The 66,916-nt window shown below is 64.4% G+C and overlaps 2 protein-coding genes across 2 annotated transcripts in view; both read left to right on the plus strand.

Moving 5' to 3' along the window:
• Positions 1-958: 958 nt before the first annotated feature.
• On the plus strand, positions 959-50,439 carry TDRD9 (tudor domain containing 9; the record flags this gene model as incomplete). Its single annotated transcript, XM_084240342.1, has 36 exons — positions 959-1,155; positions 1,792-1,883; positions 7,387-7,484; positions 8,505-8,726; positions 9,496-9,618; positions 11,922-12,002; positions 13,813-13,977; positions 16,773-16,876; positions 19,414-19,478; positions 21,379-21,433; positions 21,539-21,623; positions 22,659-22,716; positions 25,227-25,331; positions 27,021-27,118; positions 27,411-27,542; positions 28,475-28,640; positions 28,727-28,790; positions 28,858-28,921; positions 29,110-29,154; positions 29,688-29,741; positions 31,374-31,490; positions 32,143-32,250; positions 32,627-32,727; positions 35,536-35,709; positions 36,888-36,999; positions 38,109-38,321; positions 38,546-38,635; positions 39,121-39,381; positions 39,907-40,062; positions 40,577-40,647; positions 41,521-41,630; positions 41,939-42,035; positions 45,671-45,809; positions 47,708-47,826; positions 50,197-50,269; positions 50,338-50,439. 36 exons carry the CDS (start codon positions 959-961, stop codon positions 50,437-50,439), a joined length of 4,116 nt encoding a protein of 1,371 aa, XP_084096468.1.
• A 6,693-nt stretch (positions 50,440-57,132) lies between these two features.
• Positions 57,133-66,916, plus strand: part of ASPG (asparaginase) — a gene marked incomplete at both ends in the record, with an annotated part of 14,965 nt that continues 5,181 nt past the window's right edge. The window contains 8 exons of the mRNA XM_084240343.1: positions 57,133-57,214; positions 59,574-59,682; positions 60,356-60,467; positions 62,168-62,293; positions 62,866-62,949; positions 63,388-63,514; positions 64,920-65,032; positions 66,710-66,892. Of these exons, the coding sequence (XP_084096469.1) occupies positions 57,133-57,214; positions 59,574-59,682; positions 60,356-60,467; positions 62,168-62,293; positions 62,866-62,949; positions 63,388-63,514; positions 64,920-65,032; positions 66,710-66,892 (936 nt within the window). The remainder of the gene's footprint in view (positions 57,215-59,573; positions 59,683-60,355; positions 60,468-62,167; positions 62,294-62,865; positions 62,950-63,387; positions 63,515-64,919; positions 65,033-66,709; positions 66,893-66,916) is intronic.

A 66,916-nucleotide genomic window follows, 5' to 3' on the forward strand; every position in this document is an offset into this window, starting at 1 on the left:
CAGGGCGGGGCGCCCTGCGGGAAGGCGCCCGCAGCACGGGGTCACTGAGATCCCCAGACGATGCGATGCTCGGACCGCGACCGACCCCGCCAGGCCGAGGCGCGGGATCCCCACGGCCTGGGGGGCGGGGCGGGGCGTGAGGTGGGCAGGCGCCCTGGACGGTCCGGCCGGCGTCACGGGTCCACGCCGGCTCCCCCAGACAGCAGCCCAGGCGCTGCCGCCGCGCCGCACCCCGGCCCCGCAGGCTGCCCGGGCCTCCGCGCGGAGAGGCGGGCTGGGGGGGCGACGACTCAGTCCCGCCCGAGACCTTCCTCCCGCCTTCCCCCCGCCGGCGCGCCCCGCGGCCTCTCCCAGCTCGGCCAGCGCCTGGGCAGTGGCGGGCGCTGACCCCCGGCTCCTCCCTCCCGCAGCGCCCCGCCCAGCACCCGCGCCCTCCGGGTTGGTCTCCCTCCCCCCACCCCCAGCAGCGACCCCCCCTCCCCCCACGAGGCCGCTCCCCAGGGGTGGGCACGAGCCCCGGGGGTGTGCGCCGGCCCAAGGCTGGTGGGCGGGGCCGGCGGGGGGGGGGCGCGGCTCCCTGACACAGGCACCTTCTGATTGGAGGAGCTGGAGTGGGGCGGGGCTAGCGGCTGTCTCTCGAGACAGACACCTCCCGATTGGAGGAGATGGAGTGGGGCGGGGCTCATGGCACGTGGAGCCCGCTGTCCCTGGACACAGGCGCCTTCTGATTGGAGGAGATGGAGCGGGGCGGGGCTAGCGGCACGTGGAGCCCGCAGTCCCTGGAGACAGGCGCCTTCTGATTGGAGGGCGGGGCGGGCGGGGCCGGCGGGGCGAGGCCAGGCCCGGGGTGCGTGGCGGGCTCTGATTGGAGGGCGGGGCGGGCGGGGCCGCGCCGGCGCAGTCTGGCGCCGTGGCGTCGTCCGTTCCCGCGCTCTGGGCCGGGCGGTTGGGCGCCGGCATGTTGCGCAAACTCACCGTGGACCAGATCAACGACTGGTTCACGCTCGGCAAGGCCGTGGCCGACGTGGAGCTGCTGGGCTCGCCGCCCGCCTTCCCGGCCGAGGCGGCCCGGCAGGAGGCCCAGCGCCGGGACGCCCCGGCCCCCGAGCCCGCCGCCCAGGCCCCGGCCCCGCCCCCGCCGGCCGCGGACTGCAGGTCGCGGGCGAGGGCCCGGCGGGACGTGGGGGGGGCGGGTGGGGGGGGCCGGGCGGGGGGGGGGGTTGGGGGCAGGCGGTGTGGGGGGCCCGGCGGGACGTGGGGGGGGCGGGTGTGGGGGGGCCGGGCGGGGAGGGGTTGGGGGCAGGCGGTGTGGGGGGCCCGGCGGGACGTGGGGGGGGGCGGGTGTGGGGGGGCCGGGCGGGGCCGGGGGCTGGGGGGCCGTCCGGGGCCCCGCCGAGAGCAGCCCCGGGCGGGGGCGGGGCGGGGGGGGGGTTGCGGGGCCGCCGGGCCGTCCCCTGCTGGCCTCGGCCCCCGCCCCCGCCCCCGCGCCGGTGCCCGCGTCCGGGCGAGCCGTGCGGCCTGGCGGGCGGCCCCTTCCTGCGGCCCGGGAGGGTCTTCGGCCGCAAACGTGCCTGACCGGGCCCCGCCCGGCGCCTCCCGAGGCCCCGCGCCCTCCCTCGGGCCCCCGCCCTCGGGGCCGGCGTTGGGGTGCTGCGCCCGGCGGGCGGTGGAGGCCGGGCCTGCGCCCCAGGCCCGCGGGCTGCGTCGGCGGCCGGCCGGGCCGCGTGCTGCGCTTCCGCCCGTTTGCGCTGGAAGCAGCGCAGGCCGGTCCCAGCTCCCTGTTCCCCGCAGGCCGCTCAGCCCCCGGCGCCCGGAGGGGGGCCCCGCGGACCCGCTGCGGCCCCAGGCCTCGGCTCCGCCCGACCCCGCTGCCTGCCCACCAGGTGAGTCCCGCTGCACGGCCGCCCCGCGGGGCAGGCGGGGCTGTCTGCTCCAACCGCGTGCCCGGCCTTGGTGAGCAAACCCTACTCCACGGGAGGGACGCTCGGGAGTCCCCCTCGACCCTGGGCGGGCGGTGTCCACGCGGGCCGCCCCTCCTGCGTGCGAGCCCGAGCCGCGCCTGTGCGGCTCCCGAGGGCGCCGCCCGGCCCCCGGCCTGTCGCGGCACCCCCCGGCCGGCCTGGGGGCTGTGGGGCGTCTCGCCCAGCCGGTACCTGCCCCCTGTCCCTCGGGAGCTGGGTCTTCTCCCCTGGCCTGCCGGTCCCGCGCTCCGGGCGGCTCGCTGCTCCCTGTGGTCCACCTCGGCCTCGGGCAGAGGCCGCCTTGCGGACGCGCTTTGCCCTTTTGTCCTTTCTGCCGGAGGCCGCGGCGCAGCGCCCCTTCCTCAGCCGGGGATGCCGTGCGCGGGCGCCCTCCTGGCGCTTCGGGGGCTCGTCTTCAGGCCTTGTGGCAGGAGTCACCCGAGTGCCGCCCTCTGTGCGCCTTGGCCTGTTTTGGCTCCTGCCCGGCTGTCGGGTGGAGACACTCTGGAGTCTGCGGCGTGGGCGGGCCCGTGGCATCTTGTTGCAGCATCCAGAGGAAACGGTCGGCTGGCGTCCGTCCTGCTAGTCTGCGCCGCCCTGTCCAGAGGGGTCCTCGCCTCGACCTGAGCGGCAGGGGCGGTGCCGGCCACCCAGACCCTGACCTGGGGTAGCCTGCGGAGGAGGACTCATCGGGCACGGACGGTGGAGGCGGCACAGGTGTTAGGGCCGTGCGTGCCAGTTTGCCTCTGGCGTTGTGGCGTCGCGGTGGGGGCTTAGCCCTGTTTGCACCTGGCAGCCTTGCGCGCGCTGGCTCAGAGGCCTTTGGCTTCAGGCTGCAGTTCCCGGATGCAGCCTGGGTGGAGGCGTGAGGGGGGTATGGGTGCCGGGGAGGCATGCCCAGAGCCCGTGGAGAGCGGCTTGCGGCTCCCCAACAGCTCTCCTGTGCCCTTTCTCCCTCATTACCCCATGCATACACGCAGGTCTCCAGCCTGGGCATGGACGCTGGGCTTCTGGGACATAGGCCGGGGGCGGTGCCTGCCTTTCAGGGCATCCGCTCTCCTTGCTCTTGACCTGGGCTCGTGTTTGAAGCTGCTGCTGCTGAATGCAGGACGGTGGAGTCACCGGCGGCTTGTCACCAGGTGGCCCCCAAAATGACTGCTTTGGCCGCGCTCAGAGCAATCGGCCAGTGATCAGCCAGTGACCGGCCCCCACCAGGTTGTGCCAGAGGCCGTGTGGCTTGTAGCGGAGGCAGCCCACCTCTCTCGCAGTGATGGCTTCGGCACTGCCCGTCCAGGTCGAGGTTTCTGCAGAGAACTGCCCCAGAAAGAGCGCTCTGGGGACCTTAGATTGGGGCCACTGAGCGGAGCTGGGAGTGAGCAGGAGTCCCCAGGCAGAGCGGGTGTCGGTGTACACAGTGCCGAGAGGAGTGGCCGGGGCTGGGCAGGCCTGCGCAGCTGGTCCCCTGAACCCGGGACTGTATTTCTGCCGGTGGCAAAGGGGCTTTGTGGCTGTGACCATGAGAAGGTCTCGCGGGGTGAGGCTCTCCAGGTGGGCAGGTGAAGCGAGGAGGGGGCGCCTCAGGAGCAGGAGCTGTGATGACGGAAGCCAAGGTGGGGGTGAGGTAAGAAGGGCACCACATGCGCGGGAGGCTCTTCACCGCTGGGCCGGCAGGAGACGACCCTTCCATGGCCAGAAGGAGCCGGCGGCCACGCGACCCCGGGCGGGGGTCAGTGGCCGGTCAGGACTTGGCGTCCCGACGGTGCGCATTGGCCTGTGGGGCCCCCAGCTCCCGGCACCAAGCCCGTGCTGCCCGGTCACAGCGGCCTCAGGGAGCCCCGGTGTTGCCGGCCACTCACCCTGGGAAGCCGGTGGGGGTTTGAGCCCCGGGTGCTTGTGCGGGGAGAGGGTGCTGCCTTGCGATCAGATTTGGTCCTGGGGAGACGGCTTTGGGGGGGCGTGGGGGATGGTGGTGGCGCCGCAGCAGCCCTGGGGAGAAGCCAGGAGGATCGCCCAGTGCAGGCCAGGCTCGCGGGGATGACAGGGTGACCCAGTGGGTGGAACTGGTCAGGGCCAGCGGAAAGGGCGTGTGACTTGTCGGACGTGGGGAGGTTTGGGCCGGGCGGCGGGTGCGTGTGCGTGGTCGCGCCCTCTGCGCCTGTGTTCAGGCCGTGGCTCGCGCCGGCCCCTGGCTCCTGCAGCAGCGCGGGCGTCCCCAGACGCGCCCTCTTCTCTGGGTTATGGGGTCTTTGGCCTCGGGTGGGCGCGGCGGCGTGTCGTCACCTGTGGACGTGTCAGTACGCGCCCACCACCCTGTAGCTTGCCCAGCCTGGCTCTGCGCGGCCGCGCTCGGCCGAGCCTAGGTCGTTTTGAGACCTCGAGCCCTCGCCGCGCGCCTGGCGCAGACCCGGGCGCTCGCTGAGGTGGAGGGCTGGAGGGCTGTTGCCTCCCAGCTGGTATTTTTAAGCGACTCCTGCCGCTTCCAGCTTTTCTTCTGGCGGGAAGAGGACGGCCTGCGTGGGGCAGAGACGCCGGAGGGGGGCTCGCGCGTTCCGCTCGGTTCCGCGTCAGGATGCTTTCCGGCCTTGGAGCGCGAGCTGCGCAGTTATTTTGAAGGCTTAATTTCATGGTTAAATCGGTAACGTGGTAATTAAACTTATTTTTGACAACAAGCAGCGTCTACATCTGCAATAGGAGGCGCCGTTACGTTCTGCGGCTCACAGCCATCACGGCTGCGGGGCTTGGGGTACAGTCCACATTCGGCGGGTGACAGAGCGGGGCGGGTTGCTGAGGGGAAACCAGCGATTTTAATGGTTTCCTTTTTTTTGCTCTTCGTGGAAGCATTTTAACGTTGACGTCTGAGGATAAATAGGTACGCTCTAGGTAACTGGCAAAAATAGCGAATTTTGAGCTTGAGACCTTTTTTGCTGCTTTGGATGACAGCTTGCCTCATGTCACTTGTCGATTTGCCTTAAAATTACCCATAGTCTTTTCTCCCCCCTGGTTCCTTTTCTCCGTGTGTGCGAGACTGCAGCTGCACAAGACGGAGGGGCTGCGGCCACGAGCACCTCCGTTCTCCAGGCGCCCTGTGGTGGCGGCGTGGACACAGGCCCTGCTTCATGCCGGGCCTGCTGCAGCCAGTGGCCTGGACGGCCGGTCTGTGTGTGTGTGATGTGGAGGCAGGGCAGTGAGCTTGGGCAGTGCCCTGAGGACGTCTGGCATTGTCCTCTGTGAGCACTCCCTGGGCGCGGCCTTGCCTGTCTCATCGCGGCGAAATGTAAGGGACCCAGGAGCGGGGTCATCGGGCTGCTCTGCCAGCTGGAGTGCAAGTCCAGCAGAAAGCACTGCTGCCACCTCCCTGCCTTCCTGCAGGCCTGTCCCCTTTGCCCCTCTCGGACAAGCTCGTCCCTGAAAGCGCCCCCACCGTCCCAACTGCTAGTGGGTCTGCGGTTCCACCGCAGCCGCCGCCCCCCCCCCCCCCCCTCATGCCCTGCTTCTCGGCAAGGCGAATCCCGGTGTTCCTTCGGTTAGCTGCCGGAAGTTCGGGGGACGGGCCCTCCCCTGAGGGAGCCATCCCGTGCCCACCTCTGGCCGGCTGCTCGGCCATGAGCACACCGGTTGCTTGGTCAGAATAGCCCGTTGTGGTTGGTGTTTTGGTGCTCGGCATGCTCAGTCCCCAGAGCTTGTTGTCATCTCCCTGTCACCTTGACCATGGACATCTTGGCCCACTGGGCTTGGTTACTTTTCGATGGTGTCAGTGCCCGGCTCTCCTTGGGCGTCATTGGGGCAGGAACTGTTCAAAGCGAGAGTTCTGGTCTAAGGACAGCAGACCGTGGGTCTCAGGCGCCCCTGTAGCCCATGCTGGGTGCCCCCCCGCCCCCGCCGCCCTATCAGCTCATTGTTTTTCAAAGGCCTGTTGTTGACAGACACCCCCCCACCCCCCAGCATCCAGAATGGTAAGCCGAGTGCCGCTTCCTCTTTATCTGCTGTCTCAGCCCTTCCCTGTGGGCTGCCCTCGGTAGCCATCTTCCATTAAAAGCTCAAATAATTTCATGAAATGTTGGCGCCATTTGTAAGTTAGAACCCATTCACACGTTGAATTGTGCTCCGTGCTCGGTGGTGCAGAGGCAGCACAGTCAAGCCTAAGGACTGAGGGGAACGTGCCTGTGGAGGGTGAGAAGGCTGCACAGAGCAGCTGGGAGGGAGGGTCTCGGCCCTGCTGTTCCAGGCTGTTGGGGGGGCAGAGAGCAAGCTGCAAAATGGGAGGAAAGCCCTGTTTGGGGGCCCCTAAGGCCCTGGGAGTAACTTTGCCTCAACAGAGAAGCTGCTTTTGCTTGGCGCGATGAGCACCCCTCTGGCTCCTGGGTTTTTTTGTGATTTTTTAAAAGATTTATTTATTTATTTATTTATTTATATATGCACTGGGTACAGAAGCGCGGGGAGTGAGAGAATTCTCCAGAGCCAGAGCGGGGAGCAGAACAGGCAGACTGACGAAATACACTGCTGAGGGGAGCAGTGGGCGGCAGGAGAGGTCTGTGCACCATGTGGGACCCTCGCCGGTGGCCGGGGAACAAACGGGTACTGCAGAGGCTGTGGGCAGCTTCGCAGCCCAGAGCTCAACCACTGCGCCGCTGGGGAGGCCCTGGCTCCTGGTTTTAACATTCAGAGCAGGTGCCCTGTCGTTCCCTGACGCAGGCAGCAGGCAGCAGCATCCCAGCAGCAGCATCAGACAGCGGTGTCCCTGAGTAGTGCATGGAAGAGATGCGTAAGGCCCGAGGGATGCCAGACTGGTGCTGGGGGGCGCTGAGCATAAAGGGCTGGGGGTGGGAACATCGTGTTAAATCAGGGGAGATGGAAGGGCTCCCCATACAAGTTGTGTCCCATGCACTTTGCGGCCTGTCCGTCTGCCGAGGATGGCGAGGGGCCAGGATCGGCTGCCCAGCCGGGCGACCCGCGTTTGTCAGGCTGGTGCACAGGCGCAAGAAGTCTCAGCCCTGTGCTCGGCACCCAGTGTGCTGTCCACGCCGCCCCCAGGCCCGGGCCTGCTGGTCACCACTGCTGGCCTGCCCTGGCGGCAAGGAATGAACGTGTACGCTGGCGCGCTCTGCTGACGTTGAGCCATCTCTGCGCTGCGTCGGGGTGACAAGGGCTGTGCAGGTCTTTGCCCAGCACGCTGGTAGGGGGTGCTCACAGCTTGCATGGGGGGGGGGGCTGGCAGGACGTGCATGTTCTGGGCTGCCTGTGTCAGTGGTTAAGAGTGGGCTTTTGGGGGCACCTCACAGTCCTGCTCGCGTGCCGGGCTGTGGGCATGTGTCTTTGTGTGGGTGTGAGCGTGTGCTGCAGGTACAGATCAGATCAACCCTGGCGTTTGCCTTGGTCTTATTCCAGACGCAAGGTGGCATCACGCGTTTCTCTTGTCTGAATCCAGGTCCACAGCCGCCTTCGGTTAAATTAAGCAACGTGACATGCATCCCAGAGACAGCTCACAAGTACCCCGACTTGCCCATAAACCGGTGTAAGGATGAGGTAAGGGTTTGGCGTAGTGGAATTTCGCTCTCTGCGTCAGTGCCCGGGGCCGCCTGCTTGGCCCACGGGGTGAAGCGACCGGGTGCCAAGTGAGCGCACCGGGCTGTCCAGGGGGCCCGTGCTTGTCCTCTCCAAGGTCCTGGTCCCGGTTGGCTCAGCCTTCCCCCAAGCCGCTCCCCTGCCCTTCCGTGCCACCCAGGCTTCTCCTGGAGGGCCCTTCCCTGGAGCATCTTGCTGGAGGACCCTCCCGCAGTGTCGCGGGCTCGGCTCGGTCGCCACAGCCCTTGCTGGTGTTGCCTGCTCGGCCGGTGTCTGCCGCGGCCTGGTCTGCTTCATCAGTGACACGTCGTTTCCTGGACAGCACCAGGCCAGATGCACTTTGGGTTTGGACTAAGTTTTTAGTAGGTATATGTTACTAGACATGCCGGGAACTAAAGACCCCAACGGAAGAAGCAGTTACAGATGAAGCTGGAAGGTTCCGGATATAACTTCCACGCTGCTTTAGATTGACACGTGGAACTTGTGTGGGTTATATACACCGCATTAAGCTTTAGAGACCAGCGTTCAAGGCCAGGTGTATTCCTTCACTCTACAAAGCATTGCGGGGGGTGGGGGCGCTTAATTCAGCGAGGAGGCAGAGGGCGGGGTCGCTGCTTCATAAATGCCCGCTGCGCCGCAGTGAAAGCTGTGGAGAACCGCGGCTGGAACCCCTGCCCTGGGAGGCCGCGCGGCGCTGGTGCTTCTCGGGAGCTGGGAACTGTGAAACTTCAGGTGACAGAGATGAAGACTTGGCAGGCGTAGCATGCAAGCTTGGCGTCTCCATTTTTATGTGTGAAGAACAGAGCTGGGGCTGGCCCGGCCTGGCTCCCGACCACCGTCCTCGGGTGACTGTCGGGTGGTTGGGCGGTCGTTTCCCTGGTAAAGGGGAGTCTTCCCCAGATAAGTCTTCTGGCTCTTAGGTAACGTTTTACATTCTTACTAACTCTGTGGCCATTTTGAAAGAATTTTTCTCAACCCTAGGTGATGTCCTTGATAGAGAGCAATTCTGTGGTCATTATCCACGGCGCCACAGGCAGCGGGAAGAGCACGCAGCTCCCACAGTACGTCCTGGACCACCACCTCCAGCGCGCCGCCTACTGCAACATCGTGGTCACGCAGCCACGCAAGATCGGGGCCAGCAGCATTGCCCGCTGGATCAGCCGTGAGCGCGCCTGGACGCTGGGCGGCCTGGTGGGCTACCAGGTGGGCCCTGTGGGGCGCCCGCGTGGGTTGTGCTGGGGTGCTTGTGTGCTCCGGGAGTGGGCGCCCTGGCCGAGGCCCATGGCGTAGAACCACGGCCCGGTTTAAAGAACAGTGAGACTCGGAATTTTTTTAAAACAACTAATTTTTTTCCCATTTGAACAGAGAAAAAAACATGAGAATTCTCAGACTCCTTTTGAGTTTATTCTTTTTTTTTTTTTAAACATTTATTTATTTATACAAGCAGTGGGTACAGTCAGAAGCACGGGAGGGTGAGAGGATTCACCAGAGCCAGAGCGGGGAGCAGAGCAGGCAGAAGGACCAAAGTACACTGCTGAGGGGAGCAGCAGGCGGCAGGAGAGGTCTGCGCGCCATGTGGGACCCTCCTCTGGTGGCCGGGGAGCAGCCAGGGATCGAACCGGCATTGCAGAGGCTGCAGGCAGCTTCGCAACCCAGCGCTCAACCGCTGCGCCACCGGGGAGGCCCTATGAGTTTATTCTTTTAATCACTTCTCTGTGCGTAGACGTCTCTCTACGTAAGAGGGACACAGACGGCGTGAGCGCATCAGCCAGGCCCCAGCCCCTCAGGAAAAAAGGGAACAACAAATCAGCTTTCGAGCCCCATTTTTAATTTAGACTCCGTGGTTTTGTCGTTTGTAGTCATGTCTTTATTACCTTTCTTATTTCCATTTTAAGATGATGTAGCCTGTTCGCTAGTTAAACATGAACCGCTCACACCTAAAAATGTTCTCGCTTTTCCTGCCCCAATTGAGGTGGGACTCGAGAAGGTGGCGACGGAGGACACCAGGCTGACCTATGTGACCACCGGGGTGCTGCTGCAGAAGGTGGTGGGTGCCAAGAGCCTGACGGAGTTCACGCACGTCTTCATCGACGAGGTAGGGCTGTGCCCCAACTTTGTGCTTGGTTCCAAGGCCCGGGGGGGGGCGGGGTGAGAGGTGTTTGAGGGCTAAGAGGGACCCTGTGTTTACAATGGGGTCAGCAGGCATGACCCCTGTTTTGTTGTGGAAGTCCACTGCACGCAGACACGCTTGCTTGTTTCTGGCCATTGCTGCCGCCCCGCAGGCGACATGCTTGAGCTAAAGGCCGGAGCCTGCAGTGGAGGGGTTGACATGCGCCCCGGCTTCAGCTCTGTCAGGGGGAGTTTGGCCAGGCCCGGAGAGAGCTGTGATGGTCGGGGCAGCAGAGCGCCTCGTGGATGTCGTGGGTGTCGCATATGCAAGCAGGCCCAGATGGCCTTAGACGTCACAGACGCAGCATTGATTGCTCACTGCTCTGGAAAAACCTCTCATCAGGGATTGTGAATCTGGTCTTCGCTCTCTGGAGTTTTCTCCGTAAGGGTGGAATGTTTACTGGATTTAGTTTATATTCAGACAAGGGTTTTCTAAGGTGTAGGGCGTTTTCAAAAAACTGTCTGAGGCGTCTTGGGAACTTTTTCACCTCAGCCCCGGTCTTGGAGATCATTCCTTGGGCAGCTCTGTTGGCTTCTCGGGGGAATAGAAACATAAGCAAACAAATAGAGTGGGGGCTCCATGAGGGGGCTGCAGTACCTGGTGGGGACTGAGAAGGCCCTGAGGGCTGTCGGGGCTCTCAGCACCTGGCTTGTGGCTGCGATGATGCTCGAACTCCAAGGGTGTGGCGGGCGCCTAGGTCTCACCTTCCTTCCCCTGGGAGGGGGGCGCAGGGAAGTGACCTGCTGTGGTGGGCGGTGGGTTGCAGAGGCCTGTGTCTTTGCGGCAGCAGGCGGTCTCATGTTTGGTGGCCACAGCGGGGGCGGCATCAAGAGGGCCAGGCGGTTTGCACCTGCTGAGCCTTCCAGCTGGGCTCCCATGGAAGTGGGGCTGCGGGCTTCCCCGGGGGTCCGCTCCAGAACTGCACTGTTGTCACCCTCGTTTGTCTTCTGCGCACCCTGCCTCCTGCGGCCTGGGGGGCTTGTGCGCGCACTGGGGCGCCTTGTGCTCGGCACTCTTTCCTCAAGCTGTGCCAAGTGCTGGCCTGGGTTGCGGCCCGGCTGCCCAGGGCCTGGGAGCGGCGCAGTGGCTGGGGGAATGGGGGCCAGATATACCTGAGGGTCAGGCAAGGTGATTAGAACTGTGAGTGTGGGGTGATTAGAACTTCCGAAGACTCGCAAGGGGCTGGAGGTGGAGGTGGTTGAACGTGGGACGGTGGCTTTTCTGCTTTCGAGAAAGAATGAACCCGCCCCTGGGGAAGCCTCCACCTGCGAGCGCCCAGGCCTGCCTTCTGGCTGCCTGCTGGGGCTGCGGGACCAGGCAGGCGGGGAGCTGTCTGCAGCAGCCTCTCGGGGTCTGCGTTCTCATGCTGTGGAGACAGGAGGCCGGGTTGGGGCTGGGTTGGGGGCGGCAGGGACGCTGCACTGGGGGTGACTGCTGGCACGTCGGGCTCCCTGGGCTCTCGATGCTGAGGGCTTCACCGGCGCTTCATTTCCTTTGCCTCCCCCATGTCCGAGAGGAAGGGTCGCGGCATTCGCAGGGAACTGTGAGGGATTAGTGGGCAGCGGGGTATCGTGTAGACTCCCAGCGTGGGGGGAGGCAGGTGGGGCCTGGCCTGGGGCTGGTGGTGGGGTGAGTGGTGGGCCCTGCACAGTGAGGAGATGGTGCTCCCTCCTCAGGGCTCGCGCGCAGAGAACCTGGCCGCTCCTTGCGTAGAGGGCCCGGCTGGGCGAGCAAGTAACCGGGTTCCTATGGAGTGAGTGATGCGCCTCGGCGGGTCCTAGTGAGGCAGGGTGGGGTCTGGGACCACCGTGGGGCCTGGGGCAGCTCCGGCAGCCTCCATCCCGGCGCCTGCACTTACCCTAGGGCTGAGGGTGCTGACGGGCTTCAGGTTTACCTGTTTGTGCTGGACCCAGCTTTTCCAGGCCAGTGTTCTGCCCTTGCCTTGGGTCCCATCGATGGACACCCTGCCCTGGCCTCTCGCCCCTGCCATCTGGCCGCAGGATCAGTCACTCAGTGTGGAGCTGAGGCGGGCAGGTTGGGGCCTGTGGCTGTCTGGGGCACTACGGACACTGAGTGGGCAGGGCCCAGGGTGAACCCTGACTGCCTAGAGGCCAGCGGGGGCCCTAGAGACCCTCCTCTGCTTGGCCCATGGGCCCTGAGCCAGGAGAAGTGGCTCCCGAGCTGCCCGCCCCACCTCCTGGGCCTGACGCGACCCGCTTCTGTCCTAGGTGCACGAGCGGACGGAGGAGATGGACTTCCTGCTGCTGGTCGTCCGCAAGCTGCTGAGGACAAACTCGCGCTTTGTGAAGGTAAGACAGGTTTTGTCGGGACAGCGCTCTCTGGGGCTAAGATCTGGTCTCAGTCGAGTTCTCTGTGTTTCAGCACCGACATCCTGACACCTGCTCGGGGCCGGCTGAGGGCAGCCTTTCAGGGCCAGGGCGCGGGTCCTGTCGGGCTGTGTGTTGTTGAAAGCTCTCCCCGGGGCAGGGGTGGAGGGGTGGGGAGGAAGCGTGCTGCTCTCAGTTGAGCAGGTTTCATGCTCGGAGGGGGCGAGTGTACCTGCAGACCTTACTTTAACAATAGTGCTGGAGCGCCGTGTCCCAGACTGTCCAGTCCCCCTGCCTCTGGGTTTCATGACGCGCGGCCGAAGGCCTGGCGCGGTCACTTTGTTCTCACAGCGCAGGAGCCAAAGCCGAGAGGCGCGAGCTTGGGCCAGAGAGAAGCGCGGTCTCTCCTGCGATGTCGCGCGGGCCAGCCCCCTGTGCCTTCAGCGGGTCTCAGCGGTGTGCACGCAGCCGTGGTGGGTGTTGGGCCACCTCCTGAGGGCCGGCCCAAGGGCCAACACGTGTCTGGAAGAAGCTTCCCATCCCTTGGGCATCGCCGGCCCCAGACTGAGCACCTTCTCCTGGGGCGGTGGGGGGGGGGTGCGGGTGTCAGCCTCGCTGCTGAGATGACCGCACCAGGAATTCCTCTGCTGCACCCTGGTTCCACAGTCCCGGGTCTGTCTGGATTGTCGTGTTGAGACTTTTCTGTCTTACTCGAGGGTAATGACTTGCTTACGTGCCTTTTTCTAGTTTTCAGTAGTAAAGAGAGTTCAGGAGTGTTTGTGGGCTGAAAACACTCACCCCGCCACTGAGCGCAGGGCCGAGGGCTGTGACGCCCCTCCGGTGAGCAGTGGGGAGTGTTCCCGTGACGCTGCGAAGGACGCGGGTGGGACCCTCGCTAGAGACGCACCGTGTGTGCTGGCTGGGACACACGTGAGGCCTCGGGGGTTCTGGGATAGGGCCTCGAAACTCAGGTCCTGTGCTGCTTTTGGAAGAGATGCCGTCACCCCCGGACAGGTGGCCTTCGAGGTCTCCATGGCCCCCCCGCCCCACCTTTTGTGGTCCCTGGCTCCTCGCCGGTGGTGGTCCCTGCTGGCTGGCCGACCAGTCTGGGCCCAGCACCTAGTTTAGAGATCAGCCCCCGCCTGGGATGGGCCCCTCTAACACCTCGAATGACTTCTCGGGCCTTCCTTGCAGCCTCAGGCCGCTCGTGGAAAAGCGAGTCTGGCACGTGAGTCTCACCGTCTGTCTCTGACGTCAAAGGGGAGAGTGGAGATGCTGGCTCGGGGGCCTCTGCCAGGCCTCGCCCACAGAGCCCCCGCTACCCTGTGTTCCCCAGCAGGGCCAGAGCAGAGCCGCCTTCCCGCCATGTTTCTGGAAGGTCTCATCCCATGGTTTTCTTTTGGCAAAACAAACCTGCGGGCAGGTCCCGAGTCCTGTGGCCCCTGGGCCACCTGCTCTCTGCCTGCCTAGCTGTCCGCCCGTGGCCGCGATAGGGTCTTGACTCCAAGCCGACGGTTCTGGACCCTGTCTTCCTTTCTGCTGGGTCACGCCCTCATTTTTCCTGGGACGTGTGACGTGACTTAACTCTTCTCAGTTGTCTGACGCAGCTTCCTTGAAATCAGTGACTGCGACTTAGTTTTATCAACCAGATGTCGTGTTTCACTGGTGGATACACCTGAAGAAGCTGCGGAAGGTGGGGTGTCCTCAGCCGCGGCAGCTGTCTCCCGCGGAGGCAGGGCCACTCGCTGCAGTCACTGTGGTGATGCTGCGGCGTCGGCCCTCTGACCCCCAGGTGATCCTGATGTCGGCCACCATCAACTGCAGGGAGTTCGCCGACTACTTCGCCGTCCCCGTCCAGAACAGGCTGAGCCCTGCCTATGTCTTTGAGGTGGAAGGGACGCCCCACGCCATCACCGAGCATTACCTGGACGACCTGGGGCACATCCACCACAGCCGGGTAGGTGGGGAGCAGGCGCTGACGGGGGCGGGAGGGCCCTCCTGGCTTGGGCATCAGCCGAGACGGTGACAGACGCTCTTCCCAGCGTCTAAGGCAGCACTTTGAAAGAGCCTTGCAGTGGGTACCACCTGTCATCACCCGGCTCCCCCGTGAGCGTCTCCTGTGGGGCACTGAGCGCAGCCGTGTTCGTGGTGAGGAGGGCACCGGGAACCATCAGTAATTCTGCATTTTCTGAACCGTTTTTGAATGTGAGAAATGACAATTGGTCTCTGCACTTGGCCAAGGGGACTGACTCCGGTGGAGGTTGATTGGCGTCGTGGGGGCAGAGCCACGCACCTTTACGTGGCTCCCCACGCACAAGCCAAGCACGGTGGGCCTGGTGCCCTCTGAGCCCCTGCGGTGGGCTCTGTCCAGCAGGCGGGCAGCTCCGGTGTCGGCATCACCTGGCCGCAGCCCGTCTTTGTCCCTGCCAGCTGCCCAGAAGGTGTCCTGAGAGCAGGAGCTTGGCTTGTCCCGTGTGTCAGCGTCGGCCTCGCGGCGCCCGTGTCTTCACCCGCCTCTGCGCGGTCTGGAGTCAGAGGACTGTTGTCACGACTGTGGTTTACATGCCAGCTGTGGCATGCCCCAGCGCACCGTCTCGCGTGACAGAATGCAACCTTCCTCCCTGCGCCGCCGCCCTCCCTGTCCAGGCCCCTTTTCTGACGTTTGCCCAAAACACCCCAGGCCTTTGGAAAAGCACATAACTCTAGCTCTGGCTGTCAGCGAGATGGCGAGGGCCTGCCCGTGACCGGCATGCGATGCCTGGCGCCCCACCCGGCGCCCTACCCTGCACAGTGGGCTGCGGCCCTGATTCCACCAGAAGGGACTCTGGAGGTGGGTGGGAGGGAGGTTGAGTGCTCCTGTCCCCATGCGGTTGCCCTGTTTGCTGCCTGCAGCCTGGGTCCTGCACGGCGCCCCGCTGTGGTAGCTGCCTCCCTGGGCGGGCATGCTGGCGGCTGCAGGACGGAGCCCACGCACTCCTGGCTGCGCTGGCCGTCATCCCAGGGCCTGTGCGCCCCCCTTGTCACCTGCTCCCAGCGGTGGAGATAGTGGGCTCCTTGGGAGCCTCGTGAGCGTTGTGCTGGAAAGGAGTTTTCTGGACTTGGATTCTAGAGCGAATGGAATTGTTCCAGGGCCGGGAGAGGGGCACCGCAGACCCCCAAACCTGCCTCTTCTCAGTAGGTCCTGCCAGCCGCCGCGTCGAGAGGACACACACTCCAGCGCGTTAGGAATTTTAATGGAAAAGAATTTTCATACAGCTTGTGTGTGATACAGCAGAGGGGAAGGACAGAGTTTCTCCGAATCAGGCACCTAAAGTCCCCACTCTCTTGTGGGTAAATGTCCAGCTCGACAGGGTGACCCATCGCAGGCCCCCGAGGCCCCAAAGCTGTCACATCTAAGGCGCCTTCCGGCAGGGACCCATGGAAGGGGTCAGAAACAGCCAGATCAGTCTGGGAGGAAAAGAGCGGAATCAAAGCTGCCGTCGCTCCCCTCCCCGCAGGGCTCCCCCATGTCCCTTCCGACCCACCCGGGACCACGAAGCCAGCGTGGCTTCTCGTGTCTCTGCTCCCCGCGCGGCCTCCCGCCCTCTTCCTCTCCCGCCAGCCTCCTCCCAGCTTCGCCTCCTGCTCAGCTTCGCCCTCCCTTGGGTGGGGGAGGGAACCTGGAACCGCCCCTTTTCTTGACCCCCCCCACTGTTACAGCATCACCTGAGAGTGGAGACAGGTCTTTCTGCGCGTGCTGGAGGAGAGCGACGCCGCGCGGGGTTGGAGGCGGCTGGGAGCTCCGGAGAATAAGCCTGTTTTCTCTCTCGTTTTTGTAGGGTTGCGTTAGGCGAATGACGGTGGCGGTTTGGGTAAGAGAGAGCATCCCGTCAGGGGAAGGCTGGCCGTCAGGCGGGGTTGTGAGGGTCCCTCCTCCAGGCGGGGGGCACGTCGTTTGTCTTCATTCTGTCTGCGGGCGGCGGTGATGGTGAGACGTGGGCCGGCTCATGCTAGCCGATTTCTCCTCAGTGAGAACTGGAAAGATTATTGCTGCTTATTGTCCGAAGGCTTTTTCTGATGCGTCCCTTGCCGGGCGAAGAGCAGGGCCTGACGGCGCGTTCTTGACAGAGAGCTGTAAGTGGTGACGCAAGCGCAGCCGGCTTCCTTTTGGCGGGGAAGGTCCAGTCAGGACGCAGAATAGACTCTGCGGGAATCACGACGTGCTGTTGTGCTGACCATTCAGTGACCCCTGGCGGTCCCCGGGAAGCTGTCAGCTCAGACTAGGGGTTCTCATGGGTGGGGTTTGCTGCTCTGGTGAGCCCCAGTGCCCTGCGGTGGCAGCTGAGGGCAGTTTTAAATCCCAGGGAATCAAGTTTGGCTTCATTTTAATCACAACTGGGAGAGGTGCCATGTGCCCGGGCCTGGTGGGCACAGCGCGCGGCCCAGCTGCCACTGGGGGTTGGCAGAGACGGAAGGCGCTTGTGAATTCTGGGGCCGCTCCTACCTGGGTGATGCTGCATCCCAGGGCTCTCGGGGTGAAGGCTTGGCGGGGACCAGAGCGCCCCCCCTCCCCCGCTTCCTTGACTTCTCACACAAAGTAGAGCCCCTCCGGCACAGCCTGCGGCGGCGGGCCCCGCCCTTGCCCTTTGGTGGTGGCTATCTGGGGGTGCTTCCCGCGGTGAGCCGCAGGAGAGGGCCGCCCCTGCGGCCGCCCCCTGAGTTCGCTTGGTAACTCTTTTTTGGTGTTCCGACCTGTCTCCTGCCCGTTTCCAGTTCTCCCCTCACCTCCTGGAGCAGCCGGTGATAACTCAGGACGCGTATGAAGTCGCTGCCGCCCTGATCAGGATGTTTGACGACCTGGATCTGCAGGAGAGTGGGTGAGCGCTGGCGGCCACTTGCCTGCGAGGCCGCGTTGCTTTGTTTCTGGAGGGGCTCAGGGCCCCTGTAGATACTTCTCTGTCGTGACTGGGGGGTTTAAAAAATGAAGTTAGAATGTTGTGGATTTTTTTTCCTGAGATTTTTTTATTTATACAAGAGCTGGGGTATGGGCCAGAGATAGAGGTGGTGAGAGGATCCACCAGAGCCAGAGTGGGGAGCAGAACAGGCAGAAGGACCGAAGTACACTGCTGAGGGGAGCAGCAGGGAGTCAGGAGAGGCCTGCCGCGCCATGTGGGTGGCTCCCCTGCCGGCTGAGGAGCAAACCTGCGCTGCAGAGGCAGCTTCACAGCGCTGCGCTCAACCCGCTGTGCCACCGGGAGGCCCCATTGCAGAATTTTTACTGGAAATTTCCACTCTAAAGTAGTCACAGCCACGGTGACTATAATTTTAGGGCTGATGGTTTTAAGAGCTAGAAGCTACAGCTTGAAGGTAGCTTGTGCAGCGGCGGCCGTGGAGTGAACACCATGCGTCAGTCCTGGCGCTGCGTCCGGAGGGCTGCGGTGTCCTCCCCAGGCCCCAGCCCGCCCGTGGCGACCAAAGCCCATTTCACTGGGCCGTCCTCCAGCTCTTGGGAGCCTGCTGCTGCTTCCTGTAGAGCTGCGTCCGGGGCCGTGCGCTGGGAGTGGGCTGCATCTGGCTGCTTGCATTCTTGCCAGCGGTGCGGGGTCGGTTGCACCCGCCCCCTGCGTGTGCCAGGGCACACACAGGCTCCCCGTTTTTGCTGCCCATGCACCTGAGGCTGCATCGTGCCATGGTTTCCATCTGCGTCTCCTTGTGGAGCGATGCTGCTTCTCTAGGTGCTCACTGGCCGGTCGTTGGTCTCCAGAGACCCGAGCGACTTGGACCACGTTAGCTGGGCTGCCTGTCCCTTCGCATGGAGCGGCGAGCATTGTCATGCGAGTACCTCCACCCAGTGGGCTGCTCTTGAGGTGTCCTGAGGAACCCCCCATGTTCAGCGTAGATGAGGCCCAGTTTGTCGGTTTCGCCTCTGTGGCCCGCGCCCTTGTGTCCCAACTGAGGCGCCTCTCCAGGCTTGGGCCGCAAAGGCCCGTGTGTTTCCTCCCAAGAGCTTTACATGCCTGGCCTCTCTGTGTCGCCTGGGCCTGGTCTCTGAGGCGGGTACCCTGCGGCGGGCGGGGCTGGCTGGCCTGGGAAGCTGTGTGGGGGATCAGTTGGCTGAGGACCTGTGGGCTGATTTCTGGGCTCCTGGCTCCACCCCCCCCCCAACTGCGTGTGTCTCCTGTGGCCAGCCCTGCACCCCCTGGATTATCTTTGCTCTGAGGTTATTTAGAGATTAAAAGTCTGAGTCCCCCTCACTTTATTCTTTGTGGGGATTACTTCCGCTATTTTGTGTTCCTTACAATTTTGTGTGAATTTTAGAATGAGTTTGTCAGTTTCTGCAGAGAGGGCAGCTCTGATTCTGAAAGGCACCTGGGGCTGGGATGCAGCTTGGGGAGCGTCGCCACGCCGCGCTGCTCGTCTCCGGGATGGGGGGCTCTTCTGCTCGGTGACTGTTTATTTCAACAGCACTTGGTAGTTGCCAGAGTGTTAAGTTTCTTGCTTATCTTGAAAGTTCATCCCTGTATTTTATTCTTACTGGTGCTCCTGTGAGTGGAACCGCCTCCTTAATTCCGTTTCTAGCTTGTTCCTCAGAAGCACTCAGAGCAACTGGCCTGCGGCCTGTTGAGCTCACTGGTCACGCTCATGGCTTCTTTGGGGCCATCCCCGCACGAGCCCATGCGTCTGGCTTCCTTCCTTCCTTCCCAGGCTGAAGGCCTCATTGTCCTGCCTGGAACCTCCAGGCCACGCAGGGTGGTGCGTAGCCTGGTCCTGGTGGCTGGCACAGTGCCTGGTGCCGTCCCACAGGGCCAGCGGTGGGGTTTCCACAGAGCCTTTGGACTGGGAGTTCACATTTTGCTTGTTGTTATGTTAAATGTGGGCTATTTTCAGGCCTGGGATGACGGTATTTAGATTTGTAATAGTTCTTTGTTTGTTTGTTTTAAAGATTTATTTATTTGTTTATACAAGCACTGGGCACAGTCAGAAGCACAGGAGGGTGAGAGAATTCACCAGAGCCAGAGCGGGGAGCAGAGCAGGCAGAAGGACTGAAGTACACTGCTGAGGGGAGCAGCGGGCATGGCAGGAGAGGTCTGCGCGCCATGTGGGACCCTCGCCGGTGGCCGGGGATTGAACCGGCGCTGCAGAGGCTGCGGGCAGCTTTGTAGCCCAGCGCTCAACCTCTGCGTCAGCAGGGGAGGCCCTGCAATAGTTTTTATGGAAGAAAATAACGGAAGGCTTGGGACTCCCCCTTGGGGCCATGGGCAGCTGCATGTCCTGGGTCAGCTCTGGTTTTTAGGTGAAGAACGAACATACCAGATGGGCAGCCAGAGTCCTCTGGGCTGGGAGGCTGGGGGTTTCTGGAGGGGCAGTGGCTCTTCCAGCCTCCGGTGACCGATGCACCTTCTGTTTCCCACAGGAACAAGACCTGGGCGGGGGCCGAGTTCATGTCGGAGCGCAGCAGCGTGCTGGTGTTCTTGCCAGGTGAGTGCGGCGGGTGGCACCTGCCAGGATGGCGTCCTGTGAGTTTGCTCATTAATCCTTGAGAAGGTGAACAGTGTGATTTTTGGCTTGGCTTCTCTTTATATTTTTAAAGATTTTCTTTATTCTCGAGTAGACGAACTGGGGTGCAGGATAGAGGTCTGGGGGTGAGAGGACCCACCAGAGACAGAGTGGGGAGCAGAACTGGTGGATCCATTGAAACCCACTGCTGAGGGGAGCGGCGGGGAGACAGGAGAGGTCTGCCTTGTGAGTCAGCTCCCTGGCTGGGGATCGAACCCAGGCCATTGCGGTGACAGCCTGAGACTGACCCCTGGGTCACTGGAGAGGCCCTGGGCTTGGCTTCTTTTTGTAGCTTTCAGCGCCGGCAGGAGCCTGACACCTTTGCTGGTGCAGCCCGTGGGGCGATGTCCAGCCACGTAGCAGGGTGACTCGGCGACTGTCGTGCGATTTGCAAAAGGGTTGCTCGGGCCGGCTCACGCTGTCACCACGTGCAAGAAGTTCTTTCTGGCAATGAGAATGTCAAAGGAACGTCCAGTGCCCGGTGCTATGGCATCCACTTGGCCCATGTCCAGGTTTTCAGTTAACTCTTTGGCTTTGTTATGTCGTGCTCGTGTGCCTGTGCTATGCCTGTGCGGTTGCTGCCCGAATCCAGCCGCGGGCTCGTCAGCCCCGTGGGAGGAGGCTCTCTGCACATGCCTGAGGGTTAACGTTTGCCAAGTTGTGCTTTCAGAGTGGTATTTTTGGTGGCTTAGTGAGGGGGCGCGGCTCGATGGGGCATTGCACAACCAGGCAGGTATTTTTGTTACTGGGAGGTGGTCAGTGGCGCGGCGGGCGCAGGCGAGTGGGCGCTGACAGGAGACCGCAGAGCGGCTGTCTGGGTGATCTGAGCATTGCGGAAGCCTGGCTCGTTGGGCCGCACCTCTCACATGTGGGTGTGTTCAGGGTCAGCTGGTGCCGCCTGGGCCGGGCCTGGAAGGAGGGGCTCTCCCGAGCGCTGCCCGGAGAGGTGTTGGGGCCGGTGCCTGTGCCAGGGCCCTTCTTGGTGCCTGTGCTCATGGTCGGCTGCTGTGAGTGGGTTTGGGGTGTGCTGGCCGCTGCTGCGTGGGCTGCGCTCCAGGAGATGCGTCGCTGAGGGACCCTTCTTGCTAGTGCTGGAGGCAGCAGGTCCGAGTCACGGGACCACCCGGGCCTTGTGCCCTCCAAGGTGCTGTGTGGTGTCCGTGTGCACCCCTTGGTTCTGGTCTTGGCTGGCTGTCTTGGTCCTTGGCTGGGGGCTGCCTTGCTGCAGCGCTGCCTCCATGGACACGCGGCCTGCGTGTGTCTGAGAGAGTGTGTGTGTCTCTGTGTGAGTGTATCCCCTTGTCCGTGAGAGGAAGGCTGCTCTGCTGTGGGGACACTGCTCCTGACCGTCACATCCTGAGGCTCCCAGCCCGGGACTTTGCCGTCCCTGGGAGACAGACACGTTTAACTCACTGGTGGCTCAGATACTCGTGATTCAGACAAAAAGTTAAGCACGTTTTCTATGTCGACGCTTTCTAAACCTAACAAGTGTTGCACATTCACTGTCGGGGCTACCTAGGTGCTGTTAAGGTCGTGAAAGCGTTGCTGCTCGCTTGGGATGGGGACTTTGGGGCATCAGCGGGGAAAGTGTGAAATCACACACGTAGCCCTTGTGGGAGGAAACCAAGGGAGGAGTGTTTTCCCATATTCTGAGCTACCGGCCGCCGCCCCGTTCGCGTTCACCTGCGGTTCTGACGTGCCGGGGGAGGAGATGAGAAACCCCAGCTGAGGCGGGTCGGTGGGGCCTTTTGTGAGAAAGAAGTTCCTCTGCAGCCCGGCCCTTGGCAGTGAACGCAGGGCTCTCCGCGTGCCTCTCTTCCAGGTCTGGGCGAGATCAACTACATGCATGAGCTCCTCGTCAGCATGACCCACAGAAGGTGCGTCTCCGCGGCCGGTGCACCTGCCCGAGTGGCTGCTGGACCCCAGTGGGCGTCTGGCGCGCATGCCCTGGCGGCCACCTCACCTCCTTCTCCGCCGCGCAGGCTGCAGGTGTACCCCCTCCACTCCAGCGTGACTCTGGAGGAGCAGAACAACGTGTTCCTGAGCCCTGTGCCTGGCTACAGAAAGGTGGGCCTGGCCCCAGGTCTGTGGCTGCTCTGTGCTCCGCGGCCTTGCTGGTCTCCCGGACAGACATGCGCTGGGCCTGAGCCTCGCCCGCTCTGCGTGCTGGGCCCGAGGAGCCAGGCTGCCCCACCCTGACTCTGGTGTTTCCCGGACTGTGGCTCCTTGTGTCCCTGAGAAGACGCTTTGCCCCTGGCTCTTGTTCCAGTCCCGACGCAGGAGGTTTCCCCCCGGGTCCGGGGGATCATGGGCTTGTCCTTCCACGGCCTGTCCTGAGCTGCTTGAGGGCCTCAGGAGCCTGTGGAGGCTCTGGGTCTGCGGTTACGGCTCCTTCCTCTCAGAGTCTTGTCCTGGGGCGCCTTTTGCCCCCGGGTGGTCTTGGGACCCACAGAAGCGACGCTGTTGGCCGGCAGGTGCTGCCGTCTGGCCACAGCTCAGGGCTGCTGTGCCGTGATCCTGAGGTCGGGGTCCCTGCGGCCCGGGCTCCACCCCTGGAGAGGACGGCACCCCAGAGTGGCCTGCACTGGCAGGGCGCGCGCGTGTTGGGTGGGCGGGAGCCACATGGTTGTGTGGCTTTGAGCTGCTCTCTCCTCCGAGACGTCCCTGGCCGCTGCTGCGTGGAGGTGTGAAGGAGATGCATCATCACCACGTGTACCCATTTCCGTGGCCCGCGGCCGAGCCACACAGCCCGGGGGTCTGTGTGGGGCCCCGTGCGGTGCCTGTTGTCTGCAGTCGGGCCAGGTGCTGAGCCCTGGCGGGGTCCTCAGAGCAGCCTCATCGCACCTGCGGCGGCTGTTATCCTGCCACTGACAGGAGAGCAATGAGGTGCTGGGGGTGTGGAGCCAGCTGGCCCTGAGCCCACAGTCTGACCCCTGCGGCCCCAGTGGGGGTGACTTGTGTGAGATGGGGAGAGGCTGACTGCAGAGTCAGCGGCGGGAGCTCGCAGGAGGCCCCAAGTGGCGTGGAGCGTGAGCTGCCCATGCCTGCTGCAGGCCCAGGGTCAGTGAGGGTGGACATTGGCTCTTCCTCCCCGCGCGCTAGGTTATCCTGTCCACGAACATCGCAGAGAGCTCGGTCACGGTCCCCGACGTCAAGTACGGTAAGCGACGCCTGCCACCTTGCCACGCGGGCTGCCCGTCGGCTGGCCTGTTGGTCCTGAGGAGAGGCTCCCCGACTCACCCTGGCTGGGGAGAGGAATTTCCACTAGCAGGTCCCTGTGCCCCTGTGGCGCCCGCCTTTCTCACGGTGGCCTGTGGGGCTGGGCTGCTGTGGGGTGTCGGGGGGCAGGAGATTCTCTGGGAAGCCCCAGGTGGAGCCCTGGGCCTGGGGCCTGTGGGTGTTGGGGTGCAGGGGCGGGGCGGGTGTGTCTGTTACTGGAGGCAGGTGGAGGGAGCTGGGTCCACTCCCTGCAAAGCCATCACTGACCTTGCCTCTGGATCTCTCCTGAGTGCTGCTCAGGGTGCTCTCATTCCTGTCGGGGGCCCTGACTTGTGCGAGGACCGGGGTGAGTGAGACCAGGCCCTGTCCTCACGGCAGCAGTGTTCTGGTGGGAGGCTGACACGCGTTAGCTCAGAGAGTTAAACGTCACGTAGCGGGCGAGAGGACTAGAAAGCAGACTTTTGGGTAGGGTGAGGGGGCAGCACCTCTTTGAGGAAGCACAATTTGAGCGGGACTTGAGGAGGAGCAGGCGGTGCAGGGACGCAGCTCCAAGGGGACGTGACCGGAGGAAGTGAGAAGGCCGTTGTGGCTGGATGGGGCAGGGTCTGGGCTCGGGGCCAGGTGGGGACAGAAGGCCGGGGCACACGCAGGGCGGGTGTGTGACGGGTGAGCAGGTGCTGACGTGCAGTGGGCTGAGTGGAGGTATGTGCGGGGGACAGCAGGGGCACCGGGCGGGGAGCGCCGGGGAAGGTGGCGTCTTGTCCCTGCATGGGCAGTAACGGGGAGGAAGAGAGTGGGCTGGACCCCCTAGAGCGGGGGTGTGGTGCAGCGGGGTGGCTGGGGAGGAGAGGTACCAGCCGGCCCCATGGGGCTTCTAGGGCTTCTGGCTGCCTCCAAGGGAGACTGAGGAGCATTGGCGGGGCTTGAGGCCAGGAACAGCTGGACGAGGGGCAGTCCACAGACTCCCAGCGGCCTGAATGGAGGCGTTGGGGCCGAGAGCCGAGTCCACGGGGTCTGCTTGTCTGGGTCAGAGCCAGTGGTGCTTTAGGATGGGGGGGATGAGAAGTGGGCAGTTCTGGGTGGACTGCAGGCAGCCTAGGCTCTGCCACAGGATGTGCCAGGCGGCCCCAGGACGGGGCAGAAACCTCCGGGTGGCCGGGGGTGGGAGTGGTGAGGAGCTGCATTGGGTCACGGTATCTTTGACACCCGCGGGGTGTCCGGGTGGAGTGTGGGGAACCAGGTGTGTGAGCCTGGAGGCCAGGTGGAGAAGCCGACGGGATCGGTGGGTGATGGCCCAGCGAGGGCCGGCCCCGTCAGAGAGGAGGTGCGGCAGGCCACAGGAGTCAGGGAGCGCCCGCTTGGGACCGCCTCGGAGCCACCGCAGAGCATGAAGGAGCACGTCTGGTGTGGCAGGTCGAGTTTGTGCAGGATGGAAATCTCCTCTGGGGATTAGCAGCATGGACACATCCGTGCCCTGGACGAGCAGGGTCTGTGACAGGAAGTCAGAGGACGCCCCCAAGGTGTTCCTGTTCTGGGGAGCAGGGACTTGGGGCCAAGAGAAGCTGCTGCCCAGAGGACAGGAGGAGTGGACAAAGTGTTTGAGGGCTAAGGTGACATGAAGTGGGGCTCATAGTGAGCAGGGGGGGACCCCCCTGCATGTTGGGGCCACTGAGACCAGTGGCCGGGAGTTTCAAGGGGCAGACGGCTAGCAGCCTGTCTTGTCTCGTTTCCCTCTGCAGCCACTGGAGCTGGAGGTGGCGGGGTGTGCTTGAGTCAGAGGACTAGTGCAGAAGCCAGGCCTTCAAGGTCATGCGTAAGCAGGCCTGGGAAGTGAGGGGGCGAGGTGGCAGGTGAGGGGCTGCTAGCAGGTGGCAGGGCCCCCAGCCTGGGCTTACGAGGGCTCACTGTGCTTGGCAGGTGGTTCTGGTTCTGGAGGTCTGCTGGAAACCGGGTTGGGGGGGGTCGCTGCCTTTGGTGCTGACCGAGTCTTCCAGGGAAGCAGCTGTGAAGTGGGTGGAGAGGGGGTCGCTGGGAGAGGAGTTCCTGGCTCCGGGGGTGGCTCCTGCAGATTTGCGGGGGCGTCCTGTTACCTGGGAAGCCAGGAGGGGAGGGTGTGCACAGTGAAGCAGCAGGGGAGTTCAGGAGGGAAGTCGCAGGGAGGGTTGGTGGGTTACCCTTTGGGGAGCTGGACTGTCCAGGTGCCAGCCCAGGCTGAGGCGCTTCTCTGGCCACCCCGCTACGCCCCCAGGCTCCCGGGCAAACACAGGCGCTCTGGATGCAGCGCAGACATGGGGCGTGCGCCGAGCCCCTCTAAGCAGCGTGTACTGCGCCCCGTCCTGGGTGATGGGCGGGCACCCTCCTGGACTGCTCCTCGTGCGCTTGTCTTGCTGTGACTGTTGCTCATGCTTTTCTTGTTAGCCTGGCGCTTACATTCCTTTTTTTAAATGACAGTTATAGATTTTTGTTTGACTAGAACTCTGGTTTGCGATGAGGACACGAATTATCAGAGTCTGCGGCTGAGCTGGGCCTCGAAGACCAGCTGCGAGCAGAGGAAAGGTAAGTGGCTGGTAGGCCTCCGCCCGCCACGCCCCACTGCCCAGGCCCCGAACGGGCCCATCGTCTTGCACGTAATGGCGCTTGTAGCCGTCGTCGTCATGGCAACTTTAAACATTTTGGAGAACAGTCATGGGAGCCAAGTGGCCGCGTGTGACGTTGGTCCTCCTCGTGCTGATTTCCCCCCGAGAGCTGCTCCTTCTTGGTGGCTGGTCCTGGGCTGGACAAGCTGGTAGAGGCTGGGATTTGCTGGGCAGCGCCAGGCTGGGGGAGGTTGCCCAGGCGGTGTTCTTGGTGTGGCCTGAGGCCTGGCTTAGCTTTGCGAGAGGACTGGGGAGGACAGGCAGGCTTGGGCAGGAAGCCGCTGGCCGCAGGCAGCCGAGTCGGAAGCAGAGCCATGGGCCATCACGGTCACCACCGGGCTGTGCGTTCCCTCCTGGCACCCACGTTGTCTCGGGTGCAGCCAAGACAGAGTCCACTGGGCAGGGGGCTGGAGTTTGAAGCCAGAAGTCTGGCTCTGGCCGCGGCTTAACCACCAGGCAGTTGCTCTCCCAAGGCGGCTTCCCTGGGAGGGGCTGAGGCGTGAGCGCTGCTCCCTGCTGTGGAGACACCTGGTGTGGAGCCTCAGCGTGTGCACACCGTGTTCTCCCCACTGAACATGGGAGCAGGGGACTGAGTGCGCAGAGCTGCCGCGGTCGGCTTGGGGGCGCTGCGGCGTGGGGCTGTGTCCTGTGGCCTTCTGTGTGGGGGGGGCTCCAGTGACTAGGAAACCTTCCTAAGGGAGGTTGCCAAGGTAGCCCCGCAGCCCTGGGGCCCTGCCCCCACCCGCCATCTGCACCGAGCCAGGCAGTCCCTGTGTGTGTGCAGGGCTGTGTCCCCCACCCCATCCGTCCTCACAGCGTGGCTCGGGGCCGTGTGGGTGGAGCGCACAGCTTGTGGCCTTGGTGGCCCCGCCCCCTTCCCTGCTGTCCGGGAGGCCCTTGAGGGGCTGCATGACTGGCAAGGTCACTTTGGCTGCCCCTTCTCCCTCTCTCCCTCTGGTGGGGCAGGAACTGCATAGTGGGGCGTGGACAGGCAGGAGTTCAGGCCGCTCCTCCTTCCTGACTGCACAGGGAGGACGGCGCCTCCGGGCTGCCCGTTCCCTTAAAGCTGGGTGCTTACCAGGCCCTGCGGCGCGGCTCCGGAGCCGGGGCTGTGCCCCACATGCGGTCCTAGGAGAGCTGTGCCCGCTGGGGCTCTGTGGGCCGGGCCTGCTGCTGAGCGTGGCGTGGAGTCACGTGGCCTGGAGCTGTCGTCTGGCAGGGCCCTGCAGAGGTGCGGCACAGAGAACACAGGAGAAGGAGGTGGTAGCCACCGTCTCCCAACGCCCGCCCCCCCCCCCCCCCCGTGTCCTCTGTGGGCGCCCCAGCCCCGCTCTGCTCTTGTGTTCCTGGCGCGGCGGGGGTGTTGGCAGGAGGGCACGGGGTTTATGGTGTCAGCTTCCACTGCACGTGGTGTCCAGGGTCTCTGGAAATGGGCCTGTAGTGGTCACTGCAGCTGTAAAGGGCGGTGCTCGCCCATGGCCCGATGCTGCGCTGCCTCCCGCGGGGCCAGGCAGCGAGAAGCACGGCAGCCGCTGCGCACCTGGGTGTGGCGTGGAGCCGGTGCTGGAGGCGCTCACGCCGTGGGGTTTGGTTGTCTCCCCTTCGGAAGGCCGCGCGGGGCGAGTGTCCAGAGGGTACTGCTACCGACTGGTCCACAGGGACTTCTGGGACAACTGCATCCCCGACCACGTCGTCCCCGAGATGCTGGTGAGACCCCGTGCCCCTTCCCGCGCAGGCGCTCAGACCTGAGGGTCCCCGTCACGGAAGAGTCACCGACTGTCTCCCCTTGCAGCGTGGCTCGCGTGCCGGGGGGTGGGGGGGACGCCCTGGCTCTGTGGTTAACAGGTGGCGCCCGCCCCGCCCTCCTCCCCGCCGCTGTCCTTCCTGTCGCCCTCCCGCCTGCCCCGTCCTCCCTCCCTGCCCACGGCCCTCCCCTGGAGCGCTGGGCGGACGGGTCAGTGGAGGCGGTCAGCACGTGTCTCACCCCTGCTCTTTCCAGCGCTGCCCCTTAGGAAGCACAATACTGAAGGTGAAGTTACTGGACATGGGCGAGCCAAGGGCTCTGCTGGCCACGGCCCTCTCCCCGCCCAGCCTGGGGGACATCGAGCGCACCATCCTGCTGCTCAAGGAGGTAGGACGGGCTCCAGGTGCTTGTGTTGGGAAAAGCTGGGGTTTTGGGGGTATGTTTTTAAAGTTTGAGATAAATGCAGAGCTCTTCGCAGTGTTTAGGATGTTGTCAGCATTTCTTGGGGGTGCTGAGTACTGTGTGCAGGGTGCTAGCACTGGGTGCTGTGAGCTGGGTGCTGTGTGTGGGGTGCTGTGTATAAGGTGCTGGGTGCTATGTGCAGGGTGCTGGGTGCGGGGTGCTGTGTATAGGGAGCAGGTGTGTTGACCGGGCTCTGCGCCCCTTGCTTAGCTGGCTGTCTTGCTGCAGCTTGCGCCCCTCTCACTGCCGCCTCTGTCTCTGGCGCCGGGGCCCTGCGCCGCCTCTCGGGTCTGTGCCGCTGCCGCTCGCTCAGGCTCCTGCTCCCCCGATCCTTCCTCTCCTGCTTGTTCCTTGCTGGAAAGCTCCGTGCCCTAGGGGGTCGACGCTGACCCCCTGGCCAGGCGCCTGTGGGGTCCCCATGTCAGTGGGCAGAGGACTTTGTATTTCTGGCCCTCAAAGTGGGGTGCCTCGGTCTTTGCCCTTTAGTTTGATTTCCACCTAGGTTTGCGTGAGGGGAGACACATCTGCCAGGTCGAGAAAGGCCCCGCGCCAGGTTATTGTCGCCTCTGTGAGCCCGCGAGGGTTGCTGGGCCGAGGCCAGCACTCTGGAGCGCGGAGGTGTGAGGTCAGCGGCTCTGTGGGGTGTCCTGAGTGTCATCCATGTGTCACTTTTTTATCGGAAATTATCAGCTGTGTTCCGAGTTCCTGAAAGCAAACTAGTGTGTCCGCCCTGTGCGAGTCGACCCGGCTGTCTTTCAGCACCTCACTGACTGAAATTCGGTCGTCACACCCTGCTGTCCACACCGGCCCGGGGGTGTGGCGGCCCCGTGCGCTAAGAGCGCCCTGTGCTCCGTCAGGTCGGCGCCCTGGCGGTCAGCGGGCAGAGAGGAGACGAGAGCCCCCACGACGGTGACCTGACCTTCCTGGGGAGGGTGCTGGCCCAGCTCCCTGTCAGCCTGCAGCTGGGCAAGCTCATCGTGCTGGGCCACGCCTTCGGCTGCCTGGAGGAGTGTCTCATCATCGGTGCGCGCTGCCGAGGCCGGCGGGGGGCGGGGTGGGGGGGCACGCACCCGGCACCTCACCCACACCCTCTGCTCTCTTCCTTTTAGCTGCTGCTCTGTCTTTGAAGAATTTTTTTGCGATGCCTTTCCGGCAGCACCTCGATGGGTATAGGTATGTCACGCTCACGCGGGGACGCCGCTCCGCCGTCCGGGGTCGGTGACGCCCGCTCTGTCCGCAGGAACAAGGTCAGTTTCTCTGGCAACAGCAGGAGTGACTGCATCGCGCTTGTGGAGGCCTTCAGAGTGAGTGGCCTCTGCGCCCCTCTGGGGGGTTCTGGGGCCCGTCACACCCCCGGGAGGAGTAGAGGGGGTGGGATCCAGTTTTATGACGCTGACTGAAAAAATGAAAGCTGTGTGTTTTCTCTGGCCAAAGCCAAACTTAAAAGAAGGCTGTTGTCAGCCAGGTACCTGATGCTCTGCTCTGTTTCCAGGCATGGCAGACTTGCCGGCAGAGGGGAGAGCTGCGCCACCCCAAGGTAGGCCAGGAGGGGGAGCCGAGCCACCCCAGGTGGACCAGGTGTCCTGTGACTCCTGGTGGACACCTAGGAGGCTCTTTGGGGACACTGGCCTGGTGCAGAGGCTGGCACAGACACCACCAGAGAGGCCTCTGGGACACGTGGCGGCCTCTGGGGCAGGTGGCTGCTTCCAGGGGCATGCTGGCCGGGGCGGGGTTGTGGCCAGCGTGCCTGCATGTTGCCCCAAAATAAGGGCCTGAAAGCCGCCTCTTTGCTGTTCCAATTAAGTTGTAGATAATGGACTTGAGAGAACTCAATCTGTTCGCCCACAGTAAAAAAAATTTTAGAGGTGCGGGTGAGAGATCAAGTATATCCTCCCTCCATCATGAGTAGCTTGGAAGGGCTGAGGGTGAGCGGGAGCCCAGGCTGTGCTGCCCTCCGGCTGCCCCGTGCGGAATGGAGTCAGCCTTGCTGCGCTTTGGCCGGCTTGTGCCGGCGCCTGGTCAGCGCTGACCTGTGTTAACAGCGGGTGGCGTGCTCTTCTGTGTTTAAAGGATGAACTTGACTGGGGACGACTGAATTACATTCAAATCAAGAGGATTAGAGAGGTGAGTTTTCGCTGCCTTGAGTCAGGTCAGGCTCACCGGCGCACATGTGCAGGCCCAGTGCGGGTAGCCGTGAGGCCCGGGAGCCGCCCACAGGCCTAGAGTCTCCGCGGCTGTGTCAGCATGTGTGTTTGATGCTTTTGATGGAGGTGTTTTTATATCGAAGTAGATATTGAGTGTGACGTGAGTATGTAATGCATGATCCACTGTCGGGCTGGTAGCACCGACCTGATAAAGAAACAGGCATCGTGGGGCAGGCTGCATGTGCAGGACGCTGCTGAGCAAGCAGAATCCTGGCCTTTGTGTTGCTAGAATGATCACATAGCATCAGTTACGTGGGGTAGGAGGACAAGGAGAAAAAGGTGGGTGCGACTACAGAATGTTGCCTAAGGCCTGGGGGACACGAGTCTGCTGACCAGATCGTTACCAGCTTGATGACCAAGTGTCGAAATCGAAACCAGACCCCAGGCCCCGGCCTTGGTTCTAATCTTATCAACAAGGCATCCACTGATGAGCTTCTGGGGTCCCTTGTCAGGCCCTCCGGGAGTTCCCAGTCATACTTCCCGGCTCTATGAGCCAGGAGTGGGAGTAAGTTTATGTGTCTGTCATCAGTCCTCTGGGCGTTCCTGGTCACACCTTGTGAGGCACGCCCTTCCCAGGGTGATCACGCTTTCTGCCAGCGATGGATTTGAAAGGCACCTGTGGGGTTGGGCCCTTATGACTGATTGAAGGGCAGTTCTGAACTCGAGCGGGAATGCAGACCCGCAGGTAACAGAAATGGTGGCCGAACAGGCCGCTAAGCCTAGCAGACCCACACTGTGGAATGTAAGTCATGCTGTCTGTGTCTTAGCCCCATGGCATATGATCACGTGTAATACACGCTCACATGTTGTGTGTAACTTTGCACAGTGTCAGGAACCCCTCCTCCTCACTCTGAGTGTGTGTGCTGTGCCCGCTCCGTGCTGGGTGACTGGATGTGTGTCTTCAGGGGTCCCCAGAGCCACCTCAGAGTCAGCGATTTGCCAGAAAAACTCCAGACCTTAGAAAGGCCACTGTACTGGGGAGGAGTCCCTGCTGCTGGAGGGTGAGGTGACGCCTCGGAGGGGCGGGCGCACCTCCCCAGCCCTCCCTGCTGTGGGCGCGTGCAGTGGCTGGCTGGCCCTGAAGCCCTGGGTGGCCACTGTGCCCTTGGGAGAGGATGTCTGTGCCCACGCTGGCCCTCTGTGCCTGGGCGCGGGTCTCTGCGTGCGCTGTGGGGTGACCTGATGGCAGTTACTACCTGTCTCGGGGAGGCCCCGCCACACGTCCCGCCACTGCTGGGAACCGTTTGTTGTGTCCAGGCTGTCAGGTCACAAAGATGCTTTTCTGAGCCAGGGGCCCACAGGCTCCGAGGTCACCACAGGAGTTGGCCAGTGATTGGGGTGTCCTGGTGTGGACACCCAGGCCTGAATCGGCGTCTCACACTCTGCGAGATGCTGAGTCTCTTTTATTTCGTTTTGAGATCAAATCTCGGTTTGTCGGTTATGCCATGTAGGTGTTTTTGAGGAGAAAGGTGGGGAATTTCAACCTGTTGTGCCCCCCGCTGGTCTGCGCTTCTGTGCGAGGCGGGCAAAAGCGCTCTCCTGGTGTCTCCAGGTGGCCGAGCTGTACGAGGAGCTGAAGACCAGGGTCTCGCAGTTCAACATGCACGTGGGGGCCCGGCGGCCGGCCCTGGCACAGGACTACAGCCACAAGCAGCGCTTTGTCCTGCAGGTGCGCACCGCCTCTCCTGCCCCGCCCCCCATGTGTCCTCCAGTGTTGGGGTTCCCCGCTGTGCTCTGGTATCCAGAGATGTGTCCTCTGTGGCTGTCTCTGCACGCAGCAGCACCCATGTTGGTGCTTTCTGGAAGGGAGCACTACTGGGGAGAGCTGGTGCAGGCAGCGCCCCTCTTTAGAGGCGCTACTGTACTGGGGTGCCGTGGCCAGGTCAGCGTGGACAGCCACTCGGGAACCCGGAGTGGGGAGGGTCACATGGCAGACCCCTATAAGGGGGCAGTTCAGAAAGGAGCATTTTCCTGATGTCCGGTTGCTGAGAGGCCGAGGAGTCCCCCAGGTGGGGTCTAGCCACACCTTCTGTGAAGGAAGGGCTCTGGGCCGAGCACCTGCCGTGGGTGTGGCACAGCCGCTGCACCAGTGCCCTGTCCTGCTGGGGTGGACCTGCACAGACGTTGGGGGCCGGGCTCGCCCTGGGAAGGGGCCGCAGTGGGGGTGCAGGGAGGTCACTGCACAGCCTGCCCACCACCGCCTGGGCTCAGAAGTTTGGTGCCACGTGGCTCGGCCTCTTCCCCAGGTTTGTGCAAGGGTGAGCATTGCCTGGGTCTTGGCGCGGCGGGGCTCTGCTTCACGAGGTGGCCTTCCCTTGCAGGTGGTGCTGGCAGGCGCATTTTACCCCAACTACTTCACGTTTGGGCAGCCTGATGAGGAGATGGCTGTGCGGGAGCTGGCGGGCAGGGACCCGAAGACAACCATTGTGGTAGGTTGGAGGAGGCACCAGCCTCAGATGCTGTGTTGGGGTGGCCCCTGCTTCGCCCTCACCTGCCTGGTACGCCCCTGTGTGAGCGCTGTGCTCTTGGCGGCCCAGCCAGCCTCGTCTGCAGAGTGTTTGTGGCTGCACTGACCAGCGGCCTCCCACCTTGAGGGGTTGCAGGCCTCTCCCTGCTGACGAGCAGCATTTGACTATAGCCCCAGATGTGACTGTCCACTACAGTCGCCCAGAGGGTTTTGTTGAGTTTCAAGGTCAGATCTAAATTCAGTTGGGCTGTGCTGTGGACTGGGGCAGCGGGCCTGACTCCGGCGCGTGCCCGTGAGGCCCGCGCCTATGCCCTGACTGCCCGGTGCTCTGCCCGCAGCTGAAGCACCTTCCTCCCTACGGCTTCCTGTACTACAAGCAGCTGCAGTCGCTCTTCAGGCAGTGCGGCCAGGTCAAGTCCATCGTGTTTGATGGTACAAAGTAAGTGGACATCAGCAACTGCAGCTCTGAGGATGCTGTGAACCCTTGCCACCCTGGAGCCAGACTCAGAGCTGAGCGAGTGTGGGCGCAGGGTTCGAGCAGGCTGCCCACGCCCCGATGCTGTGGTGAGGTATCCTCTCTGCCAGGCGCGGCTAAGAAAGTGGGGCCAGTGGGCAGCAGCCGTGCCTACCCAGGGTGGAGCACCCTTTCCAGGTCTTCTGCCCACTTACCAGCCTCTGTGGCCCTCAGCAGCTCATCTGCTGGGACAGCCCGAGCACAGGGCCTCAGTGTGTCAGGGAGACGAGTGCTGCCAGACCACGTGCCCAGGCCGCGCCAGGGTCGGTGGAGCAGTGGCGGCCGCAGCACCATGCCGGTTCCGTCGCCAGAGTGCTCCCAGGGCCGGAGCAGGCGGTCTCTGTCGATGCTTCTGCTGGTTCTTAACTGTCAGAGTTGTGTTTTTCTCCAACATTTTGAAATTTTAAGTGACAAACTTTGTCGGTGTAACAGTACTTAATGCTTGTTCTTGGAGTAACATCTGCGAGTTAATTCCAATAGAGCTTGTAAATTCATTTATTTTTTTAAAGATTTATTTATTTATTTATACAAGCACTGGGTACAGTCAGAAGCGTGGGAGGGAGAGAGAATTCACCAGAGCCAGAATGGGGAACAGAACCCGCAGCCTGATGAAATACACTGCTGAGGGGAGCAGTGGGCGGCAGGAGAGGTCTGTGCGCCATGTGGGACCCTCACCCGGTGGCCGGGGATCGAACCGGCGCTGCAGAGGCTGCGGGCAGCCTTGCAATCCAGCGCTCAACCACTGTGCCACCAGGGGAGGCCCCTAAATTCATTTTCAACGCGGGTGGTTCCTACGCATGCGTGATGATCCATCCCTGTGGCCGTTGCCAGCTTCTTCAGTGCGGCACAGCAGCCCCACAGGCCCGGCCTCCTGGCATAGCGGCGACTCTCCCGGGCCCGGCACCCAGCTCTGCTTCCTCGGTGTCCGAACGCAGAACGAAGAGCCGAGTTCTTAATGTCTATCGTGGCTAATGGCTTGCTTGAGCTGCTGGGCCGTGCGGCTGAGCTCTCCTCCTCCTGCGTGCCAGTTCTCAGCCTGGCAGGGCAGATGCTGTTTCAGTCTGACCTGCGCGGTAGGAACCTGGGCCGCGCTGAGGTCATGCAGCTTGCAGTCCTCACGCTGGATGGAGTGTGTGTCTTGTCTCCTTTTTCCGGGACCTCTTATTAAGTGTCTCAGTTTTCCTCAGCTCCTCAGCGTGCTTGCTGCTTGGCCACGCCCAGCCACGGGTTTTCTGGCTGTGTCGGTGCTGGTTCCGTGCGGCCACGCCAAGCATTTAAAGGCCAAGCTGGCTTATGGGGCCGTGGGGAGGGTGAAGGCTGTGATCCTTTTGGGGCCACGCAGGGCCCACTGGTGTGCAGTGTGGTGTGCCACCGCCTTCTGTGAGAGGCACTTGTGGGGCTTCCGGGCATAGTGGAAGATCCTGGGTGGGGCCAGGGGTTTGCAAAGGTTTTCTCTGAGCCTCAAAACGGGAGCCTGTTCCTGTGCAGAGCTTCAGGGGGGCAGGCCCAGGGCCTGAAAAGCTGGGGCGAGGTGGGGCAGGTCTGGGGCAAAACCCAGCTTGGGTGCTGTTCTGCTGGGGCTGACCGCAGGACAGGAGGCCATTGTGGGGTCAGGTGTTGTCTCTCTGTACTTGTTGCCGAGGCTGGGGCTGCACCTGTGCCAGCCTGCCCTGCCCCCGCCCGAGAGGGGCAGCGGGCCTTGGACCTGGCGTCTCAGCCGACAGCTGGTGGTGAGGGCCAGCTGACGGGTGACCAGCGTGCTGTGTCCGGGTCACCTCTGAGGGCTGTTCCTTGTCCGGCACCACCTCTCCTCTGCTACCTGTTGCTGTTTGGCCCAGTGTCCAGTGCTGTCTGTCTGGCCCAGCCTTCAGACTGTGGCTGGGGCATCTCGCCCCTCCCCCTCACCGCAAGCACCTCCAGCTGCGGTGAGTCAGGTCTCGGCCACTGCTCCAGGCTCTTGTAGACAGGACGGCACCATTTTGACCTTTTGTATAGGTCGCATGGACGCTGTGGATGCTCTCTGGAGTGAGGTGTAGCCGGTGGCCTGGAGGACTCTTGGTTTCCCCTGTTTTTTAAATAAACCCTCTTGTTCCCTGACCTGTCTTCCACCTGGCCCTGGCCCCTGTCCTCTCGTGGCCCAGCCCCCCCTTTAGTGTTGTCTCAGAAGCAACGGTACATGGTCCGTGCACGGAGCGACCAGGGAGAGGCTGCCGTGGGGCGTGTGCGGTAGGCGGAGGGCATGGGAACACACACTTCACGGCGGGAACGGGAGGGCACCGAGGGCTGCGTCTGTCATGAGTGGGGCTCGGGCCCCTGACGCTGCCTCCCTCTGCCCTGGGCACTTAGGCTGGGCAGGACCGCCAGGGGTAAGGGGGCGCATATTTGGGGGGAGCACCCGAGTGCGGCCTGCTCCCTGGCAGGGTTTCTCGGTCTCCGCTTTGCCTCACAGCCAAGCAGGAGCAAGCCGGAGCTCCGCCTCGTCTTGGCATGGCGGGGACGGGGGCTTGTAGTGCCACGCCGCGTGGCTGGGTGCCGTCTGCATGCCGCGGGCGCCGCTTGCGGAGCTGATGCCGTGTCATTGTCACTTTGGACGGAGTGGGTCACCTTCTCCAGACGAGGGCTGTGTGCTGGCGGGTTACACAGCCAGGGTCGCCGGCGCTCTGAGGACCTTGACGCTAGTGCGCGGCCAGGCGGCCCCGGGGCTGGGCTTACCCCATCCTGCATGTGTGGCAGGGCCTTCGTGGAGTTCTCGCGGAGCCCGACTGAGCGCGTCAAGACGTTGCCTGCGGTGTACATGGCCGTCAAGATGTCGCAGCTGAAGGTGTCCCTGGAGCTCAGCGTCCACTCCGCCGAGGAGATCGAGGGGAAGGTGCAGGGAGGCTCGGTGTCCAAGCTCCGGAACACCAGGTACTGGGGGCCTCCCCCGCAGCCCCTGGCCTCATCTCCTTTCTGTACACCCTGGCCTCGCCGAGCGCGTTTCTCCTTCCTGCCAGCGGCAGCCCGTTGTCCAGCTGCGGGCGCCACCTCCCAGCTGCCCTCCCCGTAGAGTGGTGGTGCCCTGCGAGCAGAGTGGAATGTGGAGTCTCGTTCTCCGCAGAGCAGGAGGCGGTCAGGGACTTGGCGGGCCGTCCCGCCCCGGTGGGGGCGGGGGCTGCCCCTTCAGCTCAGGCCCCTGCTAGCTGCCCATGGGGTGTCGCGCTCCCTGTCTGTCAGCGCTCCCCTGGCCCCCCCCAGTGCCTGGAGGACGGGCTGGCGCGGGAGGTGCTGTCGAGTCAGGTGCTGTGCCCAGCGGGGGTTGGAACCCGCGCAGGGATGTGTTCCCAGTGGTGCCCAGCAGCTGTTGGGCACAGGTGAGCCAGCCTGACTTTTCTTTTGCGTGTTCTGAGTTGCCGCTTGTTCTCGTAGCTGCAGCCGTGGGAGCACAGTTGCATGTGTGTGGGAGCCTGGCCTCCCGCTGCCGCCCGGCTGCTCTGCGTGACCAGAGGGCCTGGCGGGCAGCGCAGTGCAGGCCTGGCCTCTCCACTTGGCGTGGAGCAGGGTGACGGGAGGCAGCTCCATCTGCAGGCCCCGCTCCCTGCCTGGAGCCCGGCCCCTGCTGTCTTACCACTTTAAGTGGGGAGCGGTGTTTCCAGGGGCCAGAGTCATGTGCCCCCAGGGTGGGCCCCATGTGGGGTCAGGCGGCACCAAGTCCCGGCTCCAGTGTGCATGCAGAGGGCGGGGGCTCTCACCTCCACAGTACACCCCCAAAAGGGGCGCCTAGTGTGTCACCCCTGGGGTAGGGTTTTTCCTTTGGGTAAACTGGCATTGGCCAGCTTTTATTTTTTTAATCTTACTGGGGTGACACTGGTTTGCAACACCGTGTGTGACTCAGAGGTTCAGGGTCCTACCTGCTCAGACTCTGTCACCATACCTACCACCACCAGGCCACAGGCCCCGTCATGGCCCCGGGGACCTCCCCAAGCCCCCAGGGCTTCTATCATGATGGTCTTTCCTTAGGAGCACAGCGGCACAGGCAGTAATTCAGTGTGTGGTGTCTCTTGTGCGACCCTGGCTCTCCTATCCTGGTTTTCAACTCTGTTAAATAGGGTGAATGTGGACTTCCAGAAGCAGACGGTGGACCCCATACAGGTCTCGTTTAATGCCCTGGACAGATCCCAGACCGTCACGGACCTCCTGCTGACAGTGGATGTCACGGAGGTGAGCACGGAAGGCAGCCGCTGGGTGTCTCCCCTGGGGCCGGCGCAGCTCTGTTGTATGTGTGCCAGGAGCTGACGCACAGCAGGTGCACCTAGTGGGTACGCTGGCCCCTGTGCCTGTTAACCCGCACCATGTGGGGACAGGAACAAGGCCTGTTTATTCCAGGGTCAAAGTATAGCCCTCAGAATGCCAGGCTAGCCATGAGGTACATGTAAGAGTGCTAATGGGTATCATGGCCAACGCCTTTGTGAGTCAGCCCGCATCAGCACATGTTGGCGCTGGTGTCCCTCAGGGCACAGCTCTTGCCCAAAATGATTTCAGCTGAAGTGCGCGCCTCCAGCTGCCATCCAAAGGGCCACTGTCTGGGAAAGCTACCGCTCCTCCTCAGAGGTGGCGCTGTGACGTCCAGGTGGCCAGGCAGATGGCACTGCTTTCTTACAGTCAGGGCTCAGTGGGTCCCTGGGGCTCCTTTCTTCTGGCATTCTGAGGACTGACCTCAGAGCCCAGTCTGCTGCGGGCACAAGGGGGTGGCATAAGAGCCAGCCGGGGAGGCAGGTGTGGGCCCCATAAAGAGGAGCTGCTCCCCCAGGGCCCAGTGGGGCCGCAAAGCTGGAGGGAGGGCCTTCACAACCCTAGCAGCCCAGCGTTGGAGGCCTCTGTCAGCGGGATGGGCCCCCAAACAATGTGCTAACAGCGTAGTTTAAAAAAAGGAAAACAAAACTCTGCGTCTTTATGGAACTTGATAAAAATACTTATCCAGACCGCGTGGTCCCTGCCTCTCTGCGCAGTCAGCTTCTGGGCCTGGCCTGACCCAGCCTGGCCGCTCCCTGCAGGGTCGGTCCATCCTAGCAGCACCGGCTTCGCCCTTTCTCCTTGGGGGACCTTCTCTCTATCTGCGGGGGTCTTTCTAGGCCTGGGCTCTGGCTTTGAGGCGTGGGCTCAGCAGCCAGCCTTGCGGAATCGCCTCTGCGACCTGCCCCGCACCTCAGCTTCGTCCCCTTTGGCCGCCCCCGGGCATGGTGCCACACGGCGGAACGTGCGCCGTCCCCGAGGCGCGGTGGCGGCAGCGGGTATGCTCGGCTCCTGCACACTGCTGCTCCCCCCGCCAGGTGGTCGAGGTGGGGCACTTCTGGGGGTACAGGATCGATGCAAAAAACTCAGAGATCCTGAAGAGACTCACTGCTAAGATAAACCAGCTGGAGCTGGCACCTCTGCCCGTTCACCCCCATCCCGACTTGGTCTGTCTGGCTCCCTTTGAAGACTTTGATAAAGAGAGCTACTTCCGGGCTCAGATCCTCTACGTCTCTGGAAACTCTGCCGAGGTATGTTTTCAGTCACAGACAGCTCGGGCAGAAGCAAGACAAACGTAGACGCGCATTTATCTTTTCTCCCATTAAGGGGAATCACATATAAGACAGCAGGTTGCACAGTAGCCTGGTCACTCCCCCAGAGGCATGTGGACTAAAGCTGGCGCCCCCACCGGCCCAATCCCCGGGTGCATGGCTGCCGTGGCGCCCAGCCCCGCTTCAGGCGCCTGCCTCCCCAGGTATTCTTCGTGGACTACGGCAACAGAGCCCACGTTGACCTCGCCCTCCTGATGGAGCTTCCCTGCCAGTTCCTCGAGCTCCCTTTTCAGGTGAGGTGGAGCCGCTCCCGAGGGCTGGGCGTCGGGGCTGAACAGTGCTGCAGGCGGTGTCTGCCCCCAGCTCCGGCCTGAGTGGAAGGGACTTGTCACCTGAGCGAAGTGTGGCCTCTGCTTTTTCCCCAGCACCGCAGTGCTGTGGAGACTCCTGCGGGTGTTGGGCTTAGAGGAACGTTGTTCTGCATCAGCAGGGTTTTCTAGTCCCCTTGGTGGTTCCTGGTTAGATTGAAACCAGAACAGAAGTTAGGTGGGCTGGGGACACACCATCCAGGGGAAAGACGGTCTAGAAATTACTCTAAACTGGTTTTGTCATTTAAAAGCAGAGCCAAGCCTCTTTACCTAGGAAGCCCCCACCCGGGTGTGCAGGCCTGTGAGGTGCCGGGTGTGGTGGGCCGTGCTGGTAGGCATGCCAGTGGGCCCTGCCGGAGCCCACCACAGGTGGTGCGGCCAGACCGGCTCAGCGCACATGTCTGTCGCAGGCGCTCGAGTTCAGGATCTGCAAGATGCGCCCGTCAGCCCGGTCGCTGGTGTGCGGAGCGCGCTGGAGCTGCGGGGCCAGCCGGCGCTTCTGCTCCCTGGTGCGCGGCTGTGCTCTGCTGGTGAGGGTCTTCTCGGTGGTGCACGGCGTGCTGCACGTGGACGCATTCCGCTGCTCGGGACCCCAGGACGCCACCAGCATCAGGGACGTGCTGGTCAGGGAGGGCCACGCTGAGCTGGCCGAGGAGTCCTATGAGTCCAAGGTGCGCAGGGCTGGCCTGGGGCACCTTCCTGTGGGGAGGGGAGGGGGTGTGGGGCGGCCGCACCGTCATTGCGTCTCACTCTTGGGTTGTCATGTCTTGTCAGTTCCTTCTCGGAGCGAGGGCTAGACTTGCAGGTGTTCTGTACGCGAACTTTAAAAGAAAATGGATTTCAGGATGTAGCTCCTCAATGGAAGTGATGAAGTATTTTTCCAATCACTTCAGACACTGCACAGCTTTGCAAGTGCTTTTCTAAAACCGCCTCTGCGGCTGTCTCAGTCGCTATGGCTGTCCCGCTCCTGGTGGCGGCGGCGGGGGTGTCTGATGCGTGGCCCGCCGTGGGTGGGCCTGACTCCTTTCTGTGTTGGCTTTTCAAAGGGCCTGATGAAAGTACCCTGATACTCCAGGGATCTGGAGGTCGAGGGAGAATAAGGCCATGCCCTGAAATAGCTTGGGGGGCAGTTTGAGTAAGGTGCTTTCAGTGCAATCTTTTCTTCTGGCAAAACCATCTTTTCTTGTTTTGTCCAGCAAAGCCACGAAGTTCTCAAGGGTCTCTTTTCCAAATCAGCAGACAGCACGGCCAGCCTGTCCGCGCCGTCCCCTGTGAAGGACGACGAGAGGGGCCTGATCCGCCTCCTGCTGGACAGCCTCGCGTCCAACCGGCTGGGCACGCCGCGCTGCAAGGTGGCCGGCGCTCGTGGCCGGGAGCTCAGTTTAACACGTGAAACCGCAAGTCTCGGTGGTTTTTCGCTCCTGGCTCCAACGCTGTTACTTTCTCCCGCGGAGTCTGTTTATTAAGACAAGGCCTGGGGGTGCCTGTCCCTCAGCCCTCCTTCCAAAAGTGGCGCTGTGTCTGGCCAGCCTGGCGGGGGACATGCGGGGTGGTGGCGCCCTCCCTGTCCAGGGGCCCCGGCCGCCTCCCCGGCCCACGGCTGGCGCGTGTGAAAGAACGATGCGGCCCCGCGGGATCTGGCACTGCTTCCTTTGTTGGCCAAAGAGTTTCTTAAAAACGCGTTATTGGAGAGTGTTAGCAAACCTTGGCGGAGTGGGCTGGCTTCCAGAAACACGCTCTTTAGAGGCTGCTTCTTGCTCACCCGGGAGACTTGTGACCGTGACGGGACTTTTTCCCCATGGGCTCGGGAGTGTAAAGACGGGCGAGGCGCGGCTGCACGGTGACGGGCGGTGTCCTTGCCCGCAGGCCATCCTCCACGGCCCCTTCAACCCCTACGAGCTCAAGTGCCACAGCCTGACCCGCGTGTCCAAGTTCAGGTAAGGCTGCGCCCCCGCTGCCCGCTTCGGGCTCCCTGCGGGAGCGGGGACGGGCACCCTTTGCCCGGCTCGCCCCAGCCCCAGGTCTGAGACCCCCGCCTCACGCCAGAGTCGCTGTCTGGGCCTGGGAACCTTGTGAGCATCCGGGGGCCGACCCCCCTCGGGGCTTCTGTGGTGAAGAAGCCGGAGCCGGAGGGCGGCTGAGGACGCAGCCCAGGGACAGGCGGGGAGGGAGGCGAAGCCCTGGCTGGGGTCTGGGTGCGGGGACAAGCCGGCGCTGAATTCAGCAGTCTGCACTCGCGGGGAGCGTGGCGAGACCGAGGGCGGGAGCATGCCTGCCACGCTGCGCGGGCTGGGGGGCTTCACTGGCGCATGTCAGACTCTTTGGAAGGCAGCTGTGCACTTAAAATCATCCTTTCCCTTACGGGGAGCCCCACCATCTCAGAGACGTACCCCGCAGCAGTGGCCACGCCTGGGGCTCAGGCCGGCAGTGCTCAGCCCACCTTGGCAACGTGAGCCTGCAGCCCACTGGAGCCGGACGGCGCACCTGCGAAGTGTGCTCTTGGGTGGGGGTGGCGGGTGCTGGGGCAGGAGCCCACCTCAGGGCCTGCCCACAGGTGGTGGGGCAGAGGCAGAAGCCCTACATGAGCTCCCCGGGGGCTTCCGGTCGGCACCAGAATAGTGTGAGCAGGGACGAGGGGGGCCTCTGGGACAGCGCCTGCTCGAGGGCAGGAGGCCGGCTGTGCCCTCTGGATATGCCCCAGCCAGCCTGGGGAGCAGCACCGGGCAGCAGGACCACGAGGAAGGGCGGAGGGAGGCTGCCCAGTGTGGGTAGACTGGGAGGCCCGTCAGGCAGCTGGTGACCCCCCTCAGGTGCGTGTGGATCGAGAAGGAGAGCATCAACTCCGTGGTCATCAGCGACAGCCCCGAGGACCTGCACCAGAGGATGCTGGTCGCCGCCTCGCTGTCCGTCAACGCCACTGGTGAGCGGCTGCCCTGGGCGCTGTCCTGGAGCCCAGGAGGAGGTCCCCATGGCCCTGGGGTGCCCCTTCCCCCCATGCTGCTTCTGCCCGCAAGGGCAAGGCGCTGCCCTGGGTCCAGTCAGTGTGCCGCCCGGAGCACAGAAGGCCCTGCCCTGGAGCCCCGATGGCCTAGCGGGAGGACTCACCAGACAGGGCACTGCCCTGGGAGCAGGGCTTCTGTCCTCAGCACTGTGCCTGGTGCAGCGGGCGCGCTCATAGACGGGGTGTCTGGGGCGCAGTGACAGGCTCCTCCCTCGTTGCTCTGGCAGGGTCCACCATGCTGCTGAGAGAGACCTCACTGATGCCACACGTGCCCGGCCTCCCCGCGCTGCTCAGCATGCTCTTCGCCCCCGTGATGGAGCTGAGGTATGTGGGTCTACAGCTGCCCGGCGCAGGGTCTACCCAGGGCTGTGGTCAGGCCGCGGAGGTTGCCCTCGCTGGCGGAGGACTTGCCTCTGGAGCTTGCTGCCGGGCGGCTTGCGTGGAAGTGGCGGCGGCTGCTCCTAGGACACGGACCCCGGGGTGTGGACCTCCTCCTGCCCTTGTAGGAGCCAGCGGGGCACCGGTTATGGGGGCGCCAGGCCCGGCAGCAGCAGGGGCTGGACACCGGCTAAGCTTTGGTCTTCGAGGTGCACATGCCGCTGGGCGAGAGGAAGTTCTGGCCTCTGGCTGGCCAGGGCCCGTTCCCAGGCGGCTGCTGTGGGGTGTCCTGTGCTGACTGGGCTCTGCCCCGCGGTGGCCCAGAACCTGCTGTCGCAGTTTCAGAACATTGCGTGTTGTTTCCAGCAGCAGAGACAGTTGTGTGTGCTTTCTTCTGTCATGGGCACTCAGCAAAGGGTGCAGTGTTGGTGCTTAAAGCCCACCTTCCCGAGGAAGCGAGGCGGCAGGCGCGGGTGACCCACGAGGCCCCGTGAGACTCCCCAGGACCCTGCAGCGGGGAGTCGCCCAGCACCGTGCTGGCCAGTGTGGGAGTCATTTCTTGATTTGTGCAGTCAGTGGTCATCAGTTTTGAGGAACTGGAAGATGAAAGAGACATTTGATCTGGGGATGCTGTTTCCTCGCACCCCAAGTGTTCAGCCTCGGTGGAGAGTAGGACGGCGTGTCAGAGCAGACCGTGCTGGGGGCCTGCTGGGTCATGGGTGTGCTGCCCCCCCAACCCCCGCCGTGGGCGTCCCCCTGTGTGGTCGCCCGTCAGTGGGCCTTGCAGATGGAGGAGTCGGTGGGAGGGAAGGAAGACGCAGGAGGAGGGGCTTACATTTCGCTTCAACGTGAGAATGAAAAGGAAGTAGGTGTCCCCTCCGCAAGCAGCACGCCTGGCCGTTCGCGGGGCCTCCACCAGGGGGCGCAGCTGACAGGCAGGAGCTGGGGCTCCCTCTGCCCCTCTTTCTGTCCCGCCCAGGCCCACCCAGGCCTGCTGCTTCTCTTGCTGCCCCTTCTCCAGGGCTCCCCCATCACAACAGGGAAGGGAGGGGGCGCTTCCTGGCAGCGTTCATGCCTCTGAGAACCTCAGGGGTGCCTCCTGCCTGGCTTGGGTAGCTGTGGCCTGAGAACTAGGTCATGGGGATGCAGCCTTGGGGGGGTTGTCAGGGCCTGCTGTGCTGGTAGCTCTCCAGCCTCAGAAGGGGAGGAGGTGGGAAGACCCCAGACGGCTGTCAGGTCAGGCGGTTAGGAAGGCTCCGAGGGACACTTGCAAGGGAAAGCTTGCTCTTCACTTTCCTGGCTGTCATGGCCATGGAGCAAATGACCCCCAAGCAGCCCTTTCTGTGCCATACGTGAGGAATGGAGACGGAGCAGCCGTCCATGCTCCATGATGCTGGCCTCTGTGCCGCCGGCTGCTGGCTCTGCCGGGCCAGCTGGGCCTTCCAGGTGGTGGCGGGGTGCCCAGCTCCATGTCCTGAGAGCAGGAGCAGCTCCGTCATTGTCTATGAAGAAGCCGCATGCCTCGCGTGTGTGTGGCTGGCGTCCGCGGGGTGTGACCACCCCTTGCCCAATGGCACGTGGCTCAGAGCTGCTGCCGGCACCATCTCTGACAGACGTGGTTGCCACGGGCCTGCTCATTGAGTTGCTCGAGCGCATTCATGCACTGTTTTGTGGCCAAAAAGAAAATGTCATCTATACCCTGTATTTTAACAGCCCAGGAGGCCTGCGCGTGACAAGAGGTGGCTTCTGGGCCTGGAAGTGTGTGGGGCGTTGGGAGGAGGACCCTCTGGGGCCAGGGAGGGTGCTGGCTGTGGACACACTGGGCTGGCCCTCCACCCCCCGCGGCAGGTCCCCGCTCAGGTGGCCCCATCTGTAGGCAGGGCCACCGCTGAGTCACAGGGGCGAGGGGTGCACCACCCCGCTGGTGACAGATGCGTGGCCGCTGTCCCAGCTGACCGTGTGGGAGTGGGTCCTGCTGGACCAGAGCTGGCCATGGCGGGGCCAGGCAGGGGCGGTGTGTCCCAGCTTAGTGCGGGGTCGAGGGTGCCGGCTCTGACTCCCTTGGGCGCTTCCTCAGGACCGGCCTGTCCTCTTCAGGACACGTCTGCATGTTGGCACCCACCAGGAGCCTGCAGGGCTGGCCGTTGCATTACTGGGGCACCTCTGGGGTGCCTGCAGCATTGCTGGTCCACGCCCCTCCTCCGCTAGACTCGCCCCCTTGCCGCCCTGTCCCGTGGGCGCTGTGGCCTCTGGTGCGGCCTCTGCAGTTGCCGGGGTGACCCAGGCATGCGTCATGTATAGGCATGTGAGCTCGTTTCAGGGTCTTGTTTTCTGTGTCTTGGGTTCTCGGGAGCAGCGGGGATGCCTAGACGAGAACCGCACCCATGCCCAGCAGCCTCACACCGACTTGAGGTCCAGATAGAACCAGCAAGCACTGCTCCCCTGACGGGGCCGCGCTGGACCTCCGCTGTCAGCCAGTGCTGCCAGCCCCTCATCAGGGGCGACGTAGCGGTTCCTGATTTTGGTGCCGGTCGGTCGTCTGCCTTGGAAAGGCTCGCGTGGATGGGGACCATGGCCGGCGCTGTCGTACGGGGAGGGGGTGGCTGCGGGACTGCCGTGCACAGGCCCTCGAGGTCGCTTCCAGCGTGTGCGTCTTTGGGTCTGTGAAGAAAACCCCGCGTGGGCGCAGGTGAACAGTAGGGAGCGCCAGCTGCCGTGCATGCCGGGGCGGGCCTTGGTCACTCAGGCTCAGAACCCCGTGTTTCAAAACGTGTTTCCCTGAGCATCTGGTCTCTCCTCTCGCAGCTGCCCTGGGCCACTCTGGCCATGGCACTGGCGTTCCACCCGGTGCCTGGGCCCAAGATGCTGCCGGGGTGGGGGGTGGAGGCTCCCGCTGGAGGAACCGTGCTCCTTGGTGCGGGCGGCCACAACCTGGGGGAGGAGTGCCCAGAGCTGTGCCTGCCGGCCCAGGGGTACTCAGAACGCAGCTGGACCCCTGGAAGCCCTGAATCGGGGACGCAGGCTGCCGGGACCATGAGGGAAGCTGCCGCACCTAGCGTGCAGGGTGGCCGGTCTGGGGTAGGGGGTAGGCACCGGCCGTGCCTGGGTCTCGGTGGGGCTCGCTGGCGGCCTGGGCCCGGGTGGCGGTAGGCCGCGTGCCGAGGCACTGGGAACGCGTAGCGGGCGCGGGAGGTTGGGCAGCAGGCGTCCCAGCGAGGTGGCGAGGATTCAGGGCACACGCCAGTGGGTTTTTTTGGGATGGGCCAGCAGGACACGGCCTCAGGCGGCCTCATGGCTATGAACAGGCACCCACCACCTCTTGTCCGTAAGGAGTTAGCGCCCAGAAGGGGCTGAGCGGGGAGGCTGTGGTGAAGGACCCTGCCCTTGGGTTACCGTGAAGCAGTGCGAACCGGGGCTGACCCGCGTGGACTGTGCTCTGCTGCCTCAAGCCGGGAGCAGCCGTGCAATCGGGCGCTCGCCCTGCTTGGCAGAACTTGGGCTGATGTCACCGTCTGGGTCTTCGGCTTCCGCAGCAGCGGGTGCAGACTCGAGGTGGCAGCTTTTTCCAATTCCCTGTCTAGGGTGGACCGGGGTGGAGCCTGCTATACCGGCGTTCTCTGCGGCTTGGGCTGGAACCCCACCACGCAGACCCCCATCCTGCCAGAGCACGACATTGAGCTGGCTTTTGACGTCCAGTTCGGCGTGGAGGACATCGTGGAGGTAAGGCCAGCTTGGCCGGCGGGGGGACTGCGCCGCATATGGCTCCGTGACAGACACACGGACATCACTGTGCACACTGCTGTGCCCCTCAGCCTGTGGCACCCCTTCCTGTGGGGGATGGCTCCGCAGATGGCAGTGCACTCCGGGCCCAGCTCTGGCCTTCTTCAGGGTCTCCAGGCCCCAGGATCTCACAGGGCGGTGGGGTCCCTGAGGATCTCAACCGAGCCTCGCTCCGAGTCAGGACCCCTGACCAGTCCGCGGGCGCATGCTGGGAGGCCCGGCGGAGGAGGCCCCGGGGGCTGGTGGTGAGCTCTGCTCGGCGGCTCAGCACAGGGCGAGGCGTGTTGAGATGCCAGCACGGCAGGCTGGCGGGGTCATGTGCGTTGTCGCGGTCTGTTTTGTCACCGCTTTTCTCTTTCCTGTTCTCGCTCAGTTTTATTGTGTTTTACGAAGTGAGAAACGAGGCTGCCCCTTGACCAGCATCCTGTGCGGCGCAAGCCGGGCACTTCGCTCCAGCTCCTCCCCTGACGTGGGGCGGGTGGCCTGGCATTGTGGGCTCCCATCCTGGCCTCTGGCCGGGCACAGTTGCGGAACGTTCCTGCACGTTGTATTCTGGACATAACCTCAATCTTAACTTTCCAGCAAGGAGACCAAGCGCCTGAGAGTACTTCTTAGGGCTCAGACCTACCTGTGAAGCCTCAGCTGTGGGGTGTCTGGAAGAGATGCCACAGGTAGTGCTGGTGGCCGCAGGCTGGCTGTAGGTGCAGCCCCGGAAGCAGATAGTATACGAAAGAACGATTGGTCAGTTGGGTTGTAGAAACAAGCTTTTGCTCTGAAAAAACTTACGGGAAAGGCAGGACACATGGCGAGGCTCGGCCGTCGGCGCGGGTCAGCCATCCAGCCCAGCTGTGCTGCGGCCCAGACCCAGGGGCCACCCGGAGGCCCGAGCCTGCGGGTGACAGGGTGGAGAGGGCGGCCTCAGGCAGAAAACAGGTCAGTGGCCGTGAGGGGTGGGGTGTGGTGTGGTGGCCGCCACGGCCCCATGGGAGGGGCTTGAGAGCAGAGGCGCCGGCGCCTGCAGCAGGGCTGTAGCAGCGTACACTGTCCCTGGAGGCAGGGTGGCCACGACGGAGGTGGTGGCAGGGCATGTGCACGAGTCATGGGGAGCCCGGGGTGCAGGAGCTGTGCTCTGAGGGTGGCGAGGCTGCGGGTGGTAGGAAGTGACTGGACGCTGCTCCCTAGGGCCTGGCGCTGCTCTTGCATCCTGGGAAATGAGCTGGTGGCGACATGGGCGCCGGGGCTGCCGCTGGGGCGGGGCCGCAGAGACACAGCAGGGAAGGCCGGCAGGTGGCCTGGCCTGGCTCCACAGGGCCCCTGTGGGTGGACTTGTGGCCATGACGACGACACAGCACGACACATGGTGGACAAGCCAGGCGCCCACACTGAATTGTCCCGGGGCCAGGCTGCGCCCTGAAGATGCAGGATGAGCCTGGAGCCTTGGGAGCCCAGGAACCCAAGGCTGGGGCTGCCCCTGGCCAGAGCTTGAGCAGCAAACCAGCATTGTTGGGGGTGGGGCCTTCGCTGTTCAACCTGGATGAGCCGGGCCCTGGGTGGTGACGGCCAAGCAGCCCTGGTCGGGGCAGGCCCGGGGAGGCAGTGCCGGTGGTGGGTCTGTCCTCGCAGCGCCTGGGTTCCCACCCGCCTGGCTTGCTCGCGTGTCCACCTTAGTCTCTTTCATTCTGTCTCTTATTCCTGTTTCTCTAAGTCAGGACAGAGGTTGCTGCTGCTGCCCGTGCTGCTTGGATCACCTCTTGCCTGTCGCTGGCCGCTGGGAGTCGGCCCCCTGGGCTGGGGCGCGGCTGCCTGGTGCAGGAGACCCACGGCCCTCTTCTCCACAGATCAACATTCTCCGGGCCGCGGTGAACAAGCTGGTGTGCGATGGGGCCAATGGGCTGCGGTGCCTGGGGCCGGAGAGGATCGCGCAGCTACAGGACAGCGCCCGCCAGAAGCTGCTTGGGTGAGTCGGGGCACAGGTCCTGGAGGGGCGTGAGGGCCGGTCCTCACGGAGCGACTATGGGTGGCGTGGGGAGCAGGTGCTGCACCGTGGGCGACCGGCTGACTTGAGGGGAGCGTGACAAGGGGCTCTCTTGGTGGCCTGAGTGTGGCGTTGGGAGACATGGTGTGCAGCGCGCCCCCCAAATGTGGGGCCTGCGGGTGGAGACAACTGTCTTGTGGGGGTTTGGCCCCCTTGTGCCTCCCCCAGGGCAGAGGGCAGGGCCGGCAGGGCTCCCTCTCCACACTTGCTGGACTCAAACCCAGCTGCCACCCCCAGGGCAGGTGCCCTTGTTAGAGCAAGTCCCCGCCGAGGGCGCAGCCAGGCGCTTTGACCTGCTGGGCCCTGCCCCAGAGCCGCCCTTCTGCCTCAGGTGTGCGTTCTGATTGGCGCCCCACTGTGGTGCTCAGGCTCCTGGCATCCCTGGAAGGAGACCTCAGAATGGCACGCCTGTGCTCTAAGGCCCTGGGCATCCCCCCAAAAAATATGGCCCAGCCGTGAGGATGGTGGGCTCAGACCCAACAGACGAAAGCGAGGTCCACTCCCAGGGAGCGCCAGGCACCACCAGCGCCATCCTAGTCCCTGTGGCATTTTTGCCTGAAAGTGATAAGGGGCAGCCTCTGCGCGGCGTCGGGAGAAAGTGGTGAAAACAGGACCCGCACCCAGCCAGAGCGGAGCAGCCCCCCAATTCCCCAGCCACACCCCGGCACCCTCCAGCCGGCACCGTGACTCACTGCGCAGCCAGGCCGGGGCCCCGGAGCTCGCCTTCCATGCGGAGCCCTGGCCGCCTCACGACAAGGAGCTGGGCCTTTCCCCGTCCCTGCTCCTGGGAAGCGGCTCCCAGGCGCCTTCAGAGCGGGTCGCTTGGTTTTACCGATGCTCGGTGTTTTCCAGGTGTCCTTGTTTCAGGGGGTGACGCATATCTCTGGGGTGGCGCTTCGCCTGCCTGAGTGCCCTCTTCTGAAGCTCCAAGACTCGGCCTGGGGCGCCCTCCCCTCCCTGGGCAGCAGGCCCGTCTGCGGGGCCCCACTGGGGGCTGCTCCACCACCTCCCCCTGCTGCGTCTCTCGCTCTGGCTGCCGCCAGGGCTCTGCTGCTAGGTGCCTGCGTGAGCCCTGCTGGGGGTGGGGGGTTGTGTAGCACCCAGGCCGCCCACGGTGTGCTGTGTGGCTGGGGTCCTGCCGCCTGCCTGCTTAGCTCCCATCGGCATCTGGTGTCTTCAGCGCTGCCCCTGCCGCGCTCTCTGTTGCTCCCCGTGCCACGGTGCTGTCCTTGGCTCTGCCGTCCTCACTTAGTCTCTTTCCTTGCCCTCCCGCTTCTCAGCTGAGCACGTCTGTCTGGCTCCTCCGTGTAGCCCTCGGCACTGCCAAGACAGGGCATGGCGGCCCTCGTCCCCCGCCCCCGGGGGCTGGTCCCGTGTTCTTGTTTCTTCGCTGTTCTCAAGAGTTTTTCCTGAAAACTAGGCATGGGGTGCCAGCGGTGGGCATGGGTACGAGCTGCCCAGGAAGAGTTCCTGTGCCGCCAGCAGTGCGCATGAAGCAGCAAGTCCCACCCAGCGGCCTTCCCAGGCCTTCCCGAAGCTCCTTTTGACAACTTGGTCTATTACAGGGTTGCTGGGCAGCAGGGAGTGGCAGGCCTGTTTTCTCCTTGTTAAGATTCTCCCTCTGCCTTTCTAGCGGAAGGTCTTTGCAGCTGGTCATGGCAGCTTGAGCTGGGTGACAGGCAATGTCCCCGGGGCCCGGAGTTGGCCTCATGGTGCTGCGGGCGTGGGGGAGGCCTGTCCGGGGCTGCTCTCCTGCATTTTTGCTGTTTCGAGTGCACAGTGGATTAGAATATTCTCTGATCACAACTGATGATCTTTGACCTTTAAAAACTTACTGTCAGGGGCCTCCCCAGTGGCGCAGCGGTTGAGCGCTGGGTTGCGAAGCTGCCCGCGGCCTCTGCGGCGCCGGTTCAATCCCCGGCTGCTCCCCGGCCACCGGAGGAGGGTCCCACATGGCGCGCAGACCTCTCCTGCCGCCCGCTGCTCCCCTCAGCAGTGTCCTTCGGTCCTTCTGCCTGCTCTGCTCCCCGCTCTGGCTCTGGTGAATTCTCTCACCCTCCCGCACTTCTGACTGTACCCAGTGCGTGTATAAACAAACAAACAAACAAACAAATAAATAAATAAATAAACATGCCTCTAAAAAAAAAAAATTAAAAAAAAAATAAAACTTACTGTCAGTCGCGTTTCTGAGGGAAAGGGTGTAGAATTTAAGTCTTTCAAAAAAAGCCACAGCAGTGTTTTCATGACTAACAGATACTTAAAATGTCTTAATTTTCTCTTTTGAACTTTTAGTTTGTTCTGTCAGTGGAAGCCAAGAGAGAAAATTGCCCCCAAGTGGCACGAGAGGCCGTATGAGTGGAACCAGGTGAGTTTGAGGGGCCACCGGGCTGCCCGCCCAGGCCACCATAGCACTGACTGTCCCTCGCCCGCCAGGTTGACCCAAAGCTGGTCATGGAGCAGGTGGAGCCGGAGGGCAGCCACGGCAGGAGCACCTTCCTCTACCAGCTGCACAAGCTGGTCGTGCTGGGCACCTGAGCCGCCAGGGGGCGGGCGTGGAAGAGGACGGCTTTGTCCACGGCGCTGCGCCTGCCAGGCCTTCTCCGGCGCTGCTTTCTCTTCAGTGGGAGGCGGGTTTCTGTTCGGGTGGGAAGGATGGGACCGTCCAGTCCTTCTGGAAACGGAGATCACTGTATTAAAGATTTGGGGGAAAATTGTTTGAAAGAAGACTTTATTTGGAAACAAGCTCTCTCTTGCCTTGCCTCTGTTAAGGTGAGTGCCGGCAGCTGGCCGTGGTGCTCGCCCGGGGCGGTGCTCATCTGCTCCCCCACCCCCGGGGGTGAAGCCTGGCCCCTAGGGAGACCAGGCTGCCTGATTCACCACCAGGGAAAAGCTGTGTTTTTTTTAACAACTCTGGGGCATTCTCTAATTTTCTTCCCTGAGGGAAGATACTTAATTTTGGTTAAACTTGTTTCCGGTCTGTATTTTTTAGATTTTCCCGTGAGTCCACATGTTGGAAAGCAGAGAGGTTGCCTGGCAAGTCGTGTGGCTGTTCAGACAATAAAGTGTTAGATTAAGTTTCTGTTTCTGACCATTTTTAGTCAGAGAAGGTTTTAAAATGTGTTTCAGTCTAACAAGCCATGTTCACGAAACTGACTTTAAAAGTCACCTCTTACAGGCCCCCGCCTCAGAGATGCGGCGTGATGGGCCTGGGCGGGGCTGTGTGTGCTCACTGGTGGTGGGCGGGAGCGGGGCCCTGATGGGGCTGGGGGGGCTCTGTGAACTGGGGCCCGGCCAGGTGCAGGGCTTTTGCCGGCCAGCAGTGGCCACGCTGTCTCGTTGCCATCACACAGCTTGTGCCTGGCTGCATTGCCGAGTCGCCTCCCTCGCCCAGCCTCGGGGACACATCCAGCCTCGGACGCTGGGCCAAGGGCCGCACACGGGACTTCTCCAGGCTGCAGTCCATCCGCAGTGCTGTGAGGTTGAGGTGCGCCTGCCTTTGCGGGGAGCACGTCTGTGATGGGAAGTGTGGCCGCCGGTGCTGCCCCAGCTTTGCAGTGTCTGCTGAGTCTGCGACAGGCGAGCTGATGGGGTGGGGCAGCGGCGGGCAGAGCGGCCCTGGTTGTCTGCTTGTCAATGTCCACGGATGGTCACAGATTATCAGCAAATGGCACCAAAAGGCTGGTAAGAGGCAGAGAGACCGGTTTGCTTCTCCAGCTCCAACCCCAGAGAACACCAGTCCAGCACGCGCTGGTTGCCTTTGGGAGCAGATCCCGCTGTGCCAACTGACTGCACAGGGTTGCTGGGTGCCTTGGAAGCCATGGCCTCCTTCCGTGTACATGGCCAGTGGTCACATGGGCATCAGATGTCGTTTCTTTCTGCCGGGCACAGTGCGCTGGCATCACAGAACGAAGGCCCTGAGGGCCAAGCCCCACGCCGCCCCTCGGGCAGGTGCTCCTCTGCCTCCTCCTGGTGATGCAGGCGCCCCTGCCTGGGGCTGGAAGCTTCTCCCAACACCGGCACATGGGGCGCACTGCTCCAGAGCGGACCCTTCACGGTCCCTCATGGTGACAAGCTGGGCCAGGTCCTGCACTGGGCCTGTCGCTGTGCCCAGCCATCCCCCCACCCCCTCCGCTCTCACACAACTTAGCTGTCACTATCACCCCATCGTAGGTGTGGGCGTCACAGCAGAACCATGGTGTTGCGTTCACCTTCGTGTGGATGCATGTTTGACCCCATGGAGAAGCGCCTCGGAATGACCACTGGGCCTGGGGGGAGTGGTGCGGCCTTTACAGACCTGGTTTCGCATGTTAGGGGCTGCATCTGGCCTTTGGCCAATGCCAGGCTGCGTGCAGGACGGTGGGCCCTGGCCAAGCTGTGTCATGGCGGCAGCGTCTCTCTGAGCACAGCACGGTTGCTCCCGTGAGGGCGAGACCCCCCTGAGACCCGTGTCTCAGAACACACCCCACGGTGAGATGCTGTGTGACTGGGGTGAGGTAGGAGTCTCGGGTTTTACCTGGACTTGAACAACAGCTTTAGGTGATGCTGCCAGCAATTACACACCACAATCACATAATCTGGCCAAGATGGAAACTTCTGGAAACAATCATTGTTTCAGGCTTCTGGCTGTCCCACGGCAGGGGCATGCCTGCGTCTCCCATAAGCACTGCATAGGGAGGACAGAAAAGACGTCTGAAAAAACGTGTGGCTAGAGGCTGCGCATGGCAGGAGGCCATGGCCCCCAGTCAGCTGTGAGGAAGGCGGCAGTGGAGGACATCTGGGTTGTGGGTACCTGCGTGCAGTGTCGATGTCGCAAAGTCCACATCACCAGGACGCAAGCACGTCAGTGTTTGGTACAGTTACCGCTCTGCTTCTCGGGGTACAGAAGATGCAGCAGGGCCCAGCTCCCCAACCCCTGGCATGCATTGACAGCCTGTGGTCCGGGTGGGACCCCCCCAGCTGCTCAGAAGCCACCCAGCCTCAGGCGTGCTCCGGCTCTTTCTGGGTTTGTCTTTTAATCGTCTCAGAACATTCACCTGAAGAGTGCTGTTTAGCAAAAGAGGAAGAAGTCGTGATAATCTCAGCAGCAGCACAGGGATGTCAGAGAAACTCTGCAAGTAGGAGGCGGCCCCCATCCCCCAGAGCACTTTCTTAAGCTGCTCCTTGCACCCTAGGGCTTCTGCCAGCTCAGGGCTGCTGGTTTCCAGGTCAGTGGAGAAGAGACCGCGCGAGCGATCACACCGCTACCCGGTGCGTCCCTCGGAACTGCAGTTTCTCGCAAGACGTGAAGCTTCACTAATAGTAGCCTGCGAGCTGTCACTAGTAGGAAAGGCAGCCGAGACCAAAGGTGGTTGGGGGTATCGATGGGATGTGACAAGCCAAGAAAGAAGACCTGCTCCAACCCGGGGTGTGAAGACCTCGGGAGTTGTTAGGTAAGAGCTCCGGTAGGTGCGTACGCTGCGTTGGTTTGGGTCATCATAAAGTGGCCTTAGACTTGGGATCGCTCAGCGCTGAAGGCCTAGGCGCCAGCACCGCACCCTGGGGTGGGGGGAGGGGCTCGGAAAGGCTTGAGATGGCACCATTCGGGGGTCACAGGTGCGGTAGCCGTCACACACGGACCCCAGTGTGGCCTCCAAGTAAAACTGGAAGTGACACCTTAGACAACAGAAATGAAAGCCAAAGACAGCAAAAGGAAGGTGTTGTCAAAAAATAGATCATAAAAATGCCCCAAAAAGACCAAGTGGCAGTATGGGTGTCTCGATAATCACCTTCAATGGAAGTGGCTTGAATTCATCAATTTGACATGTAACGTGCCGAGTGGGTCTCAAAGCCCAGTCCCGTCTTCCCTTGTTCACAGGAAGCTGCTCTTACTGAGAAAAGCGCAGCGTAAAGACTCGGAAGACAGTCCCACAAGCAAAAGCTGACGCAGCAGGAGCAGCTGTGCCTCACCAGCCGGGAGACGGCCCCTCGAACGGGCGCGCGGCGCTCGAGGGCTGCTGCGAGGCGCCACAGCCCAGACGCGTGTGTGGCAGGGACGGGACACCCGGTGCCGCGGCGGAGCTGAGAGCCGGCAGCTGGCGATGGCGCCGGTGCCCCACACAGCCACGAACAGCGCCGTGGGCCAGAGCGAGTCTTACGCTGGTCCGAGGGCCTCACAGACGGCGGCGGAACGCCCCTTCCCGGCGGGACACGCGTCCTCATGCACGCGGAGCGGCAAGAGCAGGCCCATGCTGAGAGCAGCCGCTGTGGCGCGGGAGCGTGGGTGCCGCCCACTCTTCTGGCGCCAGCGCCATCAAGCGGGCGTCGGGCGGGCATCCAAGGACACGCTGCCTGTGACCGCCGGGTCAGAGAGGAAGGGACAGTAGAAGGTAAAAGCACCTGGCACCGGCGCCAGAACCTCGCCAATGGTGCGCCACCACCACGAACGGAGGAAGGATCAGTGCGACGCGAGCCGCGCTGAGGAGCAGGCCAGACTGCAGCTGAGGCTGTGGCAAGGAGAGCAGACAAGGCCACGGGTTAGTGGAAAGATGGACGTAACCGCGACGACAGCGGAAGTAGATGGCATAGGCGTCTGCAAGCCCGGACAGGAGACGGGCGAAACGAAGAGTTGGCTTCAGAGAAGACTAGAAAGATCTAAAAACCTTCCGCCACATTAACAGAAGGAGAAAACATGAAGTGAGAACGGGCTTTCACTACCAGTAGCGCCTTGGGTCACTGGGCCATCCCTGCGCTAGCACGCCCACCCGTGGTGATGACACGGGTGCCTTTGTGCAGCAACAGCGCTGAGCGGGACTGAGCCAGGGAGCGACACTTTGAACAGGCCCGTCGTGGTTCAGGAAGTTGAAACAATAAAAAATATTCCCAAAACTATAAAGCCCAGGACCAGACGGCTTACAAATGAATTTCATCAAACCTTTAAGGCAGAAAATAGGCCCACTTCACTCAAATTATTTTTTAAAAATTCCAAGAAGAGGCCCTCCCCAGTGGCGCAGCGGTTGAGCGCTGGGCTGCGAAGCTGCCTGCGGCCTCTGCAGCACCGGTTCGATCCCCGGCCGCCGGGCGAGGGTCCCACATGGCGCGCAGACCTCTCCTGCCGCCCGCTGCTCCCCTCAGCAGTGTACTGCGGTCCTTCTGCCTGCTCTGGCCCCCGCTCTGGCTCTGGTGAATTCTCTCACCCTCCCGCGCTTCTGACTGTACCCAGTGCTTGTGTAAATAAATAAAGAAATAAATAAACAAATAAATAAAAATCTTTAAAAAAAAAAATCCCAAGAAGGGGGGACACTTCTAACACTCTGTGATGTCGTGATCACCCTAATACCAAACCCTGGACAAAGACATCAGAAAGGAAAACTGCAGCCCCGTGTCTCTGAGGAATATTGATGCACACATCCTGAACGAAATACCAGTAGATGGATGTAGCGTGCGGCGGGGGCCATGCCCCGTGGCCAAGTGAGACTCCGGGCGGCAGGGTGCTTTCATGCATGTGGATCAAACCGCATCAACAGAAGAACCACATGATGATATCGGGCAAAATTACGTCACGATCTTCCTGCCCCCCGTTTCCTGTCATGGTACCTTCTGGCAGCCCTGCCCCGCAGCCGCCCGCCCCTTCTCAGGGCGCTGTTCTACCGGGCCGCCGTGGTGTGGGAGGCGCGAGCCCCGCTGTCGTGCGGGGCTGGTTCTTGTTCTCATCTTACATTGTAGAAACACCCCGATCGGTTCGTCCACGCTCCTACTGCCGACAGCGCCCACCGATGGCAGGACGAGGCTGGGGTCGGGCAGGCCCCAGGCCCCAGCAAGTGCCCACGGGAGCCCGTCCACAGGGAAAGGCGTGGGGCGAGGCGGAGGAGAGTCCACCCCTGGGCGGCACACCTGTGTCTCGCCAGCCCCGACTGTGCCCTCTTGCCCGCCTCCGCACAGCCGTCAGATGGAGACATCTGCGCAGCCCGTGGGGGCTGGCCTCGTGCGGGTCTTACCGGGGCCGCAGCCCCTCACCAGTGTCCCCCCTCCATCAGCCTCCTGGGCGCCCTGGGGCAGACCTGGGCAGCCTCCTCGCACTTAGGCTCAGCTGAAACCTCAGCTCTCTAGAGGCGGAGCTGGTGCCCTTGCCACCCCCCGCACTCCCCTCAGATGGCGGGGTTCTGCCTCTTCCTACCCCCACGGAGGACGGTGGTCTGGGGCCTGCCCGCACTGGGCATGGCAGGTGCACAGACGATGCCGGAGACCTGGGCTGCCGCATTACAGACCAGCCCCACCTGCCGCCACCCCTGCTGCCCAGTTTGATGGTGGAATTGGGGGCTCAGAGCTCCCCAAGAGAAGCCACTCTTGGGATCCCCAGGGAGGCCTGCCTGGCCCCAAACCCCACTTCCTGGGAGTTGGGCAGGTGGGTGACGGGTGTGTTTGAGCTGCCCCTTCCTTCCTTCCCAGGAGGAGCAGGGACGGGTGGAGAGACACGGGACCCGCCATAGGCTGCGGATGGCAGATGTAGGGAACACCGGGCTTTCTGGGGGTTGCTAAGTGGTGTCCCCCAACTTCCCCTGTGGAAGCCCTGACCTAGCACTTCAAGGCGACTGTGGAGGCTGGCGGGTGCGGAGGCGCAGGGCCAGTGAGGGGCGCCCGAGGATGTGGGCACAGACCCCGCTGGGGGAGGCCCCCAGGTGAGGGACCTCGAGAGCCCCGCCAGCACCCCAGGCCGCTGGCTCGGGCGCTGGGGGGCCTTCGCCCGGCCCCAGGGAGTGCTTTTGCATCGTTAGCCCGGCAGCAGCAATGGAATGCGGCCCTGCAGGGGGTGCCCCGAGCCGCGCCCCGGCTGCCGCCCCGCCCGCCCCGCCCGCCCCGCCCGGAGTGAAGCGCAAGGGCCTCGCCCCAGGGCTGCGGGCGGCGCCCCGGGCTCGGCCGCCCCGCCGCGAGTGGCCAGCGGGGCGCGGCGGGCTGGAGGGCCGGGCGGTGCCCTCGGCCTCGGAGTCCTCGGCGCCTCCGCACGTGGCCTTGGGCGGGCCGCGCCCCTCGCGCGCCCGGCCCGGCCTGGCCCGGCCCGGCCCGCCCCGGTTCAGCCGCTCGCCAGGCCCCGCCCAGGTGCGCCCGGCCAGGGCCGGCTCGCGGCCCCGGGGCGGGACCCCCGGCTCCAGCGGCCGCCCCGGCCCGCCCCGCCCCGGCCCGCCCCGCGCCCTCCGCGCCCCGCCGCGCTCGCCAGTCCGGCCCGCGGCGCCCCGGCCCCTGACGCCTGCGGGCATGGCGCGCGCGGCGGGGCCCGAGCGGCGGCTCCTGGCCGTCTACACCGGCGGCACCATCGGCATGCGGAGCGAGCGCGGCGGTGAGGCGGGCGGCGCGGGCCGGCAGCGCCTGGACGACCCCTCCCCCGGGCGGCGGGCGGCGGCGGGCGGCGGGCGGGGGTCGGGCCGGGGCGCCCCGCTGCAGCCGCCCCGGCCCTGGGCCTGGCGCGCTTGGCCTGCGACCCTAGGAGGGGCTTGGGGGCTGGGGGCTGGGGGCTGGGGGCTGGGGGCTCCCGGCCGCGCGTCCTTGCCCTGGCGCGGGCCCCACGGGGGCGGCAGGCCAGGCGGGCGAGCCGCCAGCGAGGGCTGAGCCCTTCGGGGAGGACCCCAGTCTGGGGGGCATCCCTAGAAGCGGGAGAGGACCCTGCACACCGCACCTAGAACTTTCTGGCACCTAGAACTTTCTGGCGTGCCTGGGTGCCTGGGCGCCTGGGCAAGCGGGAAATCGGTCCTGGGCTGTGGGGCGCCCCCTCCCTGGCACCCCACACAGCCTCAGCCCCTTCCTGAGTCCCTCCCTCCTGCCGTCCCCACCCCCAGCCCTCTCCAGGGGGTGGTCCCAGGGCCACAGGGGCGCTGGCGCACTCACCCCTGCCAGCCCCTCTGCAGCTGCGCCAGCCCCTCTGCAGCTGCGCCAGCCCTTGCTCCCCCAGCCCTCCCTCCCCACCACGGCTGGCACCCCCACCCGCGTGCCCTGCACCCTCCCCACACTGCCTCAGGTGCCGGCCCCCCTGCCTGGAGACCCACAGCTCCGCACAGCGCTGTGCCTGTGGGCTTCTCGGCGCGGCCCTGGGCCCGGTGGCTCTGGTGGGGGCAGCGATGACTGGGGAGCCCCGGGGGCAGGGCAGAGTGCAGGGGCGGCCCTGGGACCGGTCTCTCTGGACCTGGCCGTGGTTGGCACCATCCCGTCGGGCGCCACACTTGGCCTTGAGGGTCTGGGCTGTGAAGACGTGGTGGGCTCCACGCCACCTGCCCCACGTCCCCCTGGAGAGAGGCCTCAAAGTCCCATGCCTCGAAGGTGGATGGGGAAAGCTGGGGTGAGGGGGGTCGAGTCTTCCCAGGCCCTTGGATTCTGCTCCGGGTGCTGGGTGTGAGGAGGGGCCCCATGCCCGGAAGCCAAGACCGGGGAGACCCAGGAAGACCGTCCCGTCCTTGCTGGGTGCCCACAGTCTGCTCTGGGGGGGGGCGGGGGCAGCTCTCGGGGGCACTGGGGTTGGGTTGACCATTTAGCACGGGGCAGCCCTGCAGGTGGGGCGTGTGCCCCGAGGGCCTCGGGCCAGGGGGTGTTGAACTCGGGACTCCAGGCCCAGCCTCCGGGATGTCCGGTGGGAACAGGCGTCAATGATTAACCTCGGGCAGCGGCAAAGCCGTTTGGATTGCTGCTGTCGGCAGCGTTTCTCGCCTGCTGTGACCTGACCTGCAGGGCACGGGGCCACCCCCAACGCTGCCCAGGCTCAGACACGGAAGGCAGAGGTCACAATGGCAGCTGACACCCCAGGCCCAGCCCGCTCTCTGCCGGGTCAGTGGGCACGTGTCAGGGGACGTCGTGAATCCTCGGCCAGCTGAGGCCCAGCTGCCCGAGACTCCTCCAGGCGGCCGGGCCTGCCCGTGTCCCCCTGAGCCCGCCTCCTGGCACGCACAGGGGAGAGCAGAGCGCCAGGCCAGGCGTGGGCAGGGGTGGGGAAGACCCGCCCTACCTGCGGAGGAGGTGGCCCGAGAGGGACCGCACGTGTCCACACCGAGGGGGTGAGGGGCTCTGGGTTCCTGAGGGCGCTGCGCCGGGGCTGAGCCAGGGCCCTCGGGGTCCCCTGCGAAGCAATGGAGATCAAGGGAGGGGAGGCCGGGGTGGGGTCCCACCACACTGGTCCCGGCCCACCCCCACCCGTTTCTGCACCCATGCCCACTGTGGCGGGCAGTCGCTGCCCCGGAAGGCGTCCATGTTCACAGCCCGGAGCCTGAGAAAGTGTCCCCTTGCAGGTGACCTTGCACAGCAGAGGCCCCACCGGCCAGACCAAGGGCACCGACCTTGGTCTGAGACCCACTGTCCTGCGCCCTTCCGGGGGTCCTGCTTCTGAATTGAAGGCAGGAGAGATGAGGGGAGGCGGCCAGGCGTGCGCGGCGGGCAGCGGGAGAGGCTGCAAGCGGCCGCTGGGCAGCGGGGAAACAGTTGGACGCGCGTGGAGCCGAGTCCCGGCACCGCCCTCTGAGCCTGCAGCGGGTCGCAGCCCCGGCGCCCAGCCCCAGGATGCCCCACCCGGGGAGAGGAGAGGGCGGGAGAGGGCGGCTGTGCCCCCGTGGCCGGGTCCTGGGCAGCTGCAGCCCGTCTGTCCAGCCTGACAGAGCTCACCTGGCCCCACCCCCCATCCGGCCCTGCCACGAGTGCCAACCCCCTGCCCCCCGCAGTGCTCGTCCCCGGGAGGGGCCTGGCCGCCGTCCTGAGGACACTGCCCATGTTCCATGACAAGGAGCACGCCCAGGCCCGTGGGCTCCCCGAGGACACCCTGGTGCTGCCGTGAGTGTGGCTCCGGAGGCGGGGTGTGGGGCGGGGAGCAGCCAGCTGCTGGGGGGCCGTCCCAAGGTGGGCACCTCCAGGCCTGGGCTGCCCCGGCCAGCCGTGGGTGGCTTGGTTTTTGGTGCTTCCGCAGTGGGTGCAGCCCGGCTCCTCACTTGCATCCCTCCCACGGCCACCGTTTTAGACCTGGCCCTTCAGGGCTTTTGGCCTCCTGCTGCCTTGGGGACTGCAGGCCTGGGGCCTGGCCACACAGGGCTGCGCCCAGCCCGAGAGGCGGGCGGCCCCCAGGCGGCCGTGGCTCCCCACTCTGGGCCAGGTGCCCACTGCCTTTTCACAGCTGGAGGCCGGGCCCCAACCGCCCTCCTGGTCGCTGACCTCCTGGGCCATCCTCCCCCAGGGTCATCTCGGTCAGGGAGGGCTGGGCCTAGCTCACTCCTAGAATTCTGAGTGACCTGCAGGGAAACAGCCCGTCCCGTCCCTCACTGGCCCCTCCTGGATCATTGTCCCTGCCCCTGGGGATGGCAGCTGGAGGGGAAGCCAGGCCGAGGACTCAGGGTGCTGAGGGTATATGGGCAGGTGCGGCCCGGGGGTCCCTGGTGCAGGGGCTCGGCCGCTCCCGAGGGGCACAGGACCGCCCGGGGGACAGAGCGGGATCTGGCCTCCCACCTCCCAGGCCTGCCAGCGGCGACCAGAGGATTGTCTACACCGTGCTGGAGTGCCAGCCGCTCTTCGACTCCAGCGACATGACCATCGCCGAGTGGGTGCAGATTGCCCAGACCATCGAGGTAGCGGGGGTGGGGGGGGAGGCGGCCCGGGGACTCGGGGATGGGGCTGCAGGGAGTGGGCGGGGCTGCAGTGTGGGCAGGGCCGGAGGACCGGAGAGCAGGTGGGGCCAGCAGGGCGCTGCGCCCCACTCGGAGCAAGAGGGCCCTGGGGTCCATGTGGGCTTTGCCTGCCAGACCGTGGGAGCTTCGGGGAATGGTCACTTCAGGAGTGTGCAGAGCCCTTGGGTCACTTCTGCTGCAGAGTTTCGGAAGCCCCTCGCCAGTGCAAGCTGAGGTGTGGGCAGTGTCCACTTTTGGCAAAGGAGCTCAGGGACAGGCGCCCTGGTTGTTCGTGATCTGCTTGACCCAGTTGGCAGCCTGGGCTAGGACCTGCCATGCGTCCCGGAGACTGATGAGCCTGGTTCTGTGTCCTCTGCCCACCTCACCTCACACCCGCCCTGCGGTTGTGGGGCTTCTGGCCCAGAGGAGGACGCAGACTTCCCGTGGGGTTCGGAGCTTACAGTGAGCGCAGCGCGTGGACGCCTCACGCTCTGTGAGCCGGCGCCGGCCTCTGTCAGCTTTTCGCTCTATCCTGTCCACCACCCGCCCTGCACAGCTGACCCTGTGCTGCCTCCGCTGGCTGGGGCCTCCCACACCTCTAGGCCCATTCTCACCCGCCCCCCTCAAGACGCCCTGCTCCCCTGGGCCTTATCATCACGGCCCCCTTCTCTGGCAGCTGCAGGGACAGGCTCACATGTCTGTCCCCTCGTTGTGAGCAGCTGGGACAGTTCACCACCTTGAGTCTGGCCCTTGTGCCCCCACATGGGGCCACTGGCTGCCCCGGGCAGGTCCGTGGTCTCTGACCCCGGGTCCAGGCGGTCTCCTGGTGTGACCAGTGCGCTGTGCCAAGTGCCGGGTCTGCTGTCCTGCCGGCCGGCCCAAGACCTGCTGCGCTGAGCCCCGTGTGGCCGGCAGAGGGCGCCCCTGCCCGCCCTGCAGCTCACCTCTGCAGTTCAGACCCAGCATGGCCTGGTATTGTGTGGGGGAGGGGGGTGTCTGGGGGCCCTCAGAACTCTGCTCCCCACAGCTACAGCCTGAGTCAAACCCGGCAGATGCGGCCTGGTTGCCCTTGGGAGGTGGTGGCCGGAGGGCAGCCCGGTGAAGCCACCCCACTGCTGCCAGGGGGCCGGCGGGTGGGGAGTGTGGGGCCGCGGCAGTGCCTTGGCTTGGCAGGACCTGGTGGGCCCTGCCCCCGTGTGCCCACCTGCCCAGGTCCGGTCTTAGCAGCCTCCCAGCATGGCTTTGCCCACGGCCCCTGCAGCTCCGCTGCCCTGCAGGTGGGGCACCCAGGACCCTACACTGAGCTCTGGGGTAGCCCCACCCCCAGACCAGTGTTCTCGGGTGCCCTGAGTGGGCATCGCCTGGGGAGATGCCGGCCTGAGATGTAGAAGGGGCAACCGTATTCTGGGGGTGTCCAGAGACCCCATTCCTGGTGCCCTGAGGGGTGTCATGGCTCACAGCAGGCAGGGAAGCCGTCGCGGGGCGGGGTGGGCCCCCGCGGGGCTCCCTTTCCTGGCCAGCAGGTGACCAGGCCTCCCACGCCCCTCCTGCTGCTTCTGGCCCCTTTGCCTTCGCTCCCTGGCAGGGGCGGGGCCCGGCCCTGGGTGGGAGGAGGCCCGAGTGGCAGGGCCAGGCCCACCTGAGCGCACCTCCCCCCACAGAGCCACTACGACCAGTACCACGGCTTTGTGGTGATCCACGGCACTGACACCATGGCCTTTGCCGCCTCCGTGCTGTCCTTCGTGCTGGAGAACCTGCGGAAGACTGTCGTCCTCACCGGCGCCCAGGTAGCCCCGCACGTGGGGGAGGGTCCCGAGGCCTCAGGGCGGGTCAGTGTGTTGGGACGGGGAGGGGGGGGGGGAGGGCCCGGGTGCCTGCGCTGTCCTGCAGCTCCCGAGGCAGCCTCTGCTCTGCCCGTGCGCTCAGGGCCTGTCCTGCCCACCTTTCCTCCCACCGCGGCCCCATCAGACCTGTCCTTGGGGGCCGGGGCCTATGCCACCCTCCTCTGTCACCCCACCCAGCACCACCCCAAGCCAAGGCAGGTGGAATGTCCTAGGAAAGAGCTGGGCTTGAGGGGAGGCAGCAGGGGACGCGGGGTCCCACTAGGGCCTGCCTCCAAGCGCTTGGTGGGGGTGCTCAGAGGGCCTGCAGGCCCTGTCCGCCCCACGTGGGCCTGGCCGCCTGCCCTCCCCAGGGTGCCGGCGTCACGTCTGGCCTGGCACTCTGGGGGTGGGGGGGATCGGGCTCCGCCCAGACCCTCTGAGCCCGGGGGCTGAGACCTGCCGGCTGGGAGGGGCCGGGGTCCCACCCTCGCTCCGCCCTCGGCTGGGCCTCAGCACCTCGGCGCCCTCGCCCGCAGGTGCCCATCCACGCGCTGTGGAGCGACGGCCGGGAGAACCTGCTGGGGGCCCTGCTCATGGCCGGCCTGTACGTCATCCCCGAGGTAGCCTCCCGGGCCCAGCGGCGGTGGTGGGGCGTCGAGGCTGGGGCGTGCAGGGGGCGGCCACCGCGGCGCGTGTCCTCTGGGCGGGGCGGGTCTGCATACGCTGTGCCGAGGTGGCCCTCGCGGCCCGCAGATCGTGCGCCGGAGCCGGCGCTCACCCGCCCTCACACGCGGGCCCCCAAGGCCTGTGTCCGGCCCCGCGGCAGCCCTTGGGGGGCTTGCAAGCTGGGGCGCCCAGCAGCCCCTCCTCCCGAGCAGGGCCCAGGGGCTCCCTGAGGAGGGAACAAAGGGCAGCTGGACAGTGGTGCCCTCACTGGCCAGCCCCTGGCCAGCCCTCCCCAGGCCCCACAGGCAGCTGGCAGGACTGGGACCCACTGATGGCCGGGGGGTGGGGGCGGCTGGGCTCCCCAGCACTGAGCTGCCGTCCCCCCGCCGCAGGTCTGCCTGTTCTTCCAGAACCAGCTGTTCCGGGGCAACCGGGTGACCAAGGTGGACTCACGCAGGTTCACCGCCTTCTGCTCGCCCAACCTGCGCCCCCTGGCTGTTGTGGGCGCTGATGTCACAAGTACGCTGAGCTGGGGGACAGCAGGGGGTGCCACTCTGCAGTAGGGTCGTCGCTGGGGCGCCAGGTGTGTGCCCCAAGTTAGGAGGCAGCACATTGGGTGCTGTCCTGGGCTGCAGGGGAGCCCCAGCAGGTCACCCCACTCTGAGCCGGGGCCCCAGAGGAGGAGTGGCTTGGGGTCCCTGGTTGTGGTTTCTGGAGCTTGCAGGGGTCTGCGCCCCTCTATCTGGGGGGACTCACTGGACACTCCCTGCATGGGCGCGTGTGGCCCCGTGTCCAGCCTAGTCCCCGGGCCAGCAGCACGTGTGCCCTGAAGCCGCCCGCCACCTCCCCAGCACCTCCTCCTGCCTCTGCAGCGAGGATGCGGCCCCCGGGTCTCTTTGTCTTGGGACACCCTCTTAGCAGCCATAACTCCTGTGGTGGCAGCACCCCCGCCCTGTGCCTCTTATCTGCCTGCCCAGCTGGGCGCCTGGACCTAAATTAAAGGATGCGTCTCGGCCTGATTGATGCTGGCGTGGGGGCTCCCGCCCCCGTCCCCGGGAACCAGGCCCCACCCGCGCCGGGGAGAGGCGCCGAGTCGGCAGTTCCTCCTGCCGACAGGGGAGGCAGGGGAGATGGTCACACGGGAATGGCTCTGGCCGCGCAGCGGGAGGCTGGGGCTGGCCTCGTGGTCCGCGCCCCAGGGGGCCCCGCAGGCCCCGCTCCTGTCTGGCGCTGAGCCTGACTCTGGGCAGCCTTGGGCCGGCCCTGCCCTGCTCTGGGGCACTGACCCCTGCCTGGACTCATGGTGTCCTTCATATGGGCCTGCACAGTGGTCACTGCCTACTCGAGGCCACTGTGCCGGCCCCGCGCCCTGGTCATGGTGGCGAAAGGGGCTTGGCCGGTGGCACGCGCTGTGGTGTGGGCTTCCCCAGGCTGCTCCTGCGGGGTGAGGGGGCCTGTGGGGTGTGGCCACCCCGGCGGTCCACCCCTCGGCCACCCTCTGTCCAGCCCCCACGCTATGCCCCTGCAGCCTGGGCGGGGGGGGGGCACACGGCAGCCCCTGGGACTTGGGCGCGTCTGTGGGGCTGGCCACTCTCACAGGGGCGGGGCCCAGACGCTCCTTTATCCAGTCATTTTCTCACCCCCGGGGGTGCCGGGTGGTGGGCGCCAGGAGGGTGGCTGAGGTGGCTGTCCCGAGGACCAGCCCCGCTCCTGGGGCCAGGAAGGACACCGGTGCCTGCGGTTGTGCTGGGACATGTCAGCTGTGCTCCCACCTTTGCCCACCGTCCGCTGCCCGTCCTCCTTACCTGGGGGCCGGTGAGGGCCAGTGGGCTGCAATCTGGGCCTGCGAGGCTGGGCAGCTCAGGGCTGGTGGGCAGGGGTGTCAACTGGCCCTGACCGCTCGCGCCGCCCCTCTGGCCCACAGTCAATCAGGAGCTGGTACGGAGGCCGCGCGGGCCGGCTCGCCTGGTGGTGCACAGCGGCATGGAGCAGGACGTGGGGCTGCTGCGCCTCTACCCCGGCATCCCTGCCAGCCTGGTAGGCACCACCCTCCCCCGTCCTCCCCAGGACACCGCCCCCCCACCCCCGGGCACTGCCTCAGGTGCCTGGGGAACTGCGTCTAGTGATGCCCAGCCCCAGTCTCTGGGGCCTGCACCCTCCCGCCAGCCGTGCTTGGCCAGTGGCACGCGCTGTGGTGTGGGCTTCCCCAGGCCGCTCCTGCGGGGTGAGGGGGCCTGTGGGGTGTGGCCACCCCTGTGGTCCACCCCTCGGCCACCCTCTGTCCAGCCCCCACGCTGTGCCCCTGCTGGGCAGAGGGTCTCGGCGCTTCCAGGGCCGGGCGCAGCCTCCAGGCTGCTGGGTGCGGGCAGCGGGCGCATGCCCTTGTGCTGTGAGCAGCACAGCGGCCCCTTCTGTCCAGACAGAGTGGTCTTGCTCTGTGGCCGACACATGGGGAGGTGCCTGGGCAGACACCTGCTGGCCCTGACTCCGAGTGGCCACGTGGACCCCCCTGGGTGCTGGGCCACACCGCTGGTTGTTCTTTGGCTCCCCTGTGCCCCGAGGGCCCCAGGGCGAGCTTGAGGTCCTGGTGGGTGAGTGTGCTGGCTCCGGGGGCGGGCGGGCGGGGCTGTGACTCGGGCTGCAGGGGCAGCCAGGGAGGAGTTGGACACTTCCTGGGCACCTCTTCCAGGCTGGTGCCCAAGTGTACCTTCTGGAGACGGTGGGACTGTGGGTGTGGGGCCTGTGTGCCGTGCACGGCCCTCCAGCCCTCACAGGTCTGAGACCTGCAGGGGCGGGTGCTGAGGCTGGACTTGCCCCCGCGGTGTCCTTGGAGCTGGACGTGGTGGCCAGGCCACTGTGCAAGAGCCCCGCCCAGCCCGTCACCTTGCGGTCTGACTGGCGGTCAGGTCCCAGTGGCCACACGGCCAGAGCAGGCCGCGTTTCCCGTGGGTGGCCGCTGGACCATCTCTGGTGTCTCTCGAGATCTCTAGAGCGTGCTGGGGAGCGGGGGAGCATGAAGAGCCAATGGCCACCTCCACAGCCCCTCACCCCAGCCCAGGCAAGGCCCCGGCACTGGGCTGGGACCCCGGCTTGGTCCCCTGGGTGCCGGGAGCTGGGCCTCCCTGGGTTCCCGGGCCGCTCCCGGGTCATCGGCCTCAGCAGGGCGCTGGGCCCAGGCCCTCCAACCCTGCGGGCTGCCTGGGACTGGCCTGGCCTCCCCCTCGACCTCTGCCTGGAGAAGGAGCGGGGCCAAACTGAGCGACTGCTGTGGGGCGGCTGGAGGCGGCTCAGGGTGGCCCTGGGCCAGAGGCTCAGCCCTTGAGCTCCCCCCATGGCCAGTCTGGGGCCACCCTGGGCCGGGAACGGGTGCCCTGCAGCAGGGCGTCCAAGGGGCCGGTCCCTGGGTGAGGGGCCCCGAGGCCCGTCTTCCCCTGCAGCCTCATCGGGTGGGGCCGGTGTCCCCACAACGTGGTGCACGTGCCAGCTTCGGGGGAGCAGCCCTGTGCTGTTGCTCGGGCGGGGCGCGGGTGCGAGGCCGGGCCGGCTCCCTCGCCTGTGCTTTCTGCCAGCCCTGACCCGCTCTGCGGCCCCGCGCCGCCTCCTCGGCCCCCCAGGGTTCGGGTCATTGGCTCTGCAGCCCCGCGGCCTTCAGGGGTGCCGTGCAGGTGGGGTGTGGGGCAGGGCAGGGAGCAAAGACACCCCCTCCCTCTGCAGGTGCGGGCTTTTCTGCGGCCCCCCCTGAAGGGCGTGGTCCTGGAGACCTTCGGCTCGGGCAACGGGCCCACCAAGCCGGAGCTGCTGCAGGAGCTGCGGGCGGCGGCCGCGCGGGGCCTGCTCATCCTCAACTGCACCCACTGCCTGCAGGGCGCCGTGACCTCGGACTATGCGGCTGGCGCGGTGCGGGCAGGGCTGCGCGGGCTG

The sequence above is a fragment of the Talpa europaea genome (assembly GCF_964194135.1).
Source record: "Talpa europaea genome assembly, chromosome: 8".
Taxonomy (NCBI): Eukaryota; Metazoa; Chordata; class Mammalia; order Eulipotyphla; family Talpidae; genus Talpa; species Talpa europaea.